Here is a 72089-nt window from a genome sequence, read left to right on the forward strand (position 1 = left end):
CGAAAGACACACGCAATGACCACAGACACAGAGCAACTACAAAGAGACTCAAAATGATTACCAAGAGGCACTTAACAACTACAAAGAAATGCAAAACAGACACAAAAAAGGGGCAAAAGAAGCTAAAAGACACTCAAAAATTGCTTCAAATGCTCACTACAAAGAGACACAAAGAAAATACAAAGAGACTCAATCTGATCAGCAGGAGACATTTAACTACAGAGAGAGGCGAAACAACCACAAAAAGACTCAGAATGGCCATAAAGAGATATGCAAAACAACAACAAGGGGCCCAATGTCTCATAATCCACCCCTGGATCGAGCTGTGTGCAACAGCAGTGTGATTCCTGGGGCCTAGATTTGGTTAACAATGCAGTTTTGACTGATCTTAATGTTTTTAAAAAAAGTGATCACTTGACTCATATGAAGCAATCTGTGGTGTGCAACTCTGCTGACTTAAGATGTCAAACAGAATCTACTATTAATGGAGAGTACCAGAGAGCCTGTGAAAACAGTTGCATAACATTCATTGTAGCTCTGTGGGGAGCTCTCTTAAGTCTGAGAAAACAACTCAAGTTACATCACTTGAATAGACTCTGTTCAAGCTTTGATTCTTCAGATTATCAATTGAAAGCCTGTTCAACAAAATGCAAGTGTGGAGTTTAAATGACAACGGTGTGAAGCTAATAAAAGATTCTGTTCTTTTGCATTATGGGAAGCGTAGGATGAAAACACTTTTGTAGCTACTCCCAAGGGACTAAAAGTCAGGATATCTCGCCCTCCGCTGCTTCAGATTTGACCCTTGTTTTAGTATAACACTGATTCAGGGGAATACTCCTTTAAAACCACCTGTCATGTTTGTGTGTCCCTGTTGGTTTGGCTCCCAGCGGTGCTCATTTGGCACACTTTCTGCATTGCTGCACCTCCCTGCGGTGTCTTTTACGCCTGCCACGATACCAAAGATGCCTAATGCTTCCTGATATTTGGGTATTTTTAAAAATCATTATGCCTTACACCGTGTCTGCCTGCGCTGGTTTGCAGCTTTAATTAAATCCCTCTGCAAACTTTTAGATTTTACATAGCTTCGGGAGGTATTTACACACCCTGGAGAGGTTTCGTCTCCTCTTGCTGGATTGCGGAGCGGTTTAACAACTCTGTGTTCAGGCAGTCTTCTGCTTCAATGATGGCGATAATAACGATGGTGATGATGATGATGATGATGATGATGTGTAGAGCAACACATCATGTGTTTGGAGTGTGTGTGCTCATCTTACATGCCTCCTCCTTCGTAAACACTGAGGCTTTCTGTGGCTCACCTGTGAGATGCCGAGGAGAGTGTGTGTGTTTGGGCTGGTGAAAAAGAGAGGGAAGGAAAAAGAGACAGAGGAGGAAAAGAGAGGAAAAGAAAGAGAGAACAGAATGTGTGAGATTTTTGACTTTTTATGTGAGAAAAGATAGATAGATAGATAGATAGATAGATAGATAGATAGATAGATAGGATATGTGTATATGTGTACAAGGGGAGGGGATTGCAGGGGGAGGGGGGGAGAAAGAGAGAGAGAGAGAGAGATGCTAGAGATAAAGTAGTGGGGCGGGGAGGGGGGCGGTCGGCACGCAGTGATTGGAAAATATCGAAGACGCGCACGCGCTAATCCGATGATGGGTCTCAGTTACCGGGGGGAGGGAGGGGTCTGTTAAAAAAAAAAAAAAAAAAAAAAAGGGGAGTAGGACCAGGGCGGGAGCATCTTGCGCTCGCGCGCCGCGTCCCTTCCTCCCGAGCCTTTTGTGTTTGAAACTCTCATATCTCAACATATCAATAATTCAAGCGCGCGCGAGAGAGAGCAGACGGAGCTCCCCCCCGCGCGCTATGAGTTCTGCTGCCTCGTCACTCGTCCAGGGCCCCTCCACACCGCGCGCGACTCCCGTTTATTGTGTTTCCAAGTGACAGAAAAGCTGCCGAGAAGTGAGAAAAGAGGAAAAGAACAGGTGAAAACTGACGACTCGATCGGAGATACGGGGGCAATAAGTGATTTTCGGAGAAAAAAAAGGAGAGAAGCCTAAAAATAAACCGTCCGGTTTCCCCTCCGCGAGGGACAAACTGTTTGCAGTAGGCTAATTAAATCCAAGAAAACGGAGTAGCAGAGTTGTAAAACAAAGCCTCATCTGGGGAACAGCGGGAAACTCTTACTACCTTACTTTTTGGGGGAATAGACCCGCGGGTTGAGGTGTGAAGACGACCGAAGAACTTCATCGCTCCGGTCCGGTATGTTGGCGTTTTGCCTGCTCAGTGCCGTGTGGCTCGCGGCGAGCCCGGCCCGCGCTCAGAACGAGACGGAACCAATCGTCCTGGAGGGAAAGTGCCTCGTGGTGTGCGACTCTAACCCGACCGCGGACCCCACAGGCACGGCGCTCGGGATCTCGGTGCGCTCCGGCAGCGCCAAGGTGGCGTTCTCCGCAGTCCGGAACACCAACCATGAGCCCTCCGAGATGAGCAACCGGACCATGGTCATCTACTTCGACCGGGTAGGAGAAAAAACCCATCCATTTTTATAAAATAATAATAGCAAGTAAAAATCAATTAAGCAAAGTAAGTTTATTACTGTTTTCTGTCAACCATGTCAGTTTTAAGTCATTTCAGATGAATACTACCTGATGAAGGAATGATGTTGCGCACATATGAAGTTTCAGATGGTGTGTGTGGGCGTGTGTTTCATGTGGCGTGCGTATTGCCTGGTGTGGCGGTTGTAAAATAGGCTATGGAGGGAAGATCAAAAAAGATGAAATGTCACTTTTTTTTGGAGAAACACCCTAAGCAAAAAACCCCATTTTTTTCCGCGCTATTGACCATTAAATGACCTCCCTGAGACTGTTCCATCTGGACTTTTACGCACCTCAAAAAAATAAAATAAATAAAAGCAGTGTGCCATAAATGTTGATCTCGGGCTAGAAGCATGTTGTGTATAAATGTTAAAAAGTAAAAACAAAACAGGAATCCAGGTTAAATTTGGTGCTGGATATAGGCTTCAGTGGCTGGATATACGCGCAGCTGCATGCGTGCGCCTCCTGTAATAGTCTCGTGGATAGCAGCGAGCATCTTCATACCAGATAACTAAAAGTGCAGCAAGAAACGAATCTGTCTAGGTAACGATTCTTTTTATAGGTAATACATTTCCAAAGTGGTTGGGGAAAGTATAGCCAGGTAGGCAAGCCTTTTGAATATTTCAACTTTTCTGAGCTGACAATACGGGATATGGGAACTGACATCTCGCCAAATAATTTAGTAACGGCAGGTCGCGAGGGCGAGGTCCTACCCGCCTGCCGTTAAAGGTTAATTCTCTCTCAAACTGCCGTTCAATTACACGCCATAGTTCGCCTCCATCCATAAAACCAGACATTTGGCTGTGGAAATGCATAATTGAAAATTCTATTTGAATGATTGATTAAGTTCCCTTTCATTCCCCATAAAGTTTGAAAGTTCTGACAGGAGGGGGAAAAGACCAGATAAAAGCTGAGTTATCCCACTACATGAGTGAATCTGAATGTGCGGACCAGAGTGGCCCTTTAGAGTTCTTAATCCAAAAACAAGTGATATTGATTTCAAAAGGCAATTATTGGCTTTATTCCTAAAAGGAAATGCACAATAATGACGTTTGGACTAAATGGGTTCTATTTCAAATTAGGCAAGTTAATACAAAATAAAGAAATCATGAGAATTTAGTCAAAAGGGCTACATGGCTTAATGTGTGTCTAATTTTTGTTTGTTACAAGAAAACATTTGGGATTATCTGCTTTTTAAGATGCGGGCTATGCCTTTGGTTAATAATGTTTGTTTGGCATCTTTGTAATAAATTCTTAATGCACCCTTGTGATCCCACAGTGATTTCTGAGTGCAAATACTGTGAAATACATAAGCCAGATAAAGCAGTTTTATCAATAAAATGCTTTCTTTCTTTCTTTCTATCTTTCTTTCTTTCTTTTCAGGTTCTAGTAAACGTTGGGAGGAATTTTGACGAGGAAAGAAGTAATTTCATCGCGCCACGCAAAGGGATTTACAGTTTTAACTTCCACGTAGTGAAAGTCTACAACCGCCAAACTATACAGGTAGTGCCTTTTTGTGTCTTGTCTTTTATTTGGATGTGTGTTTGCTTGTGTGTCTGTGTGTGTGACCCACACCACGCGCCCCCGTGCTGGTTTTTCCTATCATTAAAGTTCAGCTGCACTGGAAGTCATTTTGTAGATGTTTGAGATGTCTTTCCCGGGAGACAACAACGGAGGCGGGCGTTAACAGATGAAAGCCAGTCGTCCGCCACCCGCCGGCCCAATCATAATTAATCAATACATGCAGAGAGGACAGAGCCAAGCGAAGCGCGTGCAGCCGGCAGGAGGACGGGGTGCTGTGGTGAGCTCGAGGAGGCAAGGCGGCCTCACTTTCAGCACCATGGACAGCGATGTCTCCTTCTCTCAGTCTCTCCTCCAGAAAAAGAGGCAGCGGCAGCAGGCTGACTAAGATTTTTGATTATTTAGAAGATTAAAACATTAAGTACATTTTGAACAGAGCAAACAGAGACAGGCATTTTAATTTTCTCGCCTTCACGCACAACAACACTCACATGGGTTTTATGCAGAAATAATAATGTTTTCCGCTTATTTGTTTCTCTCGCACACACCGCCTGCAGTATGCCCCATCACAACTCTCCTTTCATCCTACTAACAACTCGCTCTCACTCCGCCTTAGATGCAGTCTCCATATTCTTTTGATGTGTCAAGTGATGAAGCACTTGAGCAGTCTTAAGCCCATTCCCAGCATTTAACATGCGCGTGATGACGCTTTACAAGGCACACAGCGTTAATTACAATGTATCTCTCGCAAATTAAACTGTTGTGTAATTATGCCTTTGGCTCTCCGGGGCTTTGGCATTATGTTTTGCTACTTATACTTTATTATTGGCGTCTTGAATTAATTAGCATGGCAGCAACAATAACAACAACAAGGAGGGCGGGCAATATGTGAGGGAGGGGGGAAGCTGTGTCTTGCCTGGCGCGTACTCCCAGTCATCTTTGTGTGACTGAACGCAAACAGATCGTGGATGGCTAACACTTGACTCATGGCACTGAGGTAATTAAGTCTGTCATACCATGCAGAACACAATGGGGATAATTCCTGTCACATTACCATAAGTGCTATTATTTGTGGCAATTTGCTGCATTCTCATGACAAAAACAGTGATTTTACAACCACAATCATTGAAGTAGAGTGCTCACTTTTAGTTTAAATCCTTGGTTCCCAACTGGTCTAGCCACGGGAACCAGATTTTGTCCCTAGTCATTAGTTCATGGTCTGCACATAAGATAAATGACCAAATATTCCATTTTATTTCACAAAATGTATACAACACCTCAGCTCAAAAGACAATGAAATCATTTTAAAAAAATGCAAGAATGAAGTGCAATTACTTAAAACTTAGTAACTAAATTGCACTGCAACCAGAAAGTTCATATTATCGCGACAAGATCAAAAAAAAAAAGAAACAGCATGTTTGTAAGCCAGATAAGAACAAGAACAGTGCATAAAAATAGTAGCTAAACAAGAGGAAACTGTGCTTCAAAATATGTTCAGGAGTCACTTGCAATCCATTCAGAATAGACCAGCAACCCACTTTTGGACCGAGACCCACCAGTTGGGAAACACTGCTCTAACATTTTTCAATCATATCATTCCAAAACCGATTCTTAAACTTCAGATTTCAGTCAGAAAACACCATGCTCCGTCACGTTCCTGACATGTAACAGGTGTAGGTTGTCCTATCTCCTACGAGCATCCAGCCTGTGCGCTGCTCACCCTCAACCTCTTCCACTCATCCTCCCATCCATCCAGCGCATCTGCTGTGTTGAAAACTCCCACTGTTTGATTGCCTTAGAGGCAGCTACTGCGGTGCATGCGAGAGATGAGAGACAGCAGGGAAAGGAGAGCGGTAGGGATTGAAGGGGATGGGAGGGAGAGGAAAGGATGAGAGTAAATGTAAAACAGTGGCAGGGGAGAAGAAAAATGGAATAAGGGATTGATGAAAGAAAAAAACAAAGTGAATAGAAAGCTGGGAATGGGTAAAAAAGGCAAATGGAGAGCTGAAAAGGTGGGAGGATTTAAGGGAGGGGCAGGAGAAATAGGGGAGGAAAGAGGGGGCACATCAGAGAAGAACAAAGGATGGATGGGAAGGAAAGAGAAAGCAAAGGTTCAGATGGGGCAAAGAGAGAGAGATAGCAAGAAAGCCAGCCATCATGAGTTACTATTGATCAGTGGATGCTGGGTAGATGTACAAAGGGAAGGAGAAACAGTTTGTTCCATCTCTCATCAGTGCATTCCTATGTCTATCTAACTGTGAGGGGTGAGCGTAGTGATGTGCTTGTCAAAAAGCAGCTACAAATCTATCTCACTTTGCTTTTTGCCTGGCAATTAAATACAAATATTGCAAATTAAATACAGTATATTCTCTGATCTAAAGGGAGCTCCGTCACACTCCCCATAATGCCACCCATCAGCTATGCCTTTACCTCCACTAATGGATAGCTGACTCGCATTGTTTGGGAAAATCACTTACAATATACATACCAAACACTTCCTTTTGTTGCGGGGTCTCATTTTAGGTGCAGCTATTTGCATTTCCTTCATGTGCCACTGCTCTCTATTTGAAATTAAATTGAAACAAATGAATTCTATATCCCTTAGTGAACGTGTCACACATACGGCCTGGAACAGAGAGCTCGCAGATCAGAAAGACAAACAGATGAGGCTCTGGTAGGATATCAATACTCAACAATGCGAGGTGCTCTCTTTATGGAAGGATACACTTTTAAATCTTTTTTTTTTTTTTTTTGTGAAGACCATAATGCTGTGTATTAGACTTACATTCAGTGTTTCAGTGTTTCATTAGTGTATGTGTGGTGATAGCATAAGGGCGGGGCGGGAGACAATGACTTTTAATTTTTATTTTTTAACCATTTGAAACATGAACACATTAGTTTAATTTCTCTCTAAAACATGGGAGGAAGGCAATGCCCAACTTGGAAAGAAATATCTGACAACAAAATTTTTAAAAAAGTAAAAGGTGACAAGAAAATTACCTACCCAGTTATTTTTTCAAAACAAATTTGTAAATATAGCACATTCTTTTAAAGATTTGCTTTGTTGCTGTTTTTTAACATTATTTTCTTTTCTGTTGTTTTTGTGTGTCTGTGTGTGTGTGTGTTTTAATAACTTTTTCAACACTTTCTTGTACTTTTTAAAAATTAATTTCTTGTTAATTTTTGGGTCATTTCATTTCTTTCATTGCTCATTGCCTTCCTCCTATATTTCTGAAAGAAATCAAGCCAATTTGCTCAGTTTTCAAAGGGGTACGTGTCACTTTAGATGTGGCTAACGTTCTGCTGCTCCATCTGTGCCCAGATTGCACTTTGCGCTCCGAGAGTGTGTTGAAATGCATAACTGAACAGTATGTACATATATAGATAGATACATACATACATACATACATACATACATAGATATAGCTATAGATATATATAGATGGATAGATATAGATATAGATATCAACAGCGCTCCAAATGAAGGGTCCAGCTCTGAAAATTGAAAATGTATTTGTGGTGGTAGATGTTTTAATTGTGGGAGGCTGCTACAAATAAATGAATGTGTGGGAAACCCTGAAATTGAAGTATTGGACATATGTTAATGTGCCTTTTGTTAGAATACTGTGTGGCTATTTGAACAGAATCAAAACTGCTTGTTGCTGCTTGTTTATAAAATTGCCTTCCATAGGGCACTAAATTTCAGAAAAGATAATTGGAAAAAAAATGGCCATGATATGTAAAGAGTGGAATTGCATATTATAGGTTACTGTGGTTTTGCAGTGTGAATAAGTGGTATCTTACAACGGTTTTTTGAGCACTTTAGCATCAGAAATGGCGTTCATAATGCCTCGGGGGTCACAGTAGCTGCGTAGGGGTGAAAGCGACACTAGGAGCACATCTGAAACGCCCCATGCTGTGCGTGTATTAAGCTGTTCTTTTACTATAATTTTCCCATTGAGAGATGAAACCCCGGAGGCGCTGCTTCAAGCTGTTGATAGCCCGCTGCTCTGACAATAAGAGATTTTACCTTTCACGCTCTGCTCTTTGGGTTATGAGAACTTATTTTACATTTTGACCCGGGGCAGCTGCACCTGTCTGCAACAAAGCACAATCCTCTCAACTCTTCCAGTGCCAGCTCAGGTTTGTGCTTTGGTTTCCAATACACACATTTTTATTCGCTAACTTGGGTCACCGGGGTCAACCCATGTTGTAATGAGATATTTTGCTCCTGAGAAAAAGCAAACATGCTCCATTTTCAAATGCTTTACAATGCTTTTAGAACAGTAAATGCTCCCCCTGTTAATTGTGGTGCATTAAGCAAGAGGATTGTTAACACCAAAACTGTCTAAAATTATATAAATTTATTACAATTACACTAAGCTGAAATCTAAATGTGTAGTTTGCATGGCTGTGGACTGTGTTATTACTTACTAGTTTAAGTCATTATCATGCAGGTCATTTTATACTCTAGGCCTGCAGTGTTTGAAAAGCAGAAATAAATCATCACAGCATTTTAACAAACAAACAAAGTAAACAGTGCCGGAACTAGCACGTTTGGTGCCCTCCCCCCACACAAATTGCATTTATCAAAATTTAAAATTGTAGCTTAGAAAGCGAATTAGAAATCAAGACAAATAAATAACACAGCTAACAAATAATATTATTAAATAATAAATGGCAAAAGAATATAGTAAATATGCAAATTTCATCAACTTTTTAAAAATGTATTTATTTATTTATTTACCAATTTATTTATTTATTTTATTCTGATTTTTTTTTTTTTTTTTTTTTGGTATTGCACCTGGACAGATTTTGCCTTTTTTTTTTTCTCTTTTCTCTCACTCTGACCCTCTCCACACACACCCGACCCCATCATAACCAATCCTGCTCCAGTATGTCGTGACTGTTATGATGTCAGGACTAGAGGTGTTAATCTTACTAAAGGCCGACTGTTAGCATGAGATCTTTGAATCATTTTTCCCTAATGTTACATTTTTTGTAAAGTGAAAAGAAGGAAAGAAGAAAGAAGTAAAACTTTCCATTCCAGCATGCGGTTGGTAGGATATATTTAACAGGGACAGCAAGACATTATAGTCAAAGGTGTTAAGGTGCAAAGTAAAGACATCAACTGCTTTCTTTTATCAGCAGCAGAGTGATTAGTGTTTACCACAGTTTTGTTAACAGTAATCATTCTGAGGGCAGAACTATAGGTGCTAAGTGGAGCTTAGATTATTGTTTTAGTTATATATTTTTCTGGTAATTAATGCCACTGACAAGCTAGGTAATTATGTATTTTATAAAATCTATAATGAATGTTGTGTGGCAGTGTTATATGAGGCCGCTCTCTGATTGAAATGGTTACATGGTGTCACAAATCGCTTATGCAGTTTAAGCACCACTTCATTAAAGTGTTGCTGGATTCTGTTTTAAAAACACACACGCTTGTTAAAGATTGATACGTGCGTAGAACCACTGAGACAAAACTTAGCAAAAGCCACATCCCTTCTAGACATCCCTAAATATCATCAAACAGTTTATTTAATATAGTCTAATTCCCTGCGCAGCTCACAACTACAGCCAGCAGACTGATAAACACCATGAACGCACAAATGGGCAGCCTTTATGTAGGAACTCAGGGAATTCATATATTAACATTAATATCACTGTCAAATGTATACTCTTTATCTTATTTTTTAAGACAATCTGTATCAAGTTAATGTGTTAAAGTGTTATTAACTGTGTTAAAAGTAACATAGGATGTGATTAAACAGGCCATATTAAACAACTTGTAATTACAATGATAAATAATGGGCAATACATTGACATTATATCAATATCTTAAAACGAGACTAGATATCGTCTTTGGTTATCGTAATAGCACCCAGCCCCAGGACATGTGGGGACTAGGATTAAATGGTGTAAGTGTAATAAATGTGACTAAGTGATTGTGCATATATTTACTAGAACACTGATTTAAACTGAAAACATTTTGTGTCATATAACACGTGTCAAGTGCCGCCCCTAGAGCCAAAAACAAGCATCACACTTCAGTGCCTCAACAGACCACCAAACACACTTCTTACTACTTCTACTAAAAGACCAGTACTTCTTCCACCTCTTCAATAGTATGTAGCCATGTGTGGGCCCGCTAATTAAACTTGATTTCTCACCTAAAGAGCCAGCAAGAGGTGAGGAGAGAGGAGGCTGAGCTGCCACGGGAGCAGAGAAGAAGAGCTGCTACAGGAGCAAGGACGTAAACGCAGGAAGTGGGTGGGGAAAAATGTGTGAGGCTGGAAATAGGACAGTGCAGCCCATTCACATTCTGAAGTCCTAAAATACTGCTGTTTTTGCAGTACTTTTGGCGTAAGATCCCAACGCCATAAGCCACCTTTAGCACTTGCATGATACGCTGCTAGATATCGTCAGCCAAGAAGGCAACTGGACAGAAGTGTTCGCGGTGTTATTATATGCCACCAAAGGGCACCTGCCATGGCAGCATGATCTGTGGACAGTCAGCCTCCATTGACAACGTGGTCGGATGGAACCTGTTGTGTCAACATGATACGCCGCCAGATGGCGTCAGGTTAAAATGCTGCCGGTAATGGCGCAATATAAGAAGCACAAAGGTGCCTTTGGGCAGGCAGAAGGGGCAGTGGATGGATCCAACAAACCGCAGACTTTCATGCAGGAGTACGACGTTTGATACCCATCTGAATGTGATGTTTTTTCTATACCTTACCATGTCGCCTTTTGCTTTAACCTAACCATTTGCGCCAACATGTGCTCTTGGATGTAGAAGGATACCTAGAGCGACATATGTAGACGCAGAAGTCCACCGCAAAGTGGCAATATGCGACAATTTGGGATTAGAACGTGTTGTGGTGCGGTGCAGCAATAAGTACTGGCACACGCCAGGCTGCACATAGGAAATAACGTGCCGCTGTTCTGACACATGCTGTTTGGCAGCAGTGTGGTTTGGCTTTTAGAGTTACGTTATTCTTTATGAACGAGGAACCAGGAAATCAGCCAAAGGTTGTGGTCTGTAAACTATTGACTTCAAATTTATCTTATTTTCTATCTTTTCTATTGAGCTCCACAACAGTGATAGAAACACAGGATCCCCGTCATTCGTGTAGAAAAAGTTGGTGTCTATGAGTCTTTAAGCATTATCTGTGGCCACCTCAGTAAAACTCGTATGGTTTTTAGGACCAGCAGCATCTTGAAATAGCACAAATAGAGGATGTGAGAAATACTGGGATGTGCCACTACACTCCATCGCACTACAGCTGTGAGAAAGTGAGTGTCCAGCAGTGCATTGATGTGTTGCACAGGAAGACGTGTGAACAGAATGAGAAGCATGATTTGTTCTATGAGAAAAAAAAAGAAATACACCAGTCTTCTGTTACTGGCTCAGACAGTGTTCATCGTATACAGTGGGGAGGCTGGGGAATGAGACACAACTCAAAGCATCATAAATAAACACCTTATCTGTTCCTGTGTTCTCCTGCCTTTGAAATGGTGAGAAGAGAAAGCAGGAGAAAGCGACAGGGTAATTAAGTTGGTTTGTCTGCAACTGGCCAGAGAGTCGGTATATTCTGGGAGTTGGCAGGCCTCACACACAGACTTTGTGTTTTGGCTGCTTGTTTGTGAGCCTCTTTCAAGGGCGGGTGAAGACAATTCTGCTGTAGAGAGGTGGACTCATTTTTAGCGGCATTGTAGAAACATGACTTTAGGGATGATAATGTTTGCTGGTTGGTCGGTCCGCCACTAAAATGTCTCAGCAGCTACTGGATGTGTTGATTTAGTAGAGACATTTATGGTCCCCAGAGGAGGAGCCGACTGACTCTGGTGATCACCTGACTCTTTCTCTAGTACCACCAGCAGGTCAAAGTTTTCTGTTTACTTGGCTGGGAACCTGTGGTATAGTCTGCTCCCTCTCTCCTAGTACCCAGATGAAAATGCACAATAATCTTTAAGAAAAATAAAAAAAAGATTTTGAGATCCATAGAAGCACTGCATCGTCTTTTTTTGGCCTTGTTGACAAAGGATATTTCGGGTAGTTATGTTTGCCATGAGGATGCATGTAAGAAGATACTTCAAACATTAAGACCCATTTCCTCATTGAAACCTGATCAAAGTAATACTTTAAGAGCTCAAAATCAGTGTGACATCACACATTACTGTAAATTCACCAATTCAACCCAAGGAGAGCACTTTATGGTAATCATATATATAAAGTACATTTTTTAATTATGTGATATTCACTGATGGTCATTCAACATCATTAAGAATCCAGGAATAAAAAGTGATTTTTAATAAAATTATGGGGCTACTAACCCAATTACTCACTGATTACTCTCATCTTCTGTTTTTACAGTTTATGTCATTGTCTGCACACGCATGTGCATGGTGACACAACGTCCACAAGCCAGATGCTTGGTTTCATTTTCATCCAATCAATCTGTGTTCAGTCTCCTTCAGTTTGGCAGAACATTATAAAAAAATGCAATGGTTTGTGCTCGTTTGTGAAAGAGAGGAGGTGTGAGAGAAGTATTCTTTGAAAACTGAGTGTGTTTTAATTGAACAATATTATTACAAAGACCAAATGAAAGTGAGCCATTACAACTGCAGACAGTCTGTAGTCCAGAGAAAGTACATTTGCATTTCTTGCAAACTGCTCTTTTGGCCTAAAGCAATGTTTTACTTAATCACTTAGTTTTTCTGCATTCTTAGACCAATAATTACAAAAATAATTGTTAAAAGTTACATCCCAGACACTCCAGGAAGACAATGCAATAATTCTCTCATAAGTCTCTAGGGTGAATATTTAATTGCTTGTAAAAGTTCAAGGAAGCCTCATTTGAGTCATCTTTTGTAATAAAAGTAAAAGCATGGTTCTGACATCAAGTTGTCAGAGAGCCTAACGATGTTTTAACAGGCATGTGCCCTAAAGGATGTGTATTAAGTGTATAAAGCATTGAGAAGTCCTTTACTTTGTGAGAAAAATCATCTCTCCATATCTGTTTTTAACCCGAAAGACTGTATGAACATCACTTTCAGTCTACAGCTGTGTTAATGAGACAGCCAAAATCCAGAGACAGGAGACAATTTTTTAAAAAATTCAATTTTTCAGTAATCTGTCATGAGTCTAACTCTGATCTCAGCTGTATTCAACAAGTAAGACGCAGTTAGGCCCAGTTCACGGATCTACATGTTGTGATTCCTCGATATGGTATTTAGGTATTTAAATACCACCACTTTTGCACTGCTTTCGGTGTAAAATCCTAATGCCAAAAGCCACCCCTTAAGTCCGCATAATATGCTATTGTATCTTGTCATCTGAGAACATGGCCAGAAAGAACTGTTAATAATGGTGCTATCTTACGCAGCCAGACAGCACCTGTTGCGGCAACATGATATGCTGCTGAACATCATCAGGTTGAAATGCTGCCGGTAACGACGTAAAATAAGTGGCAAAAAGGTCCACATAGGGCTGGCAGGCAGGGTGGTGGATGGATCCAGCAAACCCCAGACTTTCATGTAGGAATCCAGTGTTTGCTTCCTGTGTGAATGTGATGTTTATTTTCTACACCTCACCATGTGCCTCTTTTGCCTAATCCTAGCCATCCATGCCAGCATCTGCATTTCTTGACGTCCTGGCGTTGGTTGCCATGTGCTTTTGTTGCCTAAACATAACCATGTACACCGTAATCCCACCATGGGCTTGTGTTGACATCACGGTTGCGGCATCCTAGAACGCAAATAGCAGATGCAGGAGAATGCCTGAAGTTTAATATGTTGACGTGGGAGTCCACAGCAAATCGGCAATATGTGACGACTAGTGAAGAGAATGTGTTTGATTTTTCAGAGGGCAAAGACTGTGTTAAAGGAACAATTGAGATCTTCTATCATGCAAAGTTGGTGAAAGTTGACAAAACCTTGCTAATAGCTGATGGTAAAAGTATTGATATTTATATTTCCACCAGTAGAGTTGGATAGGGTATTAGGCTTGCTGCATCTGGTGTATTGCACCTAAGAAAAAAAGTGTGTATTTTGGGAACTAGGGAAGATTTCAGTAGTTCAGCCTGCTGAAGTAAAGCAATGGCAGTCAAAGAAGCAGCCTTTTCAACAATGGCAGGAGTTCGTAGAGACAGTTTGACCTCATTCAGTTTGCCCAGAATTGCCACAGCAGTGTATGCACAGTGTATATGCATGCATTGTTCATCATTCATCATTAGGTTCTCCTAATTCAAAGAGAATGGCAGTGATATAATGTAACAGCAGTGCATTCATCATCTGTCTTTATGGTCAGGGTGGTTGGTTTAGATAAAGCTGTTGGATGGAGCCTTTCATAGAAGACATACTGTATGTTTTGTTTACTTTACTCAAGACTTATGTGCAGACAGTACCATCAGCAATGGTATATGATAGTATTAGTCTGCTGCATTAATCCCCCACCTCATCTGAGAGGGAGATACTTACTTCAGCTTCTCAGACTAATACATACACAACAAAGGGCCGCAAAATGTTAAGAAAAGTAATATTCTTACACCTATTTTCCTTATTAAACAGAGAAATACAACTGCACACCTTTTGAATTAACCTTTCTCTCAGTAATGGAAGAATGGCAAGGCTAACTTGCCTCACTAACTCATAAAACACACTTCATTAAAACCCAACGGAAACAAAATAAAACTAAAGAAGCCCAAACTGTTACTGGTTACTCTAACTGGTTACTCTTACTAGTAATGTTATTAGTGGGTCCCATGTACCAACAATTGCCAGCACCAGTTTTGCTGAAGTAAATCCTTAATTCATGAAGTTAGATGGAAAAAAAAACATGCTGTTATTCCAATGGTCTCTATCTGCTGTTGCTGACCGTTTACAGTCCTGTAACTAATCCCTCCACCATTAGGTGTCGCTATGTCTGTGGCTCTGCTGGAAAAATCTCAGCGTCTCCGGCTAGCAGCTAAAAGCAAAACCTGCATCAAAGGCTAAATTTAGTAAAAGGCAAACAAATACTTAATGTATGCAAAAACTTACAAACATGAGGGATTGGTTAAGATCACCAATGCAATTCAAGGCCACAATCTGTCACCTAGAACACATGACTGCAGTATGTGTGAGTGCAAACTGTGTGTATGTATCTACAGTGGAGTGTATATACGCAAACCGACCTGAGCCCGAAATGACCTGCTGGGACCTGACAGGCCTGGCCAGTTTCTACAAATATTACGGGATGGGTTCAGCCTACTTGAAATGGTGCTGCATGCTTTGCTCCCTGTTCAATATCCACTTCCTCTCTTGTCACCGTTTGGTTTGTTGTGACATAAGAAAATGGATGCAACAGGGCAAAGAGGGTCACCTGCATTTCTAAGCAGCAGCAACAGGGCAAATGTTTCCCTCACAGTTACTGTGTTGGACAGGGGTTGGGTTCTGACAGAAAAATTTGACCCCAGTTAAACTTGCATGGCAGGCTGTGTCAATGCTGCAGAGGGGCAGAGAGCAGTTTGTGATATATATGCTCCCTGTTCAATATCCACTTCCTCTCTTGTCACCGTTTGGTTTGTTGTGACATAAGAAAATGGATGCAACAGGGCAAAGAGGGTCACCTGCATTTCTTATAAAGCAATGATAAAACAAAGGCAATATTACAATATTATATTCAGCATTATATTACAAATTTATTTCATTATGTGATTCCTGTTATTCTCAGTTGACAGAGTGTAATATAAAGCACAGTATTTTTTTATTAGTCTGTGTAGTCTACCTCACGATAAGAGGTCAGGGCCTGCTTTCAGCATCGAATTATTAATTCCTCTAGGTTTTTGGTGCGTTCGATGTAAATGCTGTTAAGGGCCATCTGCTCTCGTTGAAGTTCTCAACTGGCTTATCTTAATTAATTTTCCTCTTTTGGTGTGTTTTGACATTTGGCAGCTGCTTCAGAGTTGCATGTTTTGCTTTTCACTAGAGGAAAAATATGATGGCCGAAAACCTTGCCCAGTGGTTTCCTCAGATTAATGATGTTGTTCCCTGAGGCGATATTGATAAAGACTGCTGAAGATTTGTTGACATTTGTAAGATCTGTTTTTTACTCTGGTCTATAATGCAAATAGTTATACCTCTGCTGTGGTTGCTTCCATCCCTTTGCATCATTTTTGCTCTTTTTTTTAACTCACAGACCTCTCCCCTTGAAACTCTCCAAAATGACCACAGTTTATACCAATACATATCCTGCAGAGTAACATTTAATGCTGGGTTTACACTGGAACGAAGCAAACGTTCTTTTTCACTTTGTGCTCCAGATGCACTCTTTTTATAGACATTAAAACAGAGAACAATTTAATTGGTCTAAATGCAGTTCCTCATTTAAGAGGCTCCGTGTGAAATTCAGAGTGTATGAGTTGTCTGAACACAATTCGTAACATGAAGTTGGCTGAGCTGGCACTGAACAGCAAATGGTGCTAACTCCATAAACAGCGCTGCACAACAGCAACAATGCTTACAGACGTAACAGTGGTGGGAAACAGTATTCGTCTGCGATGATACCATCCCAATATCAAAGGTAACTACCATATGAGTGCACAGTGCAAAGCATCAATGATTAGCTTGCCACTGGGATACACACATGCACTTACATGCACGCACAGGTGGCCCACAACAAACCACAGAGAAGCTCGAATTACAAAACACACAGAGGGAGCATGACTTCATTCACTGCTCAGGATGCCATTACTCTCTTATACAGGTTTTCCCACAAGCCCCCAGGGAGTGCGCCAGGCTACGATGCAAATTTTATATAGTGGCCAAAAGTGAAATTACACCATCTGGGTTGGTCACGTGAAGCCCACAGGCCCAGAAAGACTTTTCCCCATTGACTTACGCTGGGAGAGAGATGTCTGTAAATCAGTGGATAATTTTTAAGTGAGAGTCAAAACCCCCATGAAAAGACTCATTTCACTATCTAGTTTTAAGCCATACCTTTGGAAAGTCTAAAGGAGCCGCAAGATTAAATTTTCTTTTGACCACCATTCAAGCTTGCCAAATGCTTACCCGATAGTCAGTCACTCCATTGGTGCAAGTTACCCGCTGCAGCACACTCAGCTGCCATTAGTCCCTGGTGCGCATGCCTCATGGGCCCGTAGATCCAGGTATCTTTTTTTGCTTTTTTTTTGCTTTATGTGCCAATGGACAGCTCTCATAAATGTATCTTAATACATCTATGGGTTCCCACACATTCATTTATTGATGGTGGCCCGGCATGATTAAAAAATTAATTATTAGGAACTCGGTTGAAATATATATACTGTCCTGTTATTCATTGTTCGGAGCACAGAGGAAACTCTGGGCACAGACGAAGCAGCAAAACGTCAGGCGTAATAAAAGTGAAATTTAACCATTGATTCTGCTGAATCTGAAAGTTTGCATTCACTCGCAGCTTCTCTCATCCATCAATTTATCCAATTAGCTGTGAATGGATTGACAGATTAATTATCCCCCCTCAACACTGCTGTGTCTTCACAGAGCAAATAGTGGTTTGTTGCTATATTATTGTGCTGAATGTCATATACAGAACTTTTAAATTAGATTTACAAAAAACCGTCCAACAGTAGAAATTTTGACTTAACATACACTAAAAAAAGAGAATTGTTAACCAACTTAAATTATTACTTCAGTCAGTAACACATAAATGAATTAAGTTTTTTTTTTTTTAAATCAAGTTGTCAAGTCCAATTAATACAACTGCTTGGAAATCAGTTCGAGAAAACTGGTTGACAATTCTGTTTTTTCACTGTAGTAGGAGTAGCAGGTGCTGGTATGCTTTAACTAATCAATTAGACTACATAAATTGAGGTAAAAATAGAAATTAATGCTTGCCACACTCTGCTGGCAGAGGTAAAGAGGCTGCAGCGATCACTGCGGCACTGATGGAGGATGAAGATACTTTAAGACTGAAGAAACACCGACTGTCTTTGTTTGCAGTAGCACTCCCTACAGTGGGATTGTAAGATATAGTGCTTGCAGGGCATCTGTTGTAATGCCAATGCCATATACAACACTTATCTGGAATGATGCTAGCTGGGGGAACAATGACTTTCACTGTATAGAACATAAATAAGTAGTGGATCTAGAGAACAATAACAATAACTTATTATCACTTACAGTATGTACTTAGCAGTGCTGTTATGTAATAGTTATACTAGGTGTGAAAGTACCCCTGAGGGTTTCTTTTTAACAGACAGGCAGACTGCACACAAACCTTCTATTAATATATTTAGGTTATTCAGGCAATATAACATGTTAACTTGACTTTTTATGTACAAATTCCATCCTAAACAGAAAACGCTCATTAAAAACGGCTACAAAACACAGCAATGGCCGACTGAGAGTTGCAGGGTGGTAATTGCATTTTTTGGAATGTACTTCTAAAAAGCACCTACTGTGGATTCCACAATATCTGCTCAAAAGGTGCCTCCACGAAGAACAGGCATCAAAAAATCAAAAAGCTTGTAGAAACCACTGAATAGACACACAGAGTTGACCTAAATAAAGTCTCCTGGCCGGCTCAGATGTTCCAGATTCTAAATATGAGTGAGCATGTGCAGGAAAAGCTTTTTTTCCCCCAAAATGCAAAGCATATTACTAGAAATTATGAGTTTCCACCTTGACATGTTGACAGCAGCAAGTATTTGTGGGTAAGATGGTTTTAGCAAGCATTGCCACATTCATTAAAACTAACACCACTACAATACAGTCAGTGTCTAGTCATATTTAGGGGGCGTGGTCAACCAAGGGGAGAACTGTCCTTTGCTTCAGCCTGTAAATGCTGCTGGTGACTAGTTGTGGATAGGAAATAGGAAACTAGGTGGCCATTTTCTAATTCACAATAAAAATAAAGTGATTCACACTGGGAAAATGTTTGTACCTTCAGTATACAGCGCATAAAACAACATCAAGATAGAGCTTGTATATTTTTTTTTTTAAAAAGTGCCAGTGGATGATCCCCCGCACCACTGACAGAGGTCCTAACTAAGCCCCCAATGTCCTGAAATCTGAGAAACGTCCAAAGTCCCAGAAATGCCCTGAAATCCTAGAAATGTCCTTAAAATCCTAGAAATGTTCAACTATCCTAGGAATGTCCTAGAATCCTAGAACGTCCTAAAATCCTAGAAATGTCTTAAAATCCCAGGGACGTCTTAAAATCCCATGTTGCCATGAATACACACTGTATCTATCCCATGTATCTATCCCATGTGCATAATAGTGCTTTATTGATCAATATTTGCCAGCAGTCCTGTCACTCAAACAGGAAGTTTACTTTAGTTGTTGCTCTGTTCATTTGCTGCAGTAGCAGAAGAGGAAAGATCTTTTTAAAATATGGAGTGATGACAATGCCAGTAAGGTTTGTTTCTAGAAGTTTAGCATCTGTATATACGTAGTGAGTTTGTCACTTTTGACTTTGCTTCTGCACCAAGTAAGACAATATAGATCCTATCTACAGTATGTATCTTACATCCATTGATACCAGTCTTTGAACACATTCCTGTTAGAGTTTTGCTTTTGTACTGCGTACCCGTCTCCTAAATGACCCTGAGTGACTTTGCTACCAACTTTTAAAAAAGTTCCGTCACAGGAAGTTCGGACATTTTAAAGACAGAGGTTGTCACAGTTTTCCAGACAGATGTGCCATTATGTATTTATCCGTCACTATGTCTATCTGCATCAGCTGATACAAAGAAAGATGGAAGAGAAAAATGCAAAGAGAGAGGGAGAAAAAGGAAAAAAGAGGTGATAAAAAGAAGCAAATGAAAAGATCCAGAGATGAAAGAAAAACATGGAGAGACATCAAAAAGGAAAAAGGATGTGGAGAAAGAGAGACAAAAAATAGGACAAAAAAAGCATCATTGTCATGTCAAGACAGTCGACTGGACAGGAATTGATGATGCAATAACAGGATGTCATCATGTCGTTGGCAATAAGTGCTGCAGTGAGACGTCAGGCAACTTCTATTTACATATCAAGAGCCAAATTTTCTGTCTATCTTCTCTGTCTCCTCCAACCTTCTCCTACAATTTCATCCCCTTTTTATGTGTCGTCTTTCCGCCCATCCTCTCTTTCTCTGTTATTCTGCCTCTCTCTCCGTTACTCAGCCAGTTAATTGGTGCTTATGCATTAATGAATGCAGATCGATCGAGGCCGGACACGATGCGCAGCCCTATTATCATGCTTTTATATTTATAGTTGGTAATTGTGAGGGTGTAGTTGACAGTGTTCGCGAGTGATTGAGGGAGGAGGTGGCAGAAAGCCACACACGGCACAACCAACACATGCTCTCTATTCACACAGGTGTGTGTGTGTGTGTGTGTGTGTGTGTGTGTGCGTGTGTGCGGGTAGGTGTGTGAGAAAGAGAGTTTGTGTGGTGACCACAGTCTCATCCTTCCAAACCCCACTGTCACAGCTTTATTAGAGCTATACATCACTGGCAGACACCACACACTGACCCAGTGTGTGTGTGTGTGTGTGTGTGTGTGTGTGTGAGAGAGAAAGAGAGAGAGAGAGAGAGAGAGACTTGATTTCTTTTCTGACACTGTTTTCTATAAATGCTCCGCTAATTTTTACATGTTGACATTTAATTAATTCTGGTAATTTCTTGATCAGATATAAATAAGAGCTGTCACACTGCCAGTAAAATCACACATAAGATTATGGCATCTAATGAGGAGATGCATATTATAAATGCCGTATTTGATGTAGCAGCGTCGACTCTAAGGAATAACTTGTGAGCTACTTTTGTGTAAAAAATGACTACACTTTGGTGTGATGTCTTTATTAAAGAAAGTGATCTACCTGCTCTGCGACCACATATATCAGGGAGGCTTAGCGGGATGTTGCAATAAACGACCTTTTGTCTTTAATATGATACATAAAGTCCTGACTCGCCTCTTGCAGCAAAGCCAAAATTCACCTGAGCACTGCTGAGGCTCTGTCTGTTAACAGTCCCACCGCGTTTCAACAAAGCCAACATGGCAAACAGCCATTATTTTAACTGGTTAATGGGCTCAGCAATGATAGAGATCCCAGGCCTGACTGGTGCTTATGTAAGCACAACAACAAGGGAGTGCGTTTAAATAATTGACCGAAAGAAAGCGGGATTGTGTTTTTATGAAGGGAACAATATGTGGGTTGAGGAAGGGGTGAAGGTTTGTGTAGGTCTGAGTTCCACATGACTGACTTGGGTGAACGCTGTGGTAGGTGACAGGGTTTGTGTTTGTGCGCTCGTGTGTGTATCTGAGGGTAACAGAGTGATGTAGTGATGCTGGCTTTTCTTTGTCTGCCATCTCTGTCTCTGTTTGGAAGCATTACATGCACACTGGACAGGAACCACGTCTCCCCCTCCCTCTTCTGTTTGCCTTTTTCTCCCTAATGTTGAAATAATTCCTCACGCGATCTATCTGTCTGTCTGTCTGTCTGTCTATCCCCACACATTTTCATGGACAAAATTCCAAAACCTTTCCATAACTTTTCAAGAACCCATAACAACATTTTAATTTTGGAGAAGCATGCGTGTCGCTGCTTCGCTTCCCACTCCACGTCATGTACACGAAACCTGTCTGATAGCGAGAAGGCGTAGTCGGTATGAGTGATGGAAAATGAGAACAGTCTGATCTCTCCTTTTGTATTAAGCAGCAAATAAGTTGTTGCATTATGTGCCATACGCCGCACGTCCCTCGACGTAAGTCGCTGATATTAGAGAAACGTTGTATCAATGGCTAACTTGCAGAAAATAAAGTTGCCATTATGTTACATCACCACTATAATTGATTTCATGAGACAAAAACAAAATTCCATGACTTCTAAACTTTCAATGATTTTCACTGATTCCATAGTTAGCAGAGGGCGGCTACAACTTGCAAATAAAGGAGGTTGTATCAACTAACACTTTGATGAGTTCAAGCTCTATTAAAAAGAAATATATATATACATATATATATATATATATATATATAGGGAGAAGGTTAATCATAACGTTATCATGATTTGTCAAAATATAACCTGTAAAATGTAGTTTTGGCAAGAAATACAGTTATTTATCGTTGGTGTTTTTTCACATCAGTGTAAGACAGATATTAGAGAGGGTTATGATATAAGTTGATACTTGATATAAGTAAGTTTTTCATGTAAAAGAAGGTTACATTAAAGGTTTCATAAATGTGATTTTTGATTATTTACAAATGCAATGAACGAATGGATGGTTTTTAAAACTTTTTTTTCATAAAGATTTATTTCACGGATACAAAGGGACAAATGAATAAACAATATAAAAACATTGGCATATGCTTTTAGCCAAATTGCTATTTTAAACATCGATGTCGGCCCAGAATTTCAGTCTGTGCACACCAACCAACCATCTGTCTGTCTATCTACCCTCGTCTCCCTTCCTTATATGTCTATTTGATATTATGATCTGGAGGTTAATGAGGCTAACGTAGTTGCACCTATCCACATACAATGTTCTTTTTAGTGTCTGTCATCTGTATTGTAAGAATATTGTGAGCTTGACATTTGGGTGGGGGAGGAAGTACTTGATATTTTTAGACTGGCCTCCTTTGAGTCTTTCCGCTTGATTTGTTGCAAGACAGAGGCGGATGGTAAATAAAAACAGAGCTTTGTCTGTACATCTATGCATGAATCTTTTACTTGCCGTAACTATAATTCAGCAGTCATCCAGCATCACTTCAGATTTTGAGGAAATAAGACAGATTGCAACATTACAAACCTATTCTCCATCTCTCTACACTTGCTAGCCTCCACAAATGATTTGATTTAAATGTTGACATGTTTCTGTCAGTCTTAAATGTTACCCGGAGCCATGTCGGTTATTAATAATTGCTGCACAACTCGACCAAATCCAAATCTTGTGTTTTGAATTTGTTGAAGTGATTTGTGCTCATCTCGTTCACTGACTGAGGGTTCTCATAAACTGTGTAATATTTGTACTCAATCAAGATAGACCCTAATTGAGTAGTGCTTCCACTGTAAGACGCCTTGACTAATTGTTGCTGTTAAAACTGGTGCTCTGTGCTGCTGTAGACCTGACACGTGGTGGTATTGCGGGTTTAAGTGCTATCATTATCAGCTGAATTGTCCAGGGAAATTATTGTTCATCCTAAAAGATGTCAATATTGTGCTTCCCTGCAATAGCAAGTGATAAACCAGTTTATCTAAACCAGTTCCAAACACAGCAGCTGCTTCATCAGTGAGATTGTCCACGCATTAGCCAGTTTAGAGAAGATAGCCCTTTGGTGTAGTTGCTTAAAGAGAGACTCTGACTTTATTTAAGTGGAGTTAAATGAAGTACTTATACATAGTCAGTGTATTACATTGATGTAGGTGGGCACGCCCCTAGTTTGGAGATACAGAAGCAAAGTAATGTACTGCTGTCGACGGGGGCAGCACAAAATATATTCTAGCTACCTAAAAACAGTCCCACTTAAAATTATCTCTAAAAGTTCACGCTTTATTGGGAGTATTTTCACGTCTTTACCTTTCTGCCAGAGAGCCAGTCTAATGGCCTCAGTTCTCCATCTCTGCTCTCATCAAAGACATCAGACACAATTAACAAAAACTGTCATGTTGGCTCGCTGACCACAAGAGCTGGTCAGTCGGTCGGTCGGTTGGTTTGTGTTATCGTGTGACTTTGGTGAAACTTAACTAACCCTTTTAAACGCAAAAGTCACACACTAACATAAACATAAAAGCTATGAGGTAGCGGCAGACCAGCAGCTCCTTTGTTCAGCCTTGTTAAAACACTGTTTTTCTGACTGGAGTCTGGCACAGAAGAGAGAAACAAAACAGCTTCAGTTCCCCATCAGAAAATATTCTGAATATAGCATTCACTTAACCCTTTGGAATCTGAGCAAATTCACTTGATTTCTTTTAAAAACATTGGAAGAAAGCAATGACCAACAAAAGAGGAAATTACCTGAAAAAAATAAAAATAACCTGAAATTAGTTTTAAAAAAGAATAAATAAATGAAATAAAATAAGGTAAAGTAGAATACAATACAATAAAATAAAAGCATGCATAACAAGTTTTAAATATACACACACACACATATATATATATATATATATATATATATATATATATATATATATATATATATATATATGTGTGTGTGTGTGTGTGTATGTGTATATATATATATAATTCTGTAACATAATTTTAGATTATTCATTCATTCTCCATAACGTCTTGTCCTCGCAAGGGTCGCGGGGGGCAGGAGCCAATCCAAGCTGTCATAATTTTAGATAATGTTTAGGTTTTTTTGCTCAAGTTGCTCAATGACTTTTTGCGAAGGGTTTAAAGGTTTAAATACTTATGAAAGGCAGTCCGAAAGCAGCAGAAGAAAAGTGATGTTGATCCAGGTTTCACAGGGTTAGACTGATATTGTTTTTTTCTTTTAAGTGGGAGATTTTTTTAGGTGGCTAAAATATGTTTTTGCTGCTGACCCCTCCACAGCAGTACATAGCACAGTTTCTGTGGATCTGCTATATGTAATGCACTGACTTTGTATTAATACCTCATACAACCACACTTAAAAAGATCCAAACTATCCCTTTAAATTCACAATAAAGCTGCTGCAAGTACAGCTTTAAACTTGCTGACTTTGGCGGCCTGTCCTCGCCCAAGAGTAGTGTTTTATGTCACTGTTTTAAAGACTGCGACTAGCTGCAAACTCCAGACTGCAGACAGAGCCCAATGTGGATCAGAAGGGGGAGTAAAAAACTGTCAAGCTGAAAAGTGGAAGTTAAATAAACATGTACGAGGAGGGGAGTTATTTTCCCCACAGTAAAAGATGTGTTCAGCAGGAGCTGAGTTCAAGTCAGACAGCAAAAACAACGTTCTCTCGTCTCATACTGACTGATGCCTCCCTGGCCTCATGTTAGTCTCAGATGGCTACTGTACATAAACTGCAAACTGTACATGAATAGGCAGTATATAATACAGCACAACCCTTTTTTTTAATTAAATTTGTTACGGCCTCAACTAACTACATTTTCACCATAGTGGAATGTGAATTTTGCCACGACCTGTGCTGTGTTTCTACCCTGATGATTTAAAAAAATTGTTTAAGTACAGTCTGAGTGTTTTCATCAAATTCACAGAGCGACACACACAAACACTCACACACATACAGTCTGAATCGCTATGTTCAGTTTGCTACCAAGAGGAGTGCTGGGCCAAGAGAGCTCTTGACTCTGACAGGCTCTCCATCTACTGCGCGCGCGCGCACACACACACACACACACACACACACACACACACACACACACACACACACACACACTCCTGACCATCAGGTAGAATGTGGTGGATAAGTGCATAATTATGGGATGTTTATGACTGTGTTCCATCACTTAGCAACAGTTTTACAATTACTTACCTACACGGTGTACAGAAATATCTTGACGTATTTGAAGATCAGATGTGAGTTTCTGTCTAAATTGAACGACTGAAACTTGAAAACTCTGCATTTCGTACTTCAATAATGTAAACAAAACAAATGCATTGCTAACATATCCTTTAGGCAGATCTCTGAGTAACAGGGACAGCTCTTTTCAAAGAAAAATACACATATTTTCCTCTAACTTTTAGTGCTATTTCTAAATGTAGATTGTTTTGGTGTGAGCTGCTGAGTGTTGGAGATATCATCTGTAAAGATGCCTTCTCTCCAATATAATGGAACTAAACGGCACTCAAGTTGTGGTGCTCAAAGTGCTAAAAAAAATACATTTTAAAAACCCAACAGCAATGTCTCTTTCCAGAAATAATCACCTTGTTGTGATTTCAATTATTTTATTTATCAAACAACACCCACTAACCTAATAACCGTGCAGAGGGAAGCATGCACCTACTGCCAGATCACCTAACACCACTGAGCTGTTCCAGCTCAGCCAAGGAGGACGCTGTAAACACCTGAAGGGACAGAATTTCATACCTACTAGAAAGGCCGTCAGTGGTTACTTTTTTTAAAAACTCTGTCATCTCTCATAATAAACACCCAATAGATAAAAGTAAAGCACTTATTGTGTTAGGATATCTTTTAAAGAAATCAGATTACAGCAAAATGCACATTTTACCAGGTTTAATTACAGAAATTTACAGTTTAATGACTTCTTTTTTTTCTATTTTTGTATGTGCCATCCAGTCATATTATTTTATGTATGATGAGTTTTGTATAGCCTAACTTTTATTTATTTATTTATTTTACATTGTTTAGGTAGTGGTAGAGTCGATAAAAATGTATATACAAACATGATTTTAAGTAAAATCAGTCAAATCATGTGTGAAATGCGACACCCTGATAAGCTATCCAAAGCTTATAAATAGAAGCCCAAATATTAAAAGACATAAAGGTTTACAAATATAAATTTCATCCTGCAACTCTAATCTAAAACTTTAAAAGCATTCAAAATTACTCTAAGATCAGTGATATTGTTGGTGGATTTAGTTCCTTAAAACAAGGTCTGTGGATAACTTTGAGAGACTGAACTCGCAGGAGGAACAAATGCATTCGTTTTTTGTCCCAAGACGACATGTTTACATTCAAGTGACAAAGGCTCTAGAGGCCGTGTAATTGTGACGGGAGCAAAGGAGGAAGTCATGCGACGTTGCCATGGAGCATAGGGAAGGTGGTCAGTGTGTCAACATAACAAAATACTTTAACACAGGAGACCTCTGTTTGTTTCAAGCTGCAAGTTAATATTGTTATTATGCCTCTGCGTTGGCATTATCATTTTGGGTTGTCCATACATCCGTTCTTCCATCCATCTGTCCATTTCTCATGAACGGGAAATCTCAAGAATGCCTTCAGGGAATTTCTTCAAATTTGACACAAATATCATATTATATCATATTTTTCAAATGTGATTTGGATTAATTTTGGAGGGCAAAGACAAATTCTGCTTCTATGTGTTGTTCTAGAAGGCGTGGATAAATAACCATATATCGGTTTATAGTTTTACAATTTTCATCTTCCTTTGTATGGTGGGTATGTGTATATACTGTTAAATCTGAGGGGATTTGGGACACATTTGATTTTTTAGCTGTGTTCTTTTGCAGACTTAACATATTTGTCCCATCAGTGATCCCTCATAAACACTTTATGCTTTTTGGCATTCTTTAAACCGGCTTATGCCATTTATCCCATTTTAAAAGGACTTATAATAGAAGCCTCAACTTACAAAGCGGGATGACATATCTGACTAACAAACGGTTTTGGTATTTTCGTTTTCCTGATGCTAAATCAGCCGTCATGTAGTCACAGTCTTGTAGCATCAACCATAACGCAGTAGAACATAAACCCGTGTGTTGTCTCTCTTTCCTTATCAAGGTACAGTCAGTTTGCTCACGGGAAGCCGAATAATCTCACAGGGTTTATAAAGTGTGATCCTGCATAAACAGACATTTCTCCCAAGTTCATTTCAGATTGTTTTAGCCCTACATGGCTGCCAGGTGTAGCATAAAACTATTTCTTAGTGAAGCATACGGAGGAAGCGAATCCAGGGAGCGCTTGTATTTCTGCTGTTGCTCAGAAGAGAAGTGATGAAAGCCGCCGTCTGGTGTGTATGTCGGCTGGCCGGGGAGAGGGAGGGGACGCGGCGCTGACAGCTACTTCTCTTTGTAAGAAGAAGATGTTGTTCCCCATTGAAACATTTGTTGAGTCAGACACAGTGTGGGTCTGTTGTGTCTTTGTGTGTCTGACATCTCTCTAAGTTATTGTTAAATCTCCTCCAAGTAGTAATTGAAAAAAAAAAAACTAATTACACATGATATAACTATTGATAATGGCTGCACAGCACACAGCTGCTACACACACAGAATATTCTCTTCTATTATTATAACCATATGCATTGCAGCACATATGAGGTAATGACATTACATATTTCGGAAATCTTGCAGCTTAACTACAAAGAAGAAAGATATGTCCCTTCTGGGGCTGTACCCAGCTTAGAATTATGTTTGTCGAGCTTGATTTGTCTGCTCAATACAAGTATTTGACAATTCATTTTGTTTTCCATATAAAGTTATAACAGGGCTCAGCAAGACATTCAGTGTGACAGTGGCATTCACGTTATATAGTCAACAAGCTAACGGCGCTAACAAAACAGATCACTTGCTGTCAGTAGAAGAGATTAGTATCTCTTCTGTGCAACCAGCCCGTTTTCACTCTGGACTCGTCAAATAGTGCCGCTCTGTCAGTGCTTTCGGCGTATGAGCCAAAGCCAAAGCCACCATCCGCGTCCACCCAGAAAGCAGTTCGATGACGTCAGATGAGAACCGGTGGCGTTGTTACTGTATGCTGGCGGATGGCTGGGAGACACCAGGCACATCCACATGCAACGCGCACAGGCAGCATTACGTGAGAACGGGGCCATGCGGAACTGGTCGCATGCGCATTAAAAACTGAAGGACAACGCCAGGTAATAATGCTGCCAGTCACAACGTAATATAAGGAGCTGGCGCTTACAGGGTGGGAGGGGTGGAGACGTTCATTCGTGCAGGAGTCTGGAGTTCACTTGTGTGTATGTGTTTTTTCTACACTTTACTATGTGTCTCTTTTGCCTAAACCTAACCATCTGTGATTTTGTTGCCTAATCCCGTTGTGACAGTCCGCACTGTAGGACCACTGTATTCTGCAGGCTGTGACATCACGGCGTCGGTCTACGTCATCCCACCATGATATCATCCCACAATGTGCATTTGTTTACATCACCTTAATGGCATCCGGGAGCTTAAACAGCTGACGCAAAAGGATACCTAAAACGTCACAGGTAGACGCGATAGGTCAGTGACAGAGCGGCACCATGTGACGAGTTAGGAGTAAGAACGTGTTGGTGCATCATGTCTGCAGCTGCTTGAATCAAAGAGTAACATGAAAGTCAGAGCGCTCACTCCACAGCAAAATCTTGGGACCAAAACGTCCCTAGAAGCACACTGCACAGCACACTGACTGGCAAAAAACAACAACAAAAACGACTGCTCGACTTAAAGCAGTCTCAGTCGACTGAGGATCTCTGACTGATGATTTGAATCTCCAACTTTAAAGAGCAGCCCTACTCTCTACATATCTCTGCATGTGATGTCTCTCTTTTCATTCATTCTCTAAACTCTGCTCTCTTCTGTTCATCCAGGTGAGCCTGATGCACAACGGCTGGCCAGTGATTTCAGCGTTTGCCGGCGACCAGGACGTGACGCGCGAGGCGGCCAGTAATGGTGTTCTGATCCAGATGGAGAAGGGAGACCGGGCCTACCTCAAACTGGAGAGAGGAAACCTAATGGGAGGATGGAAATACTCCACCTTCTCTGGCTTCCTGGTGTTCCCCATGTAGAGGAAGAGGGAGAGGAAGAGGAGGAGCAGGGGGTGGAAACGAAGGAGGAGGAGCTGCTGGAAGATGGAAAGTGTGAAAAGGGAGACAGAGGAAGAGGAGGGGCGTGAGGAAAAAAGGACGTGAAAAAGATGGTGAAAAAGAAGAAAAAAAAGGCGAGGGAACTTGACAACAGACTCTGTTTGGGACGCTGCAGAGGGAGGAGGGAAGAGGAAGGATGAGGGATGTCAGAGAGGTGTACGAGCATGACACAGAGCGATTATACGGTGGTTAAAATGAGAGAAGAATTACGAAGCCGGTACATGAAAGTGTATGGCCAACTTCCTCACTTCTCTTCCTCCTTTCATCCATCCTTTCATCCACCCTTTCCTCCCTCTGTTTTTTCTGTGGCTTGACTGCAGCTTTGGACAGCCAAAACTTTTTTATTCTCCGCTGAAAGACGCAATTGATCATTTATATGTTCCAGAGTGTTCTAAAGCCCGAGTGTAAACTCCCCTTTCCCTTCCTCTGCATTCATTCATTCATCGATCTCTATCAACATAAGCTTTGAAGAATGTTTCTTGAAGAACTGCTCCACACATCTCCCTTTTACTGTGGCCATATTTGTAGTCTTTTTTTTCCCATGCTTGACATCAACTGCACTGATTTTGGATCAGCCTCTATCCCAAAGCCAAACTAGAATTTTTATAGGGGAAACACTCAACTCTGATCACAAAATCAGGTGCTAGGGACACATCTGCATTCCCTGTACAGCTGTGTTTTTGTAGTTATCATAGTAGTTATTGGCTTTTAAGAAGCTCTGATACTAAGAAAGTTTGTTCTTGTCCGGTGTCAGAGTCCTTCGCCACACAACTCATGTGCGGTACATAAATGTAGCGCTTCCTACTTTACTCCAGGCAGCAATTAAGTTTCTGTACACAATGAAATTGGGAAAACAAATGAGTAGTATAGAAATGTAAGAAGACAGCATGAGACAAGTTTACTGTCTAGAACACTGATACTCAACTTTGGCTCCTGGGCCAAATCTGGCCCACGATAGGATGCCGGGTGCCCCCAACCAATTTGTTATTCACAATGACCCAAAAAAAAAAAAAAAAAAAGATTCACAATGGGATTTTTATTGTTGTTCCTCTTCTTTAAATGTAAATAATGCTGCATGATATGCCAAAAAAATGTCATTATTTTGACAAATGTTGCAATTGCAATAGCGTTATTATTTAAGTGGGAATGATGATTTTTGCATTTTTTCTCACTAAAAAAATGGAAAAATTATAATGATGCAATTTTTGCCAGGGTCTGTACCAACATGCTTGTTTCTTCATGTCTGGAATATAATTTGCAGGCCGGGGCATCTCTGTGGCACCCAGAGTTTCCCACATATTCATTTAGTTTTGGTGGTCCATCATGATTAAAAACATCTGCCACCACATACACATTATGGATTATTAGAGCTGGACCTTTTATTAGGAGTGCTGCTGATATATATATATATATATATATATATATATGTATAGTTTGGTCATTCACTGCACCACACTCTAGGAGTGCAGAGCGCATTCTGGGCACAGATGGAGCAGCAGAATGTCAGGCGCATTGAAAGTGAAACTTAACTATTCATTCCGCCGGGTCTAAAAGTTTGCTTTCACTCGAAACAGCTGCTCCTCTTATCCATTGATCTGATCAGCTCTGAATGGATCAACAGATCAACTATCTACACCATGAGTCACAAAGTGCTGCTGAGGAAAATAAGAACTAAAGGAGAGCTCCACCTGAGCTGCATTCACAGACTTGCAAAAACCTCAGAATTTAGAGAGGGGACACACAATGATACAAAGGGACACACACGTTTTAAAATAAATAAACGAAAGCCACACACACACTCTGATTCTGTGAGAAACACTGGGCACCACAATGCTTCATTTACAATGGTATGTTTTGACATATTTTACCTTAACTGAAAAACTGCATTTCCTGCGATTTCCACATTGCACTTGGTCATCGAAGTAGGACTTGTTTATGAAAACGTGACGGAGGTGGTTCGCCTGGAACCCCTGACAGAGGTCTGAATATCCTCAAAACCTAGAGGCGCCCTTGCATACACCTGACCTGCATAGGGCTGCTTTGACTGGATTTCCCTTTTGGCAAACATTTAAATTTGGGGATTATTAATTTATTAAATGTATATTAATATATATTATATTTTTTTTATTAATTGGCCCCTGGCCTTCTATTATTTTTAAAAAGTGGCCCCCGAGACAAGGGAAGTTGAGTATCCCTGATCTAGATTTAACATGTATATGCTGCAGGCACAAACTTTCAATAAGCACTACAGAAAAATGCAATTTTACATTTCCACTATACTTAAAAAGCAAAACTATGAATTATATGTACAGGTTACAACAGCAGGAATTTCAGGTAAACTGTTAAATGTAGACGTAATAAAAAAAAAATCTCCAGCTTTGTACGCAACCGTGACTCTCTTGTGACTGCATCAAATAAATCTAAGATTGGTACTGATACAAGTCACACAGAAAGTATTGCTATATCTTACTCCTTCAGTGTTTTTTATCATCTCTCTGGCAGCCACACAAACATTCGAATCCACCTCCATCCTGTCTCACCGTCCTCTGTCCACACCTTCATCTCCCGCTCCCTGAGACTGTCTCCCACTCCATCACCGCTGCTGTTTCTCAGATCTGTAGCCCTCCCTCTCCAGGATCCTCTTCTCTCTTCGACTATGCTGTTTTACCCACAAGTGCAGATTTCTCTCTCTTCCCTTTTTTGTATACTTCTGTTCTCCCCTCACTCACCTCTCTCTCCTCCTCCCTCTCCTCCTTCATGTCTGTACTTAATCTGCTGCTGTATTCGTTTGCCTCCCAGCACGGATCCTCCTTGCTTTTCTTCAATGTTGGACTTTGGACACTGAAACCAACTTACAACCACAAACTCTATAATATATATATATATACATATATATGTATATGTATATACATATATACATATATAAATTTACACAGTATATATACAAATGGATATATAAATATATCAAAATCTAAGCCACCATTTCTATTCTACTGGTATTATGATGATAATAATGATAATACTAATACTGAAAACTGAATCTGGTTGATGACTATATCTGTATTTCCGTACTTCAGTGTTATATAAAAGAAAAAAATATTCTAAGAGAAACTTACTAGTGATTGTGTGTGGAAATCTGAGGCTGCCGTTCTGCTCTTCTGATTAAAAACATGCTTCTTGTTTTTGTTTTGGGTCAAACCAAGTTGTGGCGAAAAAGCTGAGACTACTACTTATATAAAAAACCTACAGCTAAAAAGGACTTTTATTTATTATTATTATTATTATTATTATTATTATTATTATTATTATTATTATCAATCAAATCAATTTATCTACTGTTTTCTTATTTATTTGCTCTGATGAAATCAATAAAATTTAAATGGTACTTTTATTTTTCTTAAACCTCCTTTAAGCCTGGCCTGGCAGTTTATTTTGTTGACGCTGGCATCACTTCTGACAGCAAACACACACACACACACACACACACACACACACACACAGCCCCAGGTGTGTTGGTGTGTTGGTGTGTGTGTGTAATGGTGGGTGGTGTTTGCAATATGCGTCTCCTTCTCGTTATTGTCTCCTCTTTTCTCTACATCTCCGCGGACCTTTACTCAATCACTTCTGCGCTGTATCTATCTTTCTGTGCTTAAATCCAATCGATTAGGGTTTCTCGGTTTCCTCTGTCCCTTTTCTCTTATTCCGCCTTTTCATTTTATTTGCTTTGGATTCTCATCAATCCCTCTCTCTTTCTCTCTTTCTCTCTCCACTCTGTTGGTTTTTAAGGTTTTGTGGTTCGTTTCTCTCCAGACTCTAATGAGCTCCAGGGGGAAAATTAGAGCTGGAATAACAAGCAAACATCAACATCATCTCCCCTCTTCCTCCAGATCCCTCCTTCCTCCTGCTCTCTCTCTCTCTCTTCCCGTCTCCTCTTCTTCCTTTCCCCCTTCATCTGACATTTCTGCGCTTTATGTTTTGCTTTCCCGCCGTTTGATTCTCTTTCCTGTCCTTCCTCTTTTGCACATCTTCTTCCCTGAAACATCCCTCTGTAGCCTGTGTCTGACTTGCTGTCCTCTCCCTCTCTGTCCAAACCTGTCTCAATGGCACTTATTCTCGTCTGCATTCCCTTTTTCTCTTAGCTCTCTGTTGTCACACTTTTTTTATTGTTATGTTTTTTACTTCGATTTCCCTCTTAACTGCCAAATACTGTATTGGCATAACTATAAGACAACAATTTTACTCTTGATTACAGTGGGAAAAAAACTGGAGTCATCTTGCTTCCCAGGAGTAGCTTTCAACGCTCTGTGTCTCTTTGTAGTTTTGTAACTTGAAGTCTCTGTCCCCGTCTGTCTCCCTGACCATCTCTGTTTTGGTACAAATGCCACAAGTTCTATAAACTAAATAACAAAATAGGGTGTTTACATAGAGTCTTCAACTTCTTAACCCTTTGAAACCTGAGCAAATTGGCCTGACTTCCCTCAAAAATGTGAAACATTCAATGAGGAACTGAAGAAGAAATAACCCATAAAGTAGCAAAAAAAAGGAAACCTGTAAAATCAAACAAACAAAAAGGTTATGGCCTAAAAAAAGCATGATCAAATCATTTTAAATATGTAATTCTGTTAATTATATATTTTACACAAACTTAGGAGCACACAAACCAGTGGTTGACATTATGACAACGACGTCCATTATTCATACAATCTATGAAGCCAACCCCCCAGGGGGGCAGGCAAATCCCCCCAGGACAAATTATTATAAACTAAACAGCTAAACTGATGATCTAAGAGCATTTTAAAACAAAAATCTCAGTCATTCTCAAAATTTTGATTACAGACGCACTGAAAAGGGGCACACACTGACTTTTTCATGATTTTTTTAGGAATAACTAAAACAACTGACACTGATGAAGCCTTTTTAACACTATATTACATTCAAGTTTCACACATTTTAATACATTTAAAGTAATGACATAAAGAGAAAGTACAGTGTTTGTCCCTACCCGCCCCCTTTCTGCTAAAATACAGCAACGCTATTTGCACAAACCACATGCAGAGCTGCAGTACACCAGATGATGATAATAATAATAATAGTGGAAATTTGTTACATTTTTTAAAAAATAAAAGTATTTATGATTACATGCTTATGATTTCTTTTAATGGTATTGCATGGTTTTCCATGGTTTTTATTGGGGGTTGGCGGAAACAGTACAGAGTCGTGTTAATCTGCTCATTTATATTTTGGCAAGAAACTGAAAACCCATACATCCTGAAATGTTCAACTGTTCTCATACGTGTTATCAAATGAAAGACTTGTTCATTTATGCTGAGGACATTTACGTCAGACAGGCTTCATACACATTTTCACAAAAAAATTTCCATGACTTTTTTCCCATTAATTTGAGGCAATTTTTAAAGACCATACCTTCTCTCAAATGTCCATCAATACATCTTCTTATCGATTCTTTTCCACAACTATATAACAGCTTTTTGTAAATATATTAAAAAAAATTAAAAAATGGATTCAGAGCAGGATTAGTATAGGACTTAAATATTACTTAGAGATTGTTTATTATTTATGGGGGGGTGATCAGAGTACTTTTGTGATAATATTCTTGACAACAAGAGTAACTCAGTGAGATTTATGTTCTGCATGGAATATAAAGATTACAACAAAATAATGTTCAGAAATGACATTTTTAAATGGTAGCTAAATACAAAAAATACTGTCTTCTGTCTCGTCCACTCTTGTCCACTCTTGTTGTAACTTGCGTCACACAGAGCTGATGATCAGACCCCCCGAACTACTCACATCTGCATTTATTTTGACAGGCTGTTATGCTATAGCGAATATATATATATATATATGTATAGAGAGAGAGAGAGAGGGAGAGAGAGTTTGTCATGTCATGTTTACATCGTGACAGGCTCATGACAAAATTACCAAATGACACAGATTCCTGTGTGCTCATAGCGAGAGAGGAGAGGGAGAGGAAGATGCTGCTGCTGCTGCACGGAGCCGCTGACAGTTTACTCTGAGCAGTAAGAAAAAAACAAAAACAAAAAAAGTCTGAAAAGGATGCAAAGGCTGCTGATTCCGCAGAACTAAAATTGCTCCTGGCGAGGAGCAATTTCACTTTCAGCCACGCTTGTTGTTGCTGTGTGTGTCATTATTGTCAATTATTTTTATTTTATTTGGCATGTTCGCAATAAAGATAAAACTTAAGTTATAACGATGAAAAATCAATAGTTCTGTAGAAGAACGCCTTTGTGTGCATGCACATGTTGTTCCTCTATGGTTAGTCATAACAAAGCTACACCGCCAACCCCTGGCCTGGAATGCATACTACAGCGTTTTTGGTTGTTTTTGCTGATCTGTGTGCGCGATGATCTTTCTCACAAAGTTATCATGAGCGAGGTTTTTTAAAATACGCAAAGGAAACACTTTTTAATTTTTAGTAGGGCTTTCTCATCTAAACATAGCCTTAGATTCACGCCAATACAGATTTTATCACTGACGTGTTTTAATTATAATATTGGCTTGTTTCTTTAAATTCTTTTTTAGAAATCTCTTAACTCACTTGCAGCATAACCTGATAAGAATTTACGACTGTGGGTCTGTGTGTGTGTGTGTGTGTGTGTGTGTGTGTACGGTGGAATGTGTGTGTGAGTGTGTGTGTGTGTGTGAGTGTGTGTGTGTGTGTGTGTGTGTGTGTTTTTGTGTGTGTTCATTTCCCTCACAGCAGCAGGTCCAGAGGCCTTGTCCTCCAGCAGTAATTTGATTGTGGCAGAGCGAGGGAGACATAATTGTCTGCAGCAGGTCACTGCATCGCAAACAAAGTGTGTGTGAGAGTGTGTGCTCCTTTCTCCACTCCTCTCCTCTCCTCTCCTCCATTCTCTCCTTTCTTCACATCTCTTTTTCTCTTTCTTTTCACTCCTCCCTTTGTCTCTCCTCTCAATGTCAAGAGAAAGCTGACAGTTGGGTCTGATGCAGCATTATATTTTCAGCTCTATGGAAATGTGCTCACACTTATTTACAGTTGCCAAGAACACACACACACACACACACACACACACACACACACACTTCCTGCTGCCACACACACTTTGGCCCCAGTGCCCTCTCACTCCAGCCAGATGGGTATGAGGGCAGATAAACAGTCAACAAGACAGACCAGTGCAGCGCGACTCAGACTGACATCTAGACTGGAAAAAAAGAAAAAAAAACAGAGCAGCATTTTTTTTTGTCCCCAGATAACCTTTGACCTCTAACCAGCTCAACCCCGTCATCGGGTCACATCCACCCACACGAATGCAGACGCATCCGTGGTAGCTTGATCTCTAGCATTTTTAGATCATCTGACACCGCGTCCCTAAGGCTCTCCCCTTCGTCTCACCCCGAGTCACTCAAACAGCACTTTCACACACAAAGACAGAGAGACAAAAGTCTTCAGAGTGAAAGTTATGAAAATCCAAGAATGTCAAAAATAATATATGGCGAAGGACATATTCTTATCACTACATCTAGTATGTGAAAATGTTTAAATATGAGTTTTTGCATGTGTGTTTTTAGCAAATACGCAAAGTAAAAACATCATGCCTGTATAGTCCACCGGTTCCCATCTTAAGTCATCACAAATTGCCGCTTTGCAGTGGACTTCCACCTCTATGCTGTAGGTACATTTATGCGTCTGCTATTAATGTTTCAGGGTGCCGCTAAAGTGATGTCAACAGAAGCATATGGTGGGATTACGCTGCACATGGTTATGTTTAGGCAACAAAAGTACATGGCAACCAGTGCCGCGACATCCACAAAAGCACATGCTGGAGATGATAGTCATGTTTAGGCAAAACAGGAAGAAAACACCTGAATCCTGGATCTATTCATCGCCCCTCCCTCCCGCTCTATGGAGACCTTCATGCTCAATATTTAACATCATTACCAGCAGTGTTACAACCTGACAGCATGGCATGTGCAGCAACATTCTTTACATATTTCAAGACATTTTATATCCATGTTCAATCAAAAAAGACTACACTGAGTTCAAATTGAATACACTGGCTGGTAGTACATAATTAAGGGGAGAGATCGGACGAATGTGACATGTCGGACTCTTCGGTGAGGACTGTGTGGCTGTAGCGTGGCGAGCGGAGCCTGACTGTGTTGATTTTGTGTTATGAGCTGAGGCGATGAGGGAGTTCAGGTGAGAGTGCAGAACACAGAGTTACAGATCGACATAACACAGAGCAAAGAGGAGACTGTAATGAACACTGACAGCTTTCAGTTGTGATGTTCGGAGAGGAGCACATGCTGCATGTAGCGACAACTTTCCAAACCTTAAAAGGCTTTGTGTTTGTTTTTTATACAAAAGTTCCCTGACTGAGCCACGTGCTGAACGACTCCCTGCCTTCGGTCTGTCAGATTCGGCCACACATCGCTATAAGAATAACCCAAACATGTGATCACACATTATTCTTCTATGTGTGTATTCCTGACACACAGGCTAACAATAAACAATTAACATCTCCTGCAGCAACACTGAAAGCCAAAAATCTGCAAACGATGTTCTGTTTACTGGGAACCACAAGATGAACTGAAATTAGCACCGTGCAAATGAAACCAAGACAGCTGTGACAACTGTCAATGTGTGTGTGTGTATCTGAAAAGTGCAACCATGATGGATTTGTGAGATACACATCATCTCTATGACTCATCATTGTTACTGGCTTCAGTTGCAAATAGTTATTTTATATAAAAGCATAGTTTCAAGACAAAAATCACACTAAAAGGGAAAAAGGGCCTTATTTAGTAATTTGTTTAATTAATTTGAACCAGTTATTCTCCAGCTACTAAACGTGGCATTAAAATGTGTTTATGAAATTATTTTTAAATAGAAATAGGCAGCATGTAACGTAATCTTGATTTTTTTCTGTTGGATTGAATTTTGATCCGAGTTTGAGTGACTGATAGAGACAGATAGAGTAAGTCTCTTGATCCAGCTGTATTATCTTTGGTACTCCGGTTGGTGGGAAATACAAAAATGCGGAAGTACAGCCTGTAGTTCGAGCCCCAAGAGTCTGCTAAACACAGTGTTCAGCCGTGGTCAAGGAGGGATATTTCGGCACGGGTTAGATGGAGGGAAGTTTACTACTCACATTGTTTTGATACAAAGCTGGTTGAAAATCAGCGATTCATCCCTTTAACAGTGCGCTGGGTTTTTTGTAGTCTGGAGGCAACATTACCAATAACCAGCTGTCACCCCTCTGACTGAAGAGCTGGCAGAAACCTCAAATGAAGAGCCAACCAGACGTGAGGAATTTACAGATAGAGAGGACCAAAATGAGTGAGGGAGAAACAGAGATGCAAAGGCTACTAGGATATTGTACTCAAGTACTACATTGTTACTTTTAAGAACTTTTATTCAAATACAAGTGGAAGTACTTGTGTAAAAATTGACTTTAGTAAAAGTAAAACATAGGTCAGTTTTTTAAAGAAGCAAAATGAGCCTTTATGCCCAAACCCATATGGCCATGAAATAATATCACGGTGATCATGAATATCTATTTCAACAACAGTTGCAACACAATAAGTGTATAGTTGTGTATGTCACCATAATTGTAGTTCACCCTCAAAGATTCAGTAAAATCTGAACTAAAATTATCTCTCAGCACTTTAGTTTGTAAAGCAGTAAATCAGAGTGAGATTCATAATCTGTATAAAATATAAATATTACAGCAAAATAAAGATGATCAGAAACGGTTGGCACTGATTCCATACCACTGAAGATGCTCCTGGCTGGTCGCAGTTTCACTTTCAGCCATGTTTGTTGTTGCCATGTGTAATGGTATGACGTCATTATTGTCAACACGTCGAAATATTGCTATTATTACGATATTAATTTTCTCATCATATTAAAAACTCTCCCTGTATTATCATAGATTATACAATATGGCACACCCCTGGTAAATAAAGCTGATCCTGCCATCAATTTAGCCTCATTAGAATTAAACAGAAAAGAGACAAAAATGACCAACAATAAAAAAAGTAAAAAGTCTATGAACACCAGCAGCAGGTGAGAAAGCATGATTAAGCAAATTAAAGTATTCGTCACTTCTTATAGAATCAACAGCAGAATAAAATCATACAAAGCCTGTAAATTCTGGGTAAGTATTCAGTGTAATATTTCCAGGTTGAAAGTTGACAGTCCTGCTTGCTTTTGTAGCCTCGGGCTGTGTAACAATAATCGTTCCAGTGAAACAGTGTGAAATTTCAAAAATTATAATAATAATAATAAAAATCATCATTCTGTGCCATACCTCAATTTCTCTCCTCTTCAAACTTTTCCATTTCTTAAGTCTCACACAATAATGAATACACAAAAACAAACAAACAAAACCCCTGAACCTCAGAAAAAGGCATAATATCTTTTACAAACCCTTAAAGTGGGAAAGATATCAACATTATCATCCGTCAGCGTCTTTGTTTGAAAAGAAGAAAAATAATGCAATCTCTTGCCTCAAACTGCTTTTGAAACACATTTTTACAAAGAGTTTTTTTAAGACACACCATGAGAGGGACTGGCATTTGTCACTTTATTTTAGCAATTAACATGGGAGTCTTTACTCTGCTGTATATCTATTATTGCCAGAGTCTACATTTTTCTCATACGTAATTTGTTTTTCTGTGGTGGAGGCTTTAAGAGAAAAGACAGCCTTCATAAATGCGACTTACTGTAGGCCTTCAGTGAATACGGTATCTTTGCAGTAGTGCCTTTGCTGGTAATTTTATTGCATTCAAATTTGCAATGATATTGTACAACAATGCATAATTTCAGCACACTATGCTTTCTGAGAAAAAATACAAAAGTTAATGAAATTTCATGTATTTTTAACGTGTTGCAACCATCCCCATGGTTGGAGTCAGTTGCAACTTCTTTCATTTAAATACATGTTGTGGACGGTGTGTCATATTTAATCATGTTTAAATAATATGTTAGCAAATAGATGTAGGTTAAATATATAAAACTTTGGTTGGTGTGGTCCAAATAGTCTCTGAATTACTAAGAGAAATGCAAAAGTGTCGCAACCATCCCCAGTCTCCCCTACCATGCCAGCAATCACAAAGGCCAACATGCTCCACACACAAAGCACACAACAGTAACAAAAACGCGAATACGACTTTCACATTATGCCAACAGTCAATGCAACGATCATGTGCTCCAAGTGTCAACAATATCAAAGTATGCATGACTCATCATGCATACACACCAAACAGAACCTCATAATATTTTGAGCAGAGTGATGACAGCACAGTTACATGTTTAACAACAATACAATTTCAGCTTTTCAAACTACTAATACCACTGCAACTGTGCATCAAACAGGTATCCTGCAACAGAGCGACCTGACAGCAAACAAAAAAAAGCTTACCTTTCCGGAGCGTTCACAGCGAGGCCAAACTGATGTCCAACTCTCTCCATTCATGAAAACTCAGCTGATTTTTCATGGGGCGACGAAGACGCTTGAGATATTTTCCAGTCTTCAAAACCGTCTCTAACAAGAACTGCCTCTCTGTTCCTTCCAAAAGAAAAAGTTTACAGCACAAGCAAAACGCAGCATCATTACTTCCTGAATAAACGAGCCAGACTGTCTCCGTTTCCTAATATCCGACGATAATGACACGCAAACTTTAGGTCATAACGTTAACTACTTTCTTGTCCTCGCATTTATATTAATTGTTTTGCTTTTGTTTGTTATCGGAAGACGAACAAACTTGCTGTCAGACTGCCAGGCCGCCATTGCCGCGCGAGGGCTGGGGGCGGGGCAGGTGCAGGTGATTGACGCCTGTCAAGACATCTAAGTGTGTGTCCATGAGCGTACAGAAAGACACAGAGAGAGTCATGGGATATATTGCTTGTTATATCATCAATTTTCCCCTAATTTCTTCAAATATATGGGTGTGGTTTCTAATTCTTGTGGTTATTTTTGTATTGTATACTGGGTTTTAAACATCAGATAGGGCTGCTTCTGACACATTATGGCAAACGCTGTTATCGAGGTCATCTGAAGATCATAAGGTGGTGGAGATCATTGCAAGACAGAGGAACAACCCCAGTCATGTCCACTAGCTCAAAGACCAGCTGTCCACTAATATGAATCTAAATAAATATTTGTAAGGTTTGAAGTTAAATTAAAACATAAGAAACTCTTGCTCCTCCATGGCAAAACAAGAAGGCATCTCAATACGATCAGAACCAAAGACTGCACTGGACAAAGCCAATGAACAATACAGGTCCAAGTCAAAACATCAACAAGACGAGTCCAGGATAATAGACTAAAATCTCTTGAGATTGAGATGGAACTGAAGTGCAAAAGTCATGGGGAAAACAGGAGCGAGGAAGGGGTACAAGAAAAAACAGAGAAAAACTACAGCAGGAGAGGTTACACGATGAGAGGAGTAAAGAGGAAATGAGAGGGGAGAGTGGAGTGTGGAGAAGAGGGCTGCAGTGAGAGGCTCTCACATCAGACTAATGGGTTTTGTGGCATCCAGCAGGTGTGTTGCTTGGACAGACTCCAGGTCTGGTCAGCCAACTCTGGAAGAGAGAGAAAGAGAGAGAGAGAAACACCAGCTCCATGCACACAGAAACATGGATAGTCAGAGTCTGTGTTTACATCCATTTTTATTTGTGATAAAGTGTATTTAATGACAGGAGAGCTTTCATACATGTCATGTTGTGTATTTCCCTTTTTAATACTCGCAGCAACTTGAGCTTATTGTCTGCATAGACAATGTGAAGTGACTGTGGAACAATTCCACAACTTGAATGAGAGTTTTTTCAAGTGCCAGGTTGTAAATATCAGAGCTTCAGAAAAATCATAATTATGACCTGCATGTTCATGTGAAAGCTGTTTACAACCCAGCTGGACACTTTGTTGTTAGACTTTTATTTAGGTTGTGGTGTCAGGTGACCAAAATTTAGCCCGTTCTCATTCCCAATTCTTCAAATACCGCTGTATGGTCAGTGAAAACAGTGTCAGACATCGATACAGAAAAGCACATTTGGCTGAGGTATGATACACTGCCGGACAGCTGGATGCTCCTTTACTGTGGATGTGCCATCAGGCAGTATGGGTTTAAAAACACTGCCAGAAATGACTTAAAATAAGGAGCTGGAAAGTCTTGGTAGGGCGAGCAGGAGGGGCTGTGGATGATAGATCTCACCTGGCAGCCCACTGTTTACTTTCTGTATGAATTCTGCGAAAAAAAACATGTTTTTTTATTAACCTAACCACGTGTAACCAGGTGCTTTTGTTGCATGTGAAAAACCAACACTCTCATCCCAGGTCATCACATATCACCACTTTGCAATGGACTTCTACATATTACACCCTAGGTATCCTTCTGCGTCTGCTATTAATGTTCCAGGATGTCCAAAACCCACATGCTGGCATGGATGGGTAGGATTAAGCAAAAGAAGCACACAGTTAGGTGTAGAATTAAACCCTAACACTTTCATATGATAAGTGTACATCAGACTCCCATATGAAAGTCTGGGGTTTGTTGGACCCATCCGCTACTCCTTCACCCACCCTATAGGGACCTTTCTGCTGCTTATGTTGTTACTGGAGACCTGACGCCGTCCAGTGACAAATCATGAGGACATGACAGGTTCTGTCTGTCTGCATTCTCAACTGATGCCGATTGTTTGTGAATCATGTTGCTGCAACATGTGGTATCCGGCCGTCTGCCGTATAATAACACTGCAAAATTGTCTTTCAGGCCGTATTCTCAGCTGCTTACATCCAGCGGCGTATTACACAGATGCAGAAGGTGGCTTTTGGCGATGTTACGCCAAAAGCACTTCGAGAGTGCCGTTATTTGACAACTTTAATCACACTCATCCACTATCCTGACCTCCACATCCTTACTTCCTCAAGCCCCTGGGAACAGTGCTGGACCTTGATGCAACAAGGTTTTGCGTTGGCATTGTATAATTATTGATCATGTGACGCCAATTGGCCTAAAATCGATTTTTACCCCATACAGAATAATTTCAAAACAAGGTTTTTTTGTTTGTTTTTTTTTCTGATTGCAGTTTGAGCACATGCTCTATGGGCCCAAAAGAATACAGAAGCCCGAAAGCCCGGTTTGGCATATGCGCCCAGTGACGAATGTTCATTGAAATGAATGGGTAGCTACATCTGTGCTGCTTCTGCTTCACAACACAATGGACTCAGTACTTTCTGCTCTGAATGTTGGCACCAGACAAAAAATTTCAGTTACAGAATCGTCCAATATGGATGTAAGTCCTAGGATTACTGTTCTGGGAGACTCCTGTCGTACTATGATAAGACACACTGTGAGTATCATTTAGAAAAATCCTTCAACCTCTCAACCATATTGCTTTTACTCTGCATGTAGATACAACCACTGTGCAATAATATGTCAACTTTGTAATGCATGTCCTTCATTGACCAGTACAGTCCACACAGACACAATCACATCCAAGAGGTTTTCTTTTCTAGTCTCTGGTTCTGTTGCCTCTATATTGATCTAAGACCCAATAAGGCAGAGAGATCATAGCTGAGACAGGTGAGAACAAGAAATGAGAGGCAGAGGGAGACATGGGAGCGGGAAGAGGAGGGAGAGTGAAAGAAGGAGAGATGTCGTGGCCACTGGTAATGCTCTCGCTCATGCACAGATCTGGCACTGAAAGATCGGTGGTAGGGGGGCAAGCTGTGCGTGAGTACAGCTGTTTGTTCGATCAAGTGAGGGGAAAGAGAAAAGACCAGAGTTGAAACAAAGGGATTGAGATGGAGTAAGCAGACGCAGAAAGGAGGTAGAGGCGAGAGGAGAGTGGAAAAGGGAGAGAGAAGACAAGGAGGTGAGAAACTTCACAGGACAGAAAAACAGAGTGAGAGAAGAGAGGCAGAGACGCCATATGGCATCGCTTCAGGAGATGAGGACTGAGATGATTGATTGAGGAAGAGGTGACTTCGTGAGCATTCAGTCCACTGGGTGACCATTACAACACAGTATCCACTCAGGACTGGATGGATTGTTTCATATCCAAAATAAATAAGAGAAAAATGCTGAGCATGAAACAAAATTGGCTTCTGTTTAATCCCGAGGAGCTGACACTTAAGAGGAATGATCATTATTCTACTCAACCCACTCCATCCTTTCCTTGTTTCGTCCCTCTCGACGCGTGTCTGCATTCTGTGTTTCCTGCTCATCACATTATCCTTAAATTGCTGTATCCACTCTCTCATTTCTTTGCACATTATTTTCTCTTTTCTACATTTAAAGCCGCTCACCAGTCCCCTGGCCAGTAGGCGCTTTGATCAGTTTACCATTTATTGCAGAGAAGAGCTGCAACCTTTTCTCACTTTCTGTTGTATTTTTGGGCAGACACAGCAGGGAGTCTGTTTACAGCCTCCTTAATACAAAATCATAACTTGAGATTCCATCGCCATAAATCAACCTGTCTTTACCATTTAGAACAGGACTTAGTTGCGACTTAGTTGCGACGTAGTTGCGAGTGTCACTAACCTGTTCTCTCTCGAACTTGTCAAAAGCGTCGCTGTCAGTGCTGTTGGCGTACGAGTGTGACTTAAAAAGTCACCTTCCACATCCACACGCAATGTACACAGACAGACATGTCACATGACGACGCAGTTGGACATAACCAGTGGTGTTGTTATCATATGGCAGCAGACGCGTCCACATGCAACGCACACCAGCGGTGGCACTTGGATGGGCCACACAAACAACTAACTTTTGTGCAGGGGTTTGGAATTCGCATTCGGTGTGGTTTTCTGTGTGTGTTTTTATTTCTACACTTTACCATGTGCCCCTTTTGCCTTAACCTCATCATCCGTGACTTTGGTTCCTAATCCTAACCATCATGACAGTCTCTACTGTTGTGTAAACATCGGGACCATGAGGTTTCATTCCATCTCACATGCATTTGTTGACATCACGATTATTGGGCAGCGTCATCCCACCAAAACGTGATCCCACAATTATTGACATCATCATAACGGCATCCCATAAACAGCTGACACACAAGGATACCTAAAATGTCATAGATTGACGTGGAAGGTCCTGACAGAGCTGCACCATGTGAGAAGTTGGGACTGAGAATGTGTTGGTATTACACAAACAAGGAACACTAATGTGGCTGTATCTGGTTTAGATTTAACTTATTTAAGATGTAACAGTGCAAATTAATGAATACACAAGGTATAAAAATAATGCCAGAATTATCCAGGAAGGCTTCTTTTCATCTGTAATCCCTTGGCCAAGCGGTTACACGAGATTTTTTTAAAGTACATCAAATATCCAAGGAATGATGATGTCCAGCATGATCTAGTCAGAGAAAATATTTTAACAATGTGAGTTGTGTAGGTTTGCTGACCAGTGTATCACATTAGGCCTGTCAGCGCTATGAGAGAGGGTAAGTCCAGTCACAAAATTCCAATAAAAAGACCTAGTTATGATTAATGGAGCTTAGATCCAGCTCAGACACTGAACAGTTATTTATGTACTGCCCAGAGGCTGCAATTACACCTATATCATGGTGTCTTTGGTCTAAAGCCCAGTTTTGAATTGCAGTTTTTGTGTTTCATTTATCGTCTTCACACTCGAGTTACAAGACTCTTCTTAGCCACACGGACACTTGAGTAACCTCTTTATTGTACACTGCATGCAGACTCTTGAGTAACCTCTTTATTGTACACTGCATGCAGACTCTTGAATAACCTCTTTATTGTACACTGCATGAGCAGTTGGAGAGATTAAAAACTGATAATGGACACCTGCTCATAGTTCAAACATTTGAGCCCTCTAAATCAATGCTATGGCTACATAATATCAGCCTGTAACTTATATAGATAAGGGACGCAAAACTTTCATTTACAATTAATTTACAACACTGAAGGTAGTTTTTCAGTTTTTTAGATGTTGCTCAAACAACAAAAGTCACAGGCTACTGTTTTAAATTGCAGAAAGAAATAAAAGGAAAATTCAGCAAACTTTTCTATTTCTTTTGTAATTTTCAGTCATAAGTGTAACATGTGAAGATATAGATTTAAACACTGTGGTCCGACTTATGTGATATTTCTGTTATTTATGAAATGTGTTGCTATACTATTGTCTTTGATTAAAAAAAATAAGAATTTTACAGACACAGATTCCTAACAATGGACTGCTGTGGACAGGGCTGCAGCCAAACATATTTTAGCCATATGAAAAATTTATATCAGATTAAGTGTACATTATATGTAAATATTAGCTCCTCTTTACCTTACATTAAAGCTGAGCAAGGTAGTGGTAGACAAGCAACCATTTGGCCGTTTGGTGGAGTGAAATGTGTTGTTTTCAATATTACGGCTTCAAATCTCCGTTGGTAAGGGCTGTTTTACAGCAAGGTAAAGCAGTGAAAATATTTTAAATATACGAATACTTAAACTGATATTGATTTTTTTTAGGTAGACCTTTTTTAGGTGGCTTGAAACTAAGCAGTTAAGGCAGAGTTTGCTCAGCGCCATTTGATAATATATACGTGTAACATGCTACCCGTGATTCATTCAAATAAACACTGTGATTTGGTCTATAGCAGTGATCAGCAGCAGGAACAGGACAGCCCTTCCCTTTAACCTCAAATGTTAATTCAATGTATAACAAATATAAACTCTGTTTGGCACCACTGTCAAAACTTTAAAAATCTGTGAATCCCATGAAACAGGTGAATTTGACACAAGAGGAGGATAACTGTGTCAACACATGATACATTGACAGACAGCATCCCGCTGTTTGAGCCACTAAGATCAGCTTCATACACGGAGCATTCAAAAATACTGGAGCTCTGTGGCTGTGTGTGTGTGTGTGTGTGTGTGTGTGTGTGTGTATCCAGTTGGTATTTTGAAATTTCCTCCCATAACTGCTGATCCATGAATAGCCCAGCTAGCTGCTTCACCACATGTCCTGTCATTGAGTGCCTAATTGGCAAAAAACATACACACTGTTGCTGTACACACACAGAGATGAATAAGTATGCCTGAGTGCACGCACACACGCGTGCACGCCCAGACACAAATATTGTAAATACAGTTTTTGTTGCACAGCCATGCACACAAAGTGAAACAAATAAACACACACACTGCAATCCAGCAAAGGGAGAAGAAAACGCAATTAGAGGAGAAAAATGTCAGGTCTACTTCACAGTGTGCAGACTTCTCAAGTGGCCCCCCAACCCTCGCTGTGCTGGGAATGGGAATTAACAGGGCCGGTAAATAAGGAATGTGTTCCTGGGAGAGTTGCCCTCCGGTCACTGCGCTTCCAAATGAAGATGCTTTTAATCTGAAATACTCTTGACACTCATGGAAAACTGCGCCTTTACTGTTAGAGCTGAAAGAAAAGGTGCGGCTGTTCTGTTTGAAGTAACTCATCTTATCGCTTTGCCATCGAGGTCTTTCATGCCGAATGAAGTGCAGTGACGGATGAATTATGGGCCTGTGTGTTTTTCTTTTTTCAGAGTCTCATCTTGATTTGTTATTTTCCAAAATGACTGTGTTTTATCTTCTCCAATTAGTGTGATAAATTGAAGCAGCGGAGAGAAAACGCGTGTAAACAAATGTGCCGGCAAAATGATTATGTTGCCTGTTTCCAGAACTGGACGGCCTGTAATCCATCTTATGTGATTTGTTAGTTGTACTACACTGTTAAACCTGTTTTACTTTTATTAAACTGATTAAGATAACACAGTGATAATGAGGCTCACCTAGGTTGATACCGGAGTGTGAACCCCTCCTCCAAATCAACAGCAGAAAAAAATAATAATAACCTGCACACTGAGGAAGTCATTGTGTCTCAACAACAGCTATTTTACGCTGAGCTGGTTCCTCTCTCTCTCTCTCTCTCTCTCTTTTTCTGTGACTGACTATCATAGCCAATTTTACAGTAAATTACTCCCTAAACAAGCTCGATAGAGACAAGCCCAGCAGTCTGGCACCCGGCGCTCGCGTGTAAACATGATTATATCGAGGAAGTGGCTTCACATTTTCGAGCACACAGTGACAGCCAATTAGGGCCTGCGTTAGTGCGGCTAATTCTTCAAATGCAGTATGGTGAGGAGCGACAGGCTGGGATGGAGGGAGGGCAGAGGAGGAGGAGGAGGAGTAAGAAGGAGAATAAGGAAGGGATTGATAGAAAGAGAGGGGAGCAATTAAAAGGGAAAACGGGAGAAACACAACAGATTGGGTTGTAATTACTGTGTGTGAGACATCATATTAGCGCTGTTTATTTTGACTCAGACGCTAACAGCCGAGAGGGCTATTTGTGAGTGTGTGTGTGTGCGTATGAAGACTGTGAAATTCAATTATACCTGCCTTTAGAATCTATTGGCTGTCTTTAGCGGGAACGTGAAGGGAGGCAAATGAAAGACATTTCAATTTTTCTGCTGACAAGAAAGCGGAGGGGTTTGTGACACCACTCTGTCACAAAGTTGTGTGTTTCCACTGGGAACAATTACATGTGATACTATCCATGTGACGATTTTAAAATGCACCTATTATTGCTCACAGGTAGCATCTCACTGCTGCGCCGTCTCACCATCAAGCAGGCCACGAGGCTATTGGGTAATAATTGGAAGAGCTCAATTAGTTTGTCCTCTCTCCTCCCCTTTTCCCTCTGTCTCCATAAACAAAAAGCGCATTACGCATCGATCCCCGGGAGTTGCTGGGGTAACGAAGCATTGGCGGGTCTTTAATGAACTGCCTTGTGCCAGCGGCTGGAAAATGCTCCTCTTCTGATTCTGATAATTAAGTTAGTCCAAATCAGATCGAGGGGAGTGAGGTTTTTACAGCCATTTTTAACCAGCCATTTAATTTAGCTGCTCCCCGTCGAGGCCCGGAGGGGACATGGCTTATGCCTTTCAGGGTGATGTTACCGGGAACCCCCCCCTCACTGATGCCTGTTTGGCCCTCCAGTCTTTCACTGAGTGGTTTCCTCCAGGCATGGCCTCACAATATGGTAACAAGCGGGCAATTTCCATCTTTTTTCCATGTTTATTGATGATCCGGTACAAAGTGCAAGTTGCAGATTGGTGCTGCAAATTGCCAAATTCCTGTGTGGGCCTTTGAGCGTGTTACACACAAACAATACAGCTTATTTCCCTTAATGCAATGTGTGACACGCCAGGAGTGTTTAGCAGGTGGCAGCAGGTGGCCGGGGAAAGGAGGTTAGCATCTTGTTAGTACAAAATATATGCTCCCAACAACAGACTGGAGGCAAAATGTTCTCAGAATAAATCAGAACATCATTCCTGGTGAGGTTTTAGGACTTTTTCTGCTTTTTTAAATAGCTAGTGGTCATTGTATTGCGTTTGTGGCTACAGTCAGAAAATCCGAACAGGATTGATGATTGCAATCAAAAAAAAAAACTCAAGATCAAAAAGTTTTAGGCTAGATATTATTAAAACTGTAAAGCTGCATGTCTATCTTCGCTATGTGTATCTCTGTCTCCCTCCCTCCCTCCTCCTTGTCCTTTGTGTCTTTTTCCCTCCCAGTGCAGCTGTTTTTAATCTTGTCGAGGCATGCTGCACTACACTTATGTGTGTAATTCTCATAATTCCCATGTTAAACGGAACATAATCACACTAGCACTGAAAGGCAATTCTGTTCGACCTCAGAAAATGAAAGGAAAGGAGGGGAAAAAAATGACCCTGCACAGGTTATTGCTTTCCGTTGAGCGTGCGTCAACAACTCTTGAATTTAATGCATTCCCGCAGCGGCGCACGGCTCACTGGCCCTCAGGGGAAATAACAGAGCGTAGCCATTAGGGGATTGTGGACGAGTAAAGGAAGAAAAGGTGTTGAGACGTATGCAGTGTAAGACTGTTTGAGCGGAGGATTGAGTGCGTGGGCCTCGAGGCCTTATCGACATACGGGCGGACTTCATGATTTATCAAGCTTTAACATGACAGGGCCAATTCACATCTCACCCCACGCAGAAAATATGCCTCCACGACTGATGAGCAAATCATCGGTAGACACCTTTTTTAGGCAATCATGTCAAAGAGTGTACTTAATGTCTCATCAAATAACTCTCATGTTGGTCAGTGAACTTAAACTTAATTTATAGTATTGGTAATATTGTGCACATAAGGTATACATGAATGCAGCCTTTTTAATGAGTTCAATACACAAAACTTTGTGCAACACACAGATTTGGCTCACGGGTATACAAACATTTGAAATTTAGACATCCAAAACAACTCCTTATGCAGGAGATGCTAGCTGACAGTTTCAGACAAATATATAAATGTAAACACACATATTAGATAGATAGATAGATAGATAGATAGATAGATATACTTTATTGATCTCAAAAGTGAGAAATTGGGGTGTAGCAGCGCCATGCAGTAACAACAAGAGAATAAAGAGCACACATTATTAATAAAATATAAAGGAATACGCTTAATAAAACTAAAAAACTAAGAGACTGTATATATATACATATATACATGTGTAAAGTGCGGAACAGTATCTGAATAAATAAAAATACACAAAATGTGTAACATGTCAGTCAGCATATGTGTAGTATTAAACATGTATGCATATTAGCACAGATATATCCTTTAAACCGCCCTGTGAGTGTGCTTGTATGTATGTGTCCGTACTGACGTTTGTTATTTTTTGTGGTGGAGCACTTTTCTAATTGGCGGGGATAAGCAATACTTAACATCTCCTAAATATTCGTTCATGCACACATACACCATTACAATAACATGAAGCGTTAGAATATTAGGTTTACAGCCCAGTCATTTGTCAAAGGGCTCTTTAGGGGCTGTAAAACTGTCTGAGTGTGGGGATTTGTCATCACCACAAAGGCCTGCTCTTCTATTAGTCATAAAATATATAGAGAGGCAAATGCAGGCTTTGATGAAGACGCAGCAGCAAGACAGCAAGAGATAAAATGTGTGTGGGGGGGAATTGGATAAGTAACAGGCAGCAACATTGATGCTAAGTTGTTCACTGAAGTTTTGTGGTTTCTTTATGATGAACGCAGAGAGGGAAACTAAAAGGCAAAAGGCAAGGGGAAGACAGAGACAGGGCTGTGCAGTATCAGGTATATACTGTACATCCTCGGCTCTATTTCAAGACTTTCTGTATGAGTGTGTGTGTGTCCGCCCTTTGATGCAAGCAGTAATTTCCCATTTTCAATATCCTGTTCTATTTCATTCTGTTCAATTGTATTCCCTTCAACTTCTTCATACACACACACACACACACACACACACACACACTGGGATAGACAGTGTTTCTATGAAGAAAGATGATGCCATTGAAGATGATGACAACTCCCATCTGACATTTACTAACCTTTTGAGCAGAGAGATGGGGATGGAAGAGGGAAAGAGAAAAGGAGGAGAGGGGATGGACAGATGAGAGAGAGGGACGCAGTCGGGGTGGGGGTGGGGTGGGGTGGTGTGTACATGGCATTCCTGTTTTCTATTTCTTTCACCATCATATTGTGTTCAGCTCTCCACAAAGAGCTTTTGTTGCCGTCTGCGCCTTTTTTCAGGCTTAAAGTATACAGATTTTTTTATACTCACAAAGCCCTCATTTTTTTTCTTTTTTCTTGGTAGACTCTATGTGTGTGTGTGTGTGTGAGGTGTTTAGTCATGACTGATTAGTAATGATGGAAAATATCTCTGCACTTTGTGTGAGGGACCCCCAATTTTTGGCTGATAATTGGAAGAAAAAAAATTTGGCTAATGTTTGCACATGCACAGTATTTGTCACTTAACACTAAAACACTAAAAGGAGGAGATTCTGTCAAATGTATATATATACATATATATATATATTACTAAAAGTTGCTAAAACTAGCTAAAGCTACTAAAAGTTAAGAATACATCCTGGTACAGACAAAATTTCTTCACAAATTGTCTTAGCCCTAAGAGACCCCTAAGGTGAAAAAAAATCTTTAAGAGTTTTATTAAGCAGAGATTAGATTATTAGACATTAGACATTAGATTGTGCAAGGAACATTTTTGTTGTCGATCTCCATAGAGATGTGCTCCCATCTCCTGCCCAATAATATAATGGTATACTGTAAGAAACAAAGTGATAAGAACACTAAGATATTTGGCAACAAGAAAATTGTTACAGTGCAGCAGAATGATCACACATAAGATGCTTTCACAGTCTCATAGTGTGACGCAGTTCATTTAATTTCCATTGGGTGTCCAAATCTTGCAGGCTGACAAAAGGTTGGGGTTTGTGAGAACTGAGGAGGGGCTGAGTGAATCAATATGCTGCAAGCAGCCCAGGAATGAAATTAGATTTCATACGTTTAGTTAAATTTGCCATAAAGTTGCAGAAAATTGCAGGGTTACGCAGGATACATGGGAATTGGCTGAATTTACATTCATTGTTTGTGATTGTAACATCACAACATTGAAGGATTTCAAAACTTTTCAGTATTTTCAGGACTGTCTTGTTGTGCCAGAAACAGCTGTTCGTGTTTGCTATTTCTATATCTCTCTCTCTGTCTCTCTCTACCTCTCCCTCTCTCATTATCTCTCCTCCTCCTCTCCTGCTATGAACAGTGACTCTGTCCATGGTGCTGAAACAACAGCTAAGCAAAACCTGGCCTGTTGGCTGTCACACACTAAAGTGTATTCAGGGGACCTATCACCGCCACCTAATGAAATGTGTTGAAGCAGGAAAAAATTTCTAATTTATTGGTTTGGATAAACCTTTTAAGTTGCAAACATTATTTTGATGAGTTGTGCTGACATAAAAACGTTGATAATTGCATCAACTTAATGCTGTGTATAATTTAAAGTGAAATTTCTGCCTTAAATGATTTAAAACAAAATTCAAGTTTATAGTAACCTTATGAAGTTGGCTTGATAATTTTACTTTTCTCCACCTGCAATTCAGGATTTTAAGTCTGATCACTTAACATGTCTGGACAAATTCAGACATTGTGTTAGGGATCTGCGGGCCAAATAGCTGTGACATAAAGGACATTTTCTAACATTAAAACTTGCATTCATGCTATCAATTACCCTAACTCAATGCAGTGCATTCATTGCAGATGATTGTCATAACTCAGACAAGATTAATGCAAACCATTGTGTTATTTATCAATTTTTTGATCCACATCTTTTGTTTTTAGAGTGTATTGTATATGTGTGCAGTAGGCCAATCAGAGTTTTATAGTTGTATGTATCTTTAATGTCAAAAAATGACCATGATTCAGTCTCTCTTCCTCTTACTTGATCACTTGCTCGCTGAATTGACTTTGAATCTGCACATGTGGAGACACTAGATGTTGCGATTCTTATGTGAATAAAATACCCTGCAGTTGCTTCTTAACAGCTTCATTATGTTTTACGGTGAACATTTATAGTTAGTTTACTGAGAAGCTAAAATATTTCGTTTATACTGAATTTGTCAAGTTTTGATGCCCTTTCTAAGTTCTTCATTCTGTACGGCTTTCTAACTCCAATAAGAACCAAATAAATCCTAAAAGTTCAGGAGATGAACACATTGCACACATTTTTTTTCACTCTTTGGGTCTCTGTTATTTTGGCCTGATGATGGCAGTAAATGAAAAGTTACGGGAACACCACAGGTAATAAAAAATCTTCCTGAGGACAAAAATGTCTGCACCAAATTACAATGCAATCCATCCAGCTGACAAAAAAAAACTGTCTAAAACCACAAATGTGAATCTCATGGTTGTGCTGGAAGAAAAGTCAAGAGATCACAAAAGGTATTAGGATTAATCTTTTGAAAATCATGGATGTCTGTACAAAATCAATGTCATTCCATTCAGCAGTTGCCAGTGTAGTTCAGTCCTGCCTAAAGTGGAGAAGCAATATTGCCATTCACAGACCAATGCTGCTAGTGTTGTTGAATACATAACATTTGATACGAAAAGTCTTTGATGCATCACTCAATTCAGCTGCATATGAGTGATTTCTATTTCCCTGCCATCTGGAAGTTATACACCTCATTCTCTGATGGTTCTCCAAGTGGATTTATTTCTAAACAGTACTGTACACCAGCCATTCCTCCGTTTGAGCTAATAACGTAACAGCAAATACCATAAGCTTCCTATCAATTCCTCAGGTGCTGTAATGGCTTGTCCAAGTTAACAATCATCACTGGGGATTTAAACATGAACAAAGGGTCAATTGGAGTGGAGAGCAGATAAGAGGAGAAGGGGAGCAAATAGATGATGAAGAGTAAAGGACATCAGAGGGATGAGTCTATGTACACACGAGGGAAGATGATTAATATGATTTGGTGATGAATAACGATATGGTGCTGATATCTTGGGTGGTTAATAAATGAGCAGAGCATGCTGGAGTGCACACAGCACATACCAATCAAAAGCTATTGTAGGTGACCTAGCCTGTGGAATACACAGGAAAGCACACACAGACAGTTCAGTGTGCACAAGTGACTCTCAACATACAGCTCCAGGGCCAAATCTGGCCCCTGATAGGGTGTCGAGTGGCCCCAAACCACTTTCTAATTCAGGATAAAAATAAAGTGATTCACACTGGGAACTGTTTTTGTACTTTTAGTATACATTAGATGCCAGAGTGCATAAAACAGCATCAAATAGAGCTTGTCTATCAAAAAAAGTTCCAGTGAAGGATCCTCCACACCCGCTGACAGAGGTCCTAGATTAATGCCTAACCTCCTGAAAATCTTAAAATTTCCTAAAATCTTAGCAATGTGCTGAAATACTAGAAAGGTCCAGAAATCCAAAAAGCGTCCTAAAATCCCAGAAATGCTCTAAAATCTGAGAAATGTCCTAAAATCCTAAAAACATTCTGAAATCCGAGAAACATCCTTAAAACTTTAAAATGCCCAAAAATTCAAGAAATGTCCTAAAATCTAAGAAATGTCCTGAAATCCTATAAAACCTCCCCAAATCCTAGAAGTGTTCTGAAAACCTAAAAATGTCCTGCAATTCTTAAAATGTCCAAATATCCTAGAAACACCGTAAAATCCTAGAAATGTCCTTAAATCTACTAAGTTTATCACACGTTGCTTGCTTTTACTTATTTAATGGAATAACAAAGTCAAATTGTATCTTGTGTCTCGAGTTCAAAAATCAAAATAATGTGAAGATCATACATGTTAAAGTTAAGTGATTGCCAACCTGGGAGGATGTGATGTGATTATTTTTTTAATGACTGTCAAAAGAAAAGAGGACCCCACATGTTAATGCAAACTGCTTCATCAACAATTTCAAATGCTACAGAGATAAATTTAAACTTTTATTCAAATTAATTTCATTCTATTTCTTTTGCATAACCTTGTATCTGAAAGTTACAAGTAGTAAATATGTTGCTGAAACTGTCTCTGGTTCTCTCCATGTCATAACAATACTGACAAACCATAAACTAATGTTATTTTAGTATAAACTTACAGTACTCTAGAAGTAGTATCAGAAAAAGAAAGGCTTTCTCTCTCTCATCTCAGTCATTTGGATTTATCTCATACTTTCATGCTACTGAACACTGTTTACGGATTCATCATTGGTAAACACATTAATTCAGTCATTATCATCATTAATACAACAGCTTTCTTACATAAACATAGAAATGACATTGCAAAGAGCATGGTTTATGCAATAGGTCTAGGAATAATATTACACTTCCCAGGTGTACAACAGTAACATCATGACAGTTAGACACCTGTAATCCAGTTTTTCCGCTCCAGGCGATGCTCGTGGCAGCAGTGTGTACTGACGATATTGGCTTTCTTCTGAAACATGTCGCTGACACACACACACACATACCAACACACACCTGTGTTGGCCACAGAAAACACATTTTATTCATTCTCCCCAACAATGGCAAGCCACAAATAATCAGCCTCATATTCGCAGTGATTCAGAGAATTCCAGCACACTCCAGCTCTGAGCCAGGAAACAGCCAATGGGGACATGTGCTTACACAGAGTGAATGGGGAATACAACATGCTCTTAAGAAAGAAGTGATTCCATGTTTCACCTGCTAGTTTTAGTCACATGGATTGATGACAATGTCAGGAGATTATGCTACAGTCTGCAACAGTCTGCTACAGTCACATGAAATCATATCAGATACAATTTCAGTGAAATTTAGGGTCTGTTTACATGACAATCGTGCTTGCAAGAAACATTCAACTTTTGTTGCAGTTTGGCCTTTCATTCACACAACAGTGATTGCGAGGGCCTGAAAATGCAAACTTTTGAAAGCGGGTTCCAGAGTGTTATCTATAGAAAACGCCAGCCCTTCTGTCGATGTGTAAACTGGCAATGCGTGGATCCTGTGAGAAAACGAGGTCATGGCTGCACTTTGTGCATGCATGTGGTGCTCTTCTATGGTGTCATTACAAACTTACACTGCCAACTACTGGCCTGGCATGCATACTACAGCATTTCTGGTTGTTAATGCATATCCATGTACACGAGGATCATTCTCACAATGTTACCATATTAATGTGGAATTTTTTTAAAATGCAAAGAAAATACTTTTTCGTTTTTAGTAGGGTCATTCTCATCTAAACTTGGCCCTAGTCCGGCTAGTTCCTTTAATTTGTGCATAAGTGGTGTTATAATTAATATAATGTATGTGTGTGAGTGTAATTTATGATCCTAGTGGGCTGAGAGTAGAAGCTCTTTCTGAACAGGGAGAAGGGCAATTATCCCAAAATGTTCTCATTACAATTCATCACCTTTTCCAGCTTTACCAGTGGTCTTCCTTGTCTATATATTACACTCTATGTGTCCTACTGTGTCTGCTGTTGATGCTCCAGGATGGCGTGACCAAACCTGGGATGTCAACAGAAGCATATGGTGGAATTACTACAAAAGTATGCGGTTTAGGAAACAAAAGCACATGGCAACTAGCACTGTAAAATTATGCAACAAAGGCACGAATGGTTAGGTTTAGGCAAAAAGAGACCATGATACTGTGCACTTTCCTACAGCCACGCAACAGGCTTTTATGCTGAGGGATGGCTCTAACCAAAAGACTGATTCCAAAGGAACAGAAATCTACCTCTCCTCCTTCCTTACAGAGATGGATGGCTGACATGGTTTCAATCACACAGATAGAAAGACTCAGGTTCATGGGAACCAACTCAATCAAAAAAATCTCTGCTATCTGGGACCCATTTCTTGCTTGTCTGGACAAGGTTGAGGGAGGATGAGTCACCCACAAAGCTGATTTCTGAAGTCCCTAGCTGGAGATCTAATGTACAGCACTCTAAATAAGTACTCCATACAACTGGCAGCCTTTCATCACTACTGTTCTTGTTATTTGTTTTTTACTTAAATTTTTATATTTTCTGCACATGTCCGAGCCATCTTGTCACTTGAGTGTTGTTGCTATTTTGTCTTACTGTTTTTGAAAAAATCCTTAAACTATATTATCAAGTAAGTGCACATATCTAAATTTAAGGAAAAAAAAAAGAAAATCTCACAGTCAGATGGAAAGCCAACAATAGATACACTCATGACAGTCTGTGATTTCTGGAGCAGCAGCCACACCTCCCTCTCACCCTCCCTATATGTGATCTCTTCCTTACATTACGTTGTTATCGGCAGCGTTTCAACCTGATGCCATTCTATGGCCAATCATGTTGAAGCGATAGTTTCAGTCCGGCGCTTTCTAAACTGATGCCTACCATTTGCATATCATGCTGCTAGGCATATGTTGTCTCGCCATCCACCGACATATAAGAACACCACGAATGGTTTTCTCTGACAGCATCGTAAACTGATGCTATATTGTATGGCGAATATTGTGGACAGAAAGGTGACTTTTAGCGTCAGGATCGTACACCAAAAACCCTGTTTTAAGCAGTGGTATTTGATAACTTCTGAATGAGAACGGGATGTTGCAAAACAGGGGGGCTAAAAACGCAGCCCTGGGGTGCTCTGGTTTTCAGGATGATGGGTAATAAAAGGTTAGTTGTTGAGGCAAAGAATTAAAAAGTCAAGTAAAGTTGAATAGTCTCAACAACTTAACTTGAAAAAGTACATGACAGTAGCCTTTCAGTGCTCTCTGCATTCACACAACGACCTTCAACACTCACACAAACACAAGAACTGTATGATACTGAGGAACAGGCCTGTTATAAAGTTGAAATAACTTTCCCAAGGGCAGCCATTGAAAAATTAATCTGTTTAACTCTGTCACACAAACTGCTTGTGTGGATTTCTAACATTTCTACGATATACTTAAAGCATTTCACGTCATCAATGAACTTATTTGTTGTTCGTTCTGAGCTCAAGGATACTTATCTATTTGAAAAGATCCTCATACAATACCAAGAGCCATTTGTAAAGCCTTCAGAATATCATTGCCCCTGAAACTGTGTTTTCTAATTGTCATGAGTCCGTTGTTTACACATAGAGCACATACTGTACTGACCCAAAGTCCCCCCTACATACAGGTGGTGCTACCGTTGATTCTTAAAACCTCGAGTTTAACACCAGGTTCAGACCATCACCTTTCTATCCCAGTGTGCAAAAAGATTATGAAAAAAGAGGGTTTGCAATGTTGAACTACAGTGATTAATTTCTGTGTGTGAGCTATAGTGCCAAAAAGGTACATTCTGTCTTATTAACTGGAGTAAAAAATAAAATAGAATAAAAAAAGCCTTATTTGATAAAAGTAATAAATTCTGGGCACTGAATATACCCTGATTCCTTGGAGAAACATCTTTTATTTTTTCCTGTTCAGTGAGAGTAATATTTTGTTGTCTGACTGAGAGTGCCTGACAGAGAGCCTCATTTTGGTGAATTTGGTGGATGGTGTGGTTGATGATCGAGGACTGCAGGGATTGAAGTAGAGTACTGCCATCACCTGTGTACCTCCACAGTAAAACAACAGACTCATACCGGCAATGCTAGTCCACAACTTGGAAAGGAAAAACCTCGAACTTAAATGAGAAAAGCAAAGTGCTTTTCAATAAACTCATTTTGAAACCAACAGTAAAAATCGTAAAAATAGTTGATGTGTTCTCAGTACAGTCTGATATATTCACCTCTACACAAGATTTGAAATATTAATCCCCCCCCCAACACACACACACACAAAAAAAAAAACTTTTCAAGTGATATGAAAAGACTTATACCACTCTTATATTTGTACATTAAATTTAAAGCCAAAGGCCTAAAAGAGGATAAATCAAGCTCAGAATGAAGACTGGAAGCAGGGCAAAATAACTAGTTGAGCTCTCTCCCATGTAGAAAAATACACAAAACTTACTGGGGAATGAGTTGTATGTTTTAATTTTAATCCATACACTTTCATAAAAAAAAACAACAGTTTGAAGTTTTAAAAATATCTAATTACAAATAACAACAAATATAGGTTTCTGTACATTTTTTTCCTGTTTGTTTTTTATAAAAATAGTTTTCTCATATATATTTTTTTTCTCTCTCCTCTCTTTCTGAATACAATTTTTCATGTCATTCTCTTGCTTGTTGCCTTTTGTTCATGTTTCAGAAAGAAATCAAACCAATCTGCTCATGGTTTAAAGGTTTAAATGCTTGTGAAAAGCACCTGAATTCAGCACAGGGAAAAGTGATGTCATCCAAGTGAACTTAACAATCAGGTATCTTTCTCCAGGGTAACATATAGCACCTATAAGTTGGATTTGCCAAAACATAGATGCTGATTTGATGTTTGGAATTAGTGGTGTGTATTCCTTTTATTTGACTGTACTGTCTAACATAGCAATGAGAAAAGATGGAGATAGTGTCTAATCCCCTGGAAAAGTGTGAAGCTTCAACATGTTCATGTCCCACATTGTTACATACCGCTGCTTTGCAGTGGACATCCACGTCTACATATTACGCTCTAGGTATCCTTCTGTATCTGCTGTTGATATTCTGGGACATCAGCTAAAGTACATGGTGGTGTGACGCTGCACATGGTTATCTTTAGGCAACAAAAGCACATGGCAACCAATGCTGGGACGTCAACAAATGCACATGCTTTGGATTATGCAACAAGGGCACGAGGGTTAGGTTTAGACAAAAGAAGCATGTGATAACATGTGGAAAAAACCATCCCATTCACACGGGAAGAAAGCACCAGACTCATGAAAGTCTAAGGTTTGTTGGGTCCATCCACAGTTCCTCCTGCCCTAGACGCCCTCACACTCCTTAGACTATGTTGTTACCGGTGCCATTTCAACCACACGCTGTCTAGTGGCATATCAAACCAACGCGACAGGTTTTCATCCATCTGCCTTCTCAAGTGATGCTGACTGTCGGCATATCATGCTGCCACAGCAGGCGGCTTCTGACCAGCCAGCGGCATATCATAACACCCTAAACGGTTCTGTATGGCTGCATTCTAAGCTGATGACATCCAGCGGCGTATCATGTGGACGCAAAATGTGGCTTTAGCTGTCAGGATCTTACACTGAAATCACTGCAAAAGCAAAGACTTTGGATGAGAGTGAGCTGAACTCTCTTATTCTGTGGTTAAGTGTAAAGCTTTGTGAGGTGACTACTTTTGTGATGACAGCGGCTGGAGATATGGTGTTGTTGACAGATTGCTTGACATCATTAGATCAAATGAAGAAGAAATCAGTCAATCAAGCCACAAGGCAATCTCAGTTAAGGCTTTTTTCCACACATTGGTTAGACACAACATAAGTTCACCAAGAGACTGCACCGCAAATATAGATAAATATATACATATAGAGAGAGACAGAGTGTTTTAGCTGTGAAAAACAAGCTTAAGTAATACCACACGTGGCTCCTGTTAGACTCAGCTGTTATGTATCCATATTGTGTAAGGACCGGTGGTAAAGTTACACAAACTTATAAACGGTATACGGAAGGTATAAAAGTTTACAAAAAAAAAAATCACAAGAGCATGTGAAATATAATGAGCTGATATTACAAAATCTAAAAATCATCCTTTCAGTACTCTATTTGCTTCCATTTCTCATTCTAAGTTAGGCTAAGTACCTCAAAGCTCCAGCTCTTGATTTTTCTAGCAGAGACAAAAGAGTGGTGGTAATCGTCTAAAGCTAACTATGGGCGAACAAATGATCAAATTTTCCCCAGTGTTGACCTAAGGCTGCCTTCAGATCGACTTAAAATCTGCATGATCAAACACAGCCCTCTCTTTCATTTCAATGGAGCCAATCCTTTGGCACAGCAGGGATGCCGACACAGAGCGCTCTGGTAAATCAAGTTCTACTGGCTCAACTTTTGCCATAATGCAAATTAACATCATCCAGCAAGGTGCTGCACTGGTCCGTCACATACATGTGCACATTCAACATGTTCTCATCCTAACTCGTCACAAAGAGCTGCTCTGTCAGTGAGCTTCTGCGTCTACTTATGACTTTTTTTATGTATCCTTCTGCATCAGCTGTTTATGCTCCAGGATGCTGTTAACAACAATGTCAACAAATGCACATGGCTGAATGATGTCATGGACCTTATGTTTACACAACATAAGCACATGGCAACCATTGCGACTATCAGGATGATGAGGATTAGACAACAAAGTCACAAATGGTTAGGTAAAAGAGGCACAAGATGTAGAAAAAAAAACTAAACTCATCCACACAGGAAACGAACTCTGGTATTTACAACCAATTGTGGATAGTTTTGTTGTCTGATAAGGACTCAAATGCATTAATCTGATACTTATACAGGACTTTTTTTTAACACCTCACCAGTACCAAAGGTGCTTTCATATCTGAGCTGTTTGATCTGCTTTATCTGAGCTCTGGAGCAGTGGCATGTACCAGGGTGGCCTAAGTGGGGCATTGACTTATGCAGGGGTAGCATGAAGTACAAGTGCTGCTGCAGGCACACGTGTTGGCATAGATTTAATTTACCTTTTTTGTCTCCACTACACATACCTACTTTTAATTACTAACTTTGCAGTGATTAGCAAGTATGAAGTGCCAACAAAATTAAAATAGCATAAAAGCATAAAAGTCTTACACTTAAACCACTCATCCACCATACCTAATATGTGGTACACTGTCTTTGTAGTTTATAATAGTTCTCAGAGGCCTTTTTCTCTGTCTTTCACTGAACTTTGATCCTATCTTTCTTATCAAGAGTTTCAATGGTTTGAAGGGGCATTTTAAAGTCTAATAACCCCTTAAAATGTATTAAATAGTATTAAAGCTCCCTCAAAGGTTTCACCTTAATTTAAAATGGACTTAATTAGACATGACTGTTTTTTTGTTTTTTTGGGTTTTTTTACAGCAAAATTCTGTTACACATTCCCAGCTGGATTTTCCCATGTTTAGCCGTGAGGCATTGGGGGTGCCTGTCGTGAAGTGCCTTGCTCGAGGGCACTTCGGCTGCACTTGTTGGGAGGACACAACAGCATCACTCACTCATGCATGATAGGAAGAAGAAGTGGAACAGGAAGAAGTGTGATTGCGCCGAAACAATCTGAGAACAGCATAAATGTTTAATTTATGAAAGTCAGCTGTATGTTTTCACTGTGTGCACTCCACCAATGTAATACTTCAGTGGCTATCTGTTTATAGTAACAACAGATGCAACACACACACATAAACACACAAACACGTTTGGGATGTTGTGGCTATGCCTGAATGCAGCTCTTCAGTGTTACTGCTTTAATAATCAGTTTTAATGAGCATCACTCGTTGTTATTCCCTTCAGCATGATGCTCTCTCTCTCTGCATCTGTCTGTCTGCATTTCTCTCTCTCTTAACCCCTTTTTCTTACTCACATCATCTCTCTCTCTCTCTCTCTCTCTCTCTCACTCTCTCTCTCTCTCTCTCTCTCTCTCACACACACACACCACACACACACACACACTGAGAGACTATCTCCCCCCTGCTCCCTCTATTCCCTTTAGTTTGAAGCTCAATTAATGCCCCGTTTCATATCTGCTGTACTCACGTCCCCCTGGGTCTCCACCCCATCACACATACACGCACATGCACACGCACACGCACACGCACACGCACACGCACACGCACACACTGAATTATTGTATCGTATTATGCTGGTTAAAAATTAATTTCTTGTAACTTTGCATTGGCACCCATGTGTCTTCACATTTGTGTGTGTGTCTACACATTATGCCTTTTGCTCACCTGTCACGTGTAAGTAATTTAAAAAATTATCTTAACCTTTTCATGCAGGAGTTTTTTTTTTTTTCCCAAACACAACCTCAGTGTTAGTTTTGATGCGCATATTAGTCTTGTTGTCATCACAGCTGGAAACCCCCTCATCATATTGTCACAAGCTCTGTCACTGTCACAGGTTGATATACAAATTTACTGGTAAATCACCCATTGGACACACAGAAGCAATAATATGTCTTCTCTGACCTCTGACTTTTATAAACAAGCCACCAATGGAAATGCAAAAATGGGGGAAGAAGGGCAATAAGCAACTTAGTCAGAAATTTTTCACAAATTGCAAGAAATAAGTAGATTCAGAAAATTATTTCAAAAAGTTAGGGCAAAAATGTCTGGGGAAAAAAGAAAAAAAACAGTGTGGTGAAAAACTGCATTTATAATAATCATAATAATAATTATGTTACAGAAAACAGAATGATGCAACCCAAAGGGGAAACGCCACACAACCTAGAAGGGACAAAGCAATGGTGACTACTGGACCAGTAGAACTCCGTGCCACAAACAAATCTACTACAGCAAACAGCTCGCTGACACAAACACTCAGAGCTATACAGAGACTTGCTTTATAACAGTTTCTTACATTAACCCAAAATGGTAAACTTACCAAACGCATCTATCTCTCCCAGCAAACAAGACACAGAGCAAAGGCAGAGAACACAGTAGAGCACACTGCCAAAACCAGCACACAGCTGAACCCAATCACATAATCAGCAGGTGCAATCAAGCATGTGCCTGCTGATAAGGCACAGAAAAACTTAACAACCTGAATGGATCACTGTAGGCAGAGGTTAAATAGAATATTTCTAAAAGTCCTATTCTGTCTCTGTCAAATTGTGTATGTCATTGGTTTAATAGCTGGATGTACTAAATACTCTGCAGTTTACGCAATGGGTTTGATTTCAGGATGACCTTACGAAATGCGTACATATTGTATCTGGTATTCACAGTCTCAAACTTCAGAATGTAGCAGGACAGCAACAGGGTGTATCTGCAGGCTGAGGAACATTTCCAAAGCGCAGTGTGATCCCGCATGCCTCACTCCATGTGTGTACCTTAATTAGATCTTGTGCATCTTGCTCGTGTTTGCAAAACAGGAATACAAAACTTCTGTCTGGGAATCTATTAAACTGCTATAACTCTGTCTTCTGCACAGCTTCTATGTGATTGCTGCGTTCATCATCAGGGAAACACGCTGGACAGTTTGATCTTTAGCCCTATACTCATTTTTACATTGGTTGGTTAAAAGGTTGGTTATAATTTTTCTTGAACTTGAACATGCTTTACCATGTTACTCTCGTTAATATGCAATATTTTGCTTAAGTCTAATAAAATTAGCACAAAGCAATGACCAATAAAAGATATCAAAAACTCACTCATGAGATGAGTTTTTTGAGTAATACTGGATTATTAGTTTTACACAGAAACAGGTTTTACCGAGGATATTCTCAAGGAAGAGAGTTATTTCAAGTAATTACTCAACATTTTAGGATATATGTGTATTCGCTTTCTTGCCAAAAGTTAGATGAGAAGATCGATAACACTCTCATACCAAATAAGTCAGTTCTATCAATCTTCTTATCTAACTCTCCACCAGAAGAAGAGGCATTTTCCCAAAATGTCAAACTATGGCTTTAAGCTTTATGTTATCTTACAATTTCCAATAAAATATAAAGCTCTCTCTAATTACAAGCAGGTAACATTAGAAAACAGCCACAGTGAACTACCTCAGTGACTCATTTCTGAGTGACATGATTCGGAGACATTTTTTCCTTCAGCTGTGTTTAAGTCAGTGGTTTGAAGAGGTTGCCAACCTGGGAGAAAAAGATTTCAGTTTTATCTGATTTGTAGTTTATTCATACAGGTAACATAGTTGACCTTTTTATGCTGATAGTGATTTATCATATGTGCCCCTGCAGCAAATAATTATTCTACAAATGTAGTGAATTATGCATTTGTTATTGATGAAAGAACATTGCAACAGAAGAGTAAATAAATTCATGTCATCTTTATTTTTTTCACACTTTATATTCGCTATTGTAATGCAAAAGAGTTTCCGACACATTCTCATTCCCAGTTGTCACATATTGCTGCTTTGCAGTCGACTTCCTCGTCTAGATATTACGCTCTAGGTGTCCTTTCTTTCTTTCTTTTGCTGGTTTCTTGTGATGTTTAAATTCCATCTGAAATATCAGAGAATGGATTTTTGAAATGTAAGTCTTATGTGCCACATGTTTTGAATCTGTAGCTGAATTTTGGTGGCTTTTACATCCTGCCTCAAAGGCTGCAACAAAGTCATGAGACCAGAAAAGCGCACTAAAGTTAGAACTATATTTATATACAAAATTAATGGTAAAGAAAAGAATAAACATGCAAGTCAATAATCAGTCGTATATGCATGTGTGGGTGTGTGAAAATGTCTGTTGAAACCAAAAACAACAGCAGCTGCGCCAGAGAGGGAAGAGAGGTCAAAAGAAGAGACGCAATTATGAGCAGAGCACATGGGTCCAGGTGTAGCTCATCCTGATGATGACTGTCCATCCAACACCTGCAACACACAGTCAGAGAGCAGTACCAGGATGCAGGGACCCCTGGTGGAATGGAGGGGTCATTGCAGTGGCTTAAAGCAAAGCAGTGGACACATCTTGCTCTGTAACTTGTGTTGGCTATTTCTGCACCTTAATTTAGGCTTGAATGGAGCAGAATTGAGCATGTCTTCTTAGGACTCTTTTCAGGGAAATTACAGGCATGTAAAATAAAGAGATAACTTTTTTCTGTTCATATTTGTCCGTCTCTCATCGCTCCTTTAAACCATGTATAACACACGTGCACAAACATCCACATATGCTATGTGTGTGTGTGTGTGCGCGTGTGTGTGTATGAGATTTATCTCAGTACTCAGTAGGACAAAGCTGCCCTCCCTCCTTCACCTCCTCTCTCTACTTAGTCCCTCAGCAGTCTTGGCACACTTGGGAGGCACCTGTGGGCAGAGACTGACAGGTAGCTATAGTTTCATGTGCATGTGTGTGTATGTGTGCATGTGTGTACATATGTGTGTGCGCAGATATGTGTGCATCACAGTGTTCCCGCTCCTCTTCCTCCATTGCACCTGCATTGCAGCAAACACTGCACCTTGTAAGAGTATACAGTACAATATTAAACAGGGAGGAGGCGACAGAACACCTCCTCCTTTTCAAAGGCTCATTCAATAAATATGATAAAGTTGATTAACACAGTGGATCTGCTGTTACCCATGGTTCCCTTAGCTAGATAGATGAAACATATGCTTCTATTTCATGTGAGCTGGTGGCATGCATGGTTCCAGCTTAAGGCAAATAGAACGGGGACACTTATCTTGTTTTGCTTTGGGGCCACTTTTGATAAATGGAAGTAGAATAGGGTCGAGTCTCAGCAGCTCTTTACATGTTTCTAGGATTTCAGGACATTTGAGAGCATTTCTTGGACATTGCTGGGATTTTAGGATATTTCTCTGATTTTATGATGTTTGGAGGTTTTTAGGACATTTCTAGGATTTTAGAACCTTTCTGGGATTTCAGGACATGTTTAGGATTTTAAAAAAAATCTTGGATTTTAAGGCATTTCACAGATTTTAGGACATTTATTAGTTTTTAGAACATTAGGGGCTTAGCTAGAACCTCCATTGGTGGTTGTAGGGGATCCTCAACTGGCACTTTTTTGATAAACAAGCTCTATTTTGATGCTGTTTTATGCACTCTGGCACCTCATGTATACTAAAAGTACAAAAACAATTTGCAGTGTGAATGACTTTATTTTTATTGTGTATTAGAAAATGGTTGGTGGGCCACCCAGCATCTTGTCAGGGGTCGTTAATTGAGTCTCACTGCAATAGAATATATGAATGCATGTGTATGACAATTACTCGTGTGATTTTAGCTAAATCTGATCTTTTTTTCCCTGACCATTATCAATGGTCATTTGTATCACAAATCTACCACTCCATCCAAAATGTAAATGTAAAAGGAATAACAATATATTTTCATATTTTTAGGAAACATGATTCTACATTAGCCATTGGCAGTGTTAACAGATAAATGTGACAGAAGCCGGACACAAAATTCAGTTGGTTCCCTCACCAGAAGCTCAGGTGAAATATTTCATTTTGGTGAAACAATTCGGGTGCCCACTTTCCTCAACATCCCATGTGGATAAATCTTCAGCTTTTATTATTAGATTGTCCTGTTAACTTCTCTGCCCCACTCTGCAGCTGTATTGTCAATAAGAGATGAAAACAACAGTTTATTCGTTCTTTGTTGTTTGTAGTCACTTTCAAAAGTAATTTGGTCAGGATGACAGTCCAAAAAACAAAATCATTAAGACAACTCAGGACACAAAAATCCCAAAGTAAAACATTTGCAATCACTGCTTTTCTTGATCAAAGCAGGAACTGTGTGTGTTTGCATGTTCACAGGTTTGCACAGTTTGTAGTTACTAAGCCCCAAAAACTTGAATAGATTGCAATGAAACTTTATATAATTCATGGGTCCCAGATGACAAATCCTAATATCATGAGCAACACAAGCAGGTCAAAATTGCATCTAACATCTAAAACACTGATATTCAACCTATGGCCTGCAGGCCAAATCTGGACCCCGATTGAGTGAGCTTGTTTCTCAAAAAAAGTTCCAGTGGATGACAGGGAACCTAGTTAAGCCCCCCATGTCCTAAAATCCTAGAAATGTCCTAAAATCCTACAGGTGCCTTACAATCCTTGAAATGACTTCAAACCCTAGAAACATCTGAAAATCCTTAAAATGTTGTAAAATCATAAAAAAATCCTAAAACTGCAGAAACATCTCAAAACCCTAAAAATGTCCTGAAATCTCAGAAATGTCCTGAAATCCAAGAAATGTCCTTAAAGCCCATAATGTCCTAAAACCCTAGAAATGTCCTGAAGTCTTTGAAACATGTATTGATGTGGCTGTTGTTACTGTCATTTTGCAAAAGTGCCCCCCAAGCAAAGCAAGTTAAGTATTCCTGCTCTAAAATACCCAAGAGAAAAGGAAAACATTAATTAACCCTTTTAATTTGTGAGATATTTTACAGTAGCATGAGAGGAAATTTTTCTGGGGTAAACACTTCATAGAGAAAGGCAATATGTCAATGGCGGCCCTTTTATGTCCACTTGTGTAGTAATTTGTTATCATAGGAAAAAGGCTAAATCTTTTCAAAGCCCACCATCCTAAATGTGCTGTCATGTGGTTGATCATGAAGAATGTCAAACTGTCTGGCAGGGTAAAGGTCACCTCAGAGCCAATCCTTTCTTTCTGTCTCAAATATTGATGAAAGGAAATTTACTGTCATGCTGTGGAGAGAGGCTTCTTGAAACATTATTGTACACTTGTCAACTGAAGGAAAATAAGAGTGAAAAGACAATGGACAAAGCGACAATCTGTGTACAAGCTTGCAGAAGATATTTTCCTAACGTCAGCAAATGTTAATGAATGGAGGTATGTCTGATCTTTCTCATACAGAGTTGAAGCTGAAGTGCAGTGAAGTGATGCTTTCTTGAACCACAAATACATTGCACATTTACTACATATTATATCAACATTTCTAAAGTGACGTAGTTTGAGCTGACTTTGTTATAAACAGCTGGAGGGGATGGTGGATGGTGTGTCATGTAAGCGAGATTCCTGCCAAACTGTAGACCACTGTTCCAGACTAACAAAAGAATAACAAAACTGCATGCTTTTTAGCAATCTTTGTTGTGTTCAAGCAGTTTTTCAAACCCCAAATGTGTTCATCATTGACCCATGGCTCTTTTTCCAGTGAGGATAAAGGCACAAAAAGCGGTTGCATAATTAACATTTTGACATATTTACTGAAACTGTCACACATACACAAAGCATAAGACAGATAGTCATGCCTGTTCTCATTCCAAAGTGGTCAAATAACAAAACTTTTGCAGTGTTTTCAGCTAATGATCACGAAACCAAAAGCCACATTTTGTGTCCGTTTGATATGCATGTGCTTTTTTCGACGTCTCCCCATTGGTTGCCATGTGCTTTTATTGCCTAAATATAATCATGTGAAGTGTCATCCCACTATGTGTTTATGTTGACATCACAGTAGCGGCATCCCGAAATGTCAACAGCAGACACAGAAATCGACTGCAAAGTGGCAATATGTGTCGACTATGAATGATAACGTGTTGGTTAAGCTGCTACTCCTTCAAAAATGCAAAAGTATCTTGAATGTCTATTTGGAGTGTGGTCAAGCAAAAAATGTCCTGTCTGCTGTTTTTTTTTTTTTTTTTTTTTAAGAAAAATCAGTTCCTTAGCCCTCTTGAATTGCTTTTAATGGCATTACTTGACATGAATTAAGAAATATCTCTCTCTTAAATAAAATGATAACAAAGTGAAAGTTTCAGTAAATATGACAGAAAGTTATTTTTCTAAAAGTGACCAACTACAGTTTTAATGACAACATTGCTTTAATGTAAAATGTCAGTGTATCCGCTATTGTAATGCTCTTAATTGGCTAGGCTTTTAATAGATCATGAGAGGAAATTGCATTAGCAGGGTGCAGAGGGTGCCAGTTTATTACGTGCTGAATTTCACAGATTCCTTGTACATACAGCGTTTCTGTGTTCCTGTACTGGCAGGGCTTTGATCATTCAGCTGTAGCGATGATCACACAGCCGAGCTCCGTCTGATGTTATTTCATGTTGCTCTGTCTCTCCATCCTGACGACAGGTAGAGCGACAGCCAGACAGGCTCTACAGCGCTGTTGGTGGGAACATGTCAGGGCTCTTTGGCTGAGAATCAAAAAAGTTCCTAAAGTATGGGAAATGTCAAAACAAAATTTGTAGTTTCTTATAAGCAAAATGAAAGAGAGAAACAGTGACTTTATTGGATCAAAAATGTATCTCTCTGCATTGTTCCAATCATGCACCTTACGAAGGATTTGTTTGATCATAAAGAAATGTTTGATTCTGTTTCTCTTTTTTAAAAAAGTCTTATTTGAACACTGACATGTTGTTGACCTGAGAAGCATCAGTGCCCTTCCACCTTTGCATGTTTTATTTTGAAAGGATCCTGCCTGGTTAATGTTAAGATGCATCATTTTGAAGTTGTCAAATATCACTGTTTTGTACTGCTTTTGGCGTAAAATCCCGACCCCACAAAGTTACCTTCCCCATCTGCATTATATTTTGCTGGACGTTGTTAGCTGAGAATGTGGCTGGCCAAAATTGTTCGCAGTGTTATTATACGTTCCCGGACAGCTGGACAGCACATGCTGTGGCAATGTCATACTTGGATGGTCAGTGTCAGATGGTACCTGGATGGAGCCTGTTGCATCTGTAAGATACGCTGCTGGACAGCGTGAGGTTGAAACGCTGCAAAGAAACATAAGGAGCATGAAGGTCACTATTGGACAGTTGGGAGGAATGGGTCCAACAAACCTAGGAATTTCATGCTGGACTCTGGTGGTTGCATGCCATCTGAACATGATGTTTTTTTCAACATCTTACCATTCTTTTACCTAAACTTAACCATCTGAGCCAGCATGTGCTTTTCATGGGCTAACTCTGGTGCCTCTCTGGACCATTTGTGCTCTTTTGTTTCCTAGTTTTCCCGGATCTTGGCTGCAATCTTGGCTGCAATCTTGGCTGCGCCTGACTGTGGTGATGGCTGTGCTGGTGCTGTGATCCTGCCTTTGGTTGTGCTTGTGCTGTGGCTGTCCTGATCTCATGGTCTTGGTTTTTCTGTCGCTGTGGTCCTGTTTGAAGCTGCGCCTGTGTTGTGGTTCCTGGTTGCGCTGATGCCATGATCTTGCTTGACGCGACCTTCTACTGCCATTATTATGCATCATGCCTCCACTATCAATATACGCATAGGACTTTTATCAACACACACAGTATTTGCATGTAAGATCACATGCTATCATAGTGTGCAGTGTGTAGTAATTTTACACCTATCACTATTATAATATGACACGCTATTGTTATCGTTACTGCTGTGTATCTCTCTCCCCTCTCTCCCTCTCTCTTCCCCTCTCTCTTTCTCTTTCTTTTTTGTCATTATTGTAATTTAATTCTTTAATTGTTTGTTTAATTGTTTTTTAATTTATTTACAACATCTATTGCACGTCTGTCCGCCCTGGAAGAGGGATCCATCCTCAGCCGCTCTTCCTGAGGTTTCTTCCATTTTTTTCCCCGTTACAGGTTTTTCTTCTTTAGTCGATGTGAGTGTCTAAGGGCAGAGGGATGTCGTATGCTGTAAAGCCCTCTGAGGCAAACTGTGTTTTGTGATAA

General features: G+C 39.9%; 1 protein-coding gene across 1 annotated transcript; it reads left to right on the forward strand.

Moving 5' to 3' along the window:
- The first annotated feature begins 2230 nt into the window (after window positions 1-2230).
- cbln1 (cerebellin 1 precursor) lies at window positions 2231-29537 on the forward strand. Its single transcript, XM_042496545.1, has 3 exons — window positions 2231-2523; window positions 3982-4101; window positions 29323-29537. The coding sequence occupies exons 1-3, from the start codon at window positions 2266-2268 to the stop codon at window positions 29518-29520; spliced, it is 576 nt and encodes a 191-aa protein (XP_042352479.1). The 5' UTR covers window positions 2231-2265; the 3' UTR covers window positions 29521-29537.
- The last annotated feature ends 42552 nt before the right edge of the window (window positions 29538-72089 follow it).

This window comes from Plectropomus leopardus, chromosome 11, assembly GCF_008729295.1.
Source record: "Plectropomus leopardus isolate mb chromosome 11, YSFRI_Pleo_2.0, whole genome shotgun sequence".
NCBI classification, from domain to species: domain Eukaryota; kingdom Metazoa; phylum Chordata; class Actinopteri; order Perciformes; family Serranidae; genus Plectropomus; species Plectropomus leopardus.

Excerpts from the sequence above, each read along its gene's own strand:
- cbln1 (XM_042496545.1), top strand. The coding sequence starts at position 2,266 with ATGTTGGCGTTTTGCCTGCTCAGTGCCGTGTGGCTCGCGGCGAGCCCG. Across the intron at positions 2,524-3,981 it reads TGGTCATCTACTTCGACCGG|GTTCTAGTAAACGTTGGGAG; the intron begins GTAGGAGAAAAA and ends CTTTCTTTTCAG. Across the intron at positions 4,102-29,322 it reads ACAACCGCCAAACTATACAG|GTGAGCCTGATGCACAACGG; the intron begins GTAGTGCCTTTT and ends CTGTTCATCCAG.